General features: G+C 48.1%; 2 protein-coding genes and 1 pseudogene across 2 annotated transcripts; all 3 read right to left on the bottom strand.

The window, feature by feature from the left end:
• Positions 1–28,973: 28,973 nt before the first annotated feature.
• On the bottom strand, positions 28,974–30,148 carry LOC127488550 (paired-like homeodomain transcription factor LEUTX). Its single transcript, XM_051838291.2, has 2 exons — positions 30,053–30,148; positions 28,974–29,267 (listed from the first exon to the last, which is right to left on the bottom strand). Exons 1-2 carry the CDS (start codon positions 30,146–30,148, stop codon positions 28,974–28,976), a joined length of 390 nt encoding a protein of 129 aa, XP_051694251.1.
• A 12,647-nt stretch (positions 30,149–42,795) lies between these two features.
• LOC138846518 (paired-like homeodomain transcription factor LEUTX) lies at positions 42,796–46,982 on the bottom strand. Its single transcript, XM_070062532.1, has 3 exons — positions 46,913–46,982; positions 43,841–43,989; positions 42,796–43,089 (listed from the first exon to the last, which is right to left on the bottom strand). The coding sequence occupies exons 1-3, from the start codon at positions 46,980–46,982 to the stop codon at positions 42,796–42,798; spliced, it is 513 nt and encodes a 170-aa protein (XP_069918633.1).
• A 4,703-nt stretch (positions 46,983–51,685) lies between these two features.
• On the bottom strand, positions 51,686–57,613 carry LOC138846517 (small ribosomal subunit protein uS5 pseudogene; annotated as a pseudogene).
• Between the last annotated feature and the right edge of the window lie 13,346 nt (positions 57,614–70,959).

Genomic DNA, 70,959 nt, shown 5'->3' with positions numbered 1-70,959 from the left:
TATTTTTTATTCAGGAGGTAAGTAATACCGCATGGCTGAGCAGATTGATGGTATTTAGCTTCTGATCTCTGGCTTCTACCCAAAGAGTTTGTACCGGTTCAGTTTCTCCTGTGGACTCCCACTGGGTTGCCTAGGCTACTGAATTGTCGCCTTAGCTCTCCCCTTTGGTTATGTATATCCCGAGTGGGGCCTTTTCTTTGTCTCTTGCTCCCGGGCCCGGCACAGTGTTTGAGAAAGAGGCTTGAGCCCATCGTGCCCACAAGACAAGGGCCCTGAGCTTCTGAGGCCCATGGGTTCTCCCGGTGTCGCTGCCTCTGGTGTTGCTGGCACAGAAAACCTTCCAGTCTTTGGCTTGTGTTTTCCACTTACTTCCGAGTTGGGCAAGGGGCAAGACAAGTGCAGACGCTGGAGAAGCAGCAGCATTGGAAATACTGCCGGCCCACGTCCTGATGTCGAGTGAGCAAGTGGCCAAAGTGGGTGGGCGAGAGGTTGGCTGTGCAGGGCTTGCTTGGTGGTAGGCCAAGCCATGCCGGCACCAGGTTGGCCGTTGGCGGGATCGCTGGCTTATGGCAAAGGAGCAAACAGGAGCACAGTTTGCTGCAGGGCTCCCGCCAGCAGTGAGCAAGTGTCCATCTCTCCTATCCTTTGGATACAGTTAACATGGCAGCCAGTTGGGTCTCCCGGAAACTCTGATGTTGCTGGCACAGAAAACCTTCCAGTCTTTGGCTTGTGTTTTCCACTTGCTTCCGAGTTGCACTGTTCAGATATTTTAAATGTCCATGTGACGCAAGGGTACTAGAAAAGTTCATGGAAATGGATTTTAAAACATTGACTTGGGGAAAAAACTGTTTGGAATCCACCTATGCAGATAAGAGGTCTTCAGAAAGTTCCTGGGAAAATAGGTAGGAAGAAGAAGTTATGCATGGCGTTCCAAAACATTCTTTTTGCACCAGAATGAGCTCGGTTTTTGACTCCTATTTCCATGCATTTCTTAGTCTCTCTGCATTTCCTCCTATTTCCTTTGCATTGGAAAAACCTAGTGTAGAGTGCATTTCTTGTCTGGAGACACACACAATCTTTCTCTTTGAAAACCGTGTGTTGAAAGAGTGAGTTGATGGGGCCGGCGCTGTGGTTCAGCAGCTTAAAGCCCCGGGCTGCAGGGCAGGCATCACATATGGGTGCCGCTTTGAGTCCGGGCGCCACTTCGAGTCCCGTCTGCTCCTTTTCTGATCCAGCCCTCTGCTATGGCCTGGGAAAGCAGTAGAACACAGCCCAAGTCCTTGGTCTCCTGCACCTGCATGGCAGACCCAGAAGAAGCTCCTGGCTCCTGCCTTTGAATTGGCAGAGCTCGAGCCATTGTGGCCAGTTGGGGAGTAACTCTGACCTTTAAAGAAATGAATCGATCGTTTTTTAAAAAATGAAAAAAGAATGAAAGTCTATCCTCGAATGTGAGTTTTATAATAAAAATAAGCTCTCCCACATGGGTGCAGGGGTCCTATCACTTGCGCCATCCTCTGCTGCTTCCCTAGGCACATGAGCAGGGAGCTGCATAGGCAGTGGGGCAGCTGGGCCTTGCCCCAGTGTCCAAATGGGACGCCAGTGTTGCCAGTGGTGGGTTTTACCCACTCTGCCAAAATGCCAGGGGCCTTCTGAAAATGAAAAAACATTTCCTTTGCATGTGTATTTGCATGGGTAGCTGCAATGAGCAAGGGCTGGTGCAATCCAAAGCCAGGAGCCGGGAGCTCCATCTGGGTCTCCCATGTGGGTGTGGGGGCCCAAGTACTTGGGCCATCTTCTACTGCTTTCCCAGGTGCATTTGCAGGGAGCTGGGTGGGAAGTGGAGCAGCCGGGACACCAACTGGGACTCTGGGATAGGAACCCAGCATTGCAAGGCCTCCCAGGGGCCGGTCCCAGTGGCTGCATTCTAACCACACACATGTGCTTCTGGCCTCCTTCTCCTCTGCCTGCGGCTCTTTCTCCATCTCTTTCCAACCCCTCCATGGCTGAGGGCTTCCTCCAAAGCCCTATGCAGTTTTTCTCTCTCTCTGTCTCTCTCTCTGTCTTTCTCATGAGCTGGGAGAAAACTGGGAGCTTGGCACTTGCCTTCACAGGGTGTGGGTGTGGGTGTGGGTGTGGGTGTGAGTGTGTGGGTGTGTATGTATGCATGTATGTGCATTAGGTATGTATGCGTGTGTGTGTGGATGTTTGTGTGTTCTTGTGTATGTATGTATGTATGTGTGTGTTTCTGTGTATCTGTGTGTGTGTCTGCGTGATTGTGGGCGTGTGTGACAGCAGAACATCTTTGCCTCGTGAAGTTCAATCTCACGTCGAAAATGCATGACCATGAGATCAGGCTCTGCCTTCCAGGGTGCCTTTTCCAAAATTCCTTTGCGAGACCCTGGCAATGAGGAGAGACCCCGAGAAAGAGCGCTGGTGTCTCCTGACCTACCCACCAGGTCACGCCCCAAATGTCTGCATCAGGAACTCCAATGGATTCTTGCTTAAAGCAAACCAAAGGCCTGTGTTGCTGTTCCCTCTGCAGTGCCCAGGTCCTCTCGCCGCAGCCGCATGGCCTTTACCCCGGACCAGCTGGGGATGCTGCAAGCTGTTTTAGAAACCAGCCACTGCCCAGATTGGAGGCGAGTCAAAGAGTTAGCGTCCGAGCTTCATCTGGATGCCTATGTGATCAATGTATGTCCTGAGCCCCGTGCCCTCCGCGCCGTGCACTCACTTGCTGTCGTCACCGCTGCGCTGGCTGCTCAGGGCAATGGCCAATGCGCGCGCTGCGCTTTGTAGTCCCCGCGAGGCTGGCAGGCAGAGGCTGCCCCGGGACTTGTCCCGAACTTCCTGCGCGTGGGCACTTGACAAGAAAGACTCCCCCGGGCGTCCTGACAGGGCGCTGGCAGCTGCATTGCGGTTGCGGTTGTGGGCGCAAGAGTTGAAGTCTCAGCAGCCAGGCGGTGGCGGCCAGGACCGCGCCTGGTGGATGGCGCCGCCCAGCCCCAGCGCGGGGAGCCAGCCGAGAGCCGCCCGCGCAGGCTGAGCCAACACGTGTGTGCAGGGAGCGCGTTTCCAAATTGTATTTCTTTCAATGTATTGGATGAGACGCAATGAGACCGAATTTTTTTTAAGATGTATTTATCTCTTTGAACGAGTTCGAGGCAGAGAGAGGTGTCTTCCATCGGCCGGTTCACTGCCCCCAGGGCCCACAGTGGCTGCGCGCGACCCCATGACTGAATGACCCCACCAGGCCTCCCCTCCGAGGGTCTCCGCACCCCTCAGTACTGTGTCCTTAGAGACCGAGCTCCCAGAACGTGAGCCTTTGTGGTGCAAAGACTAGCGCCGAAAGTTCTAGGTTCTGCTGCGGAGCACCACTTGGGAGCAGGGCAGAGCTGAAAGAAGTGAGGTGCGTGGGGCAACTCGGCCTCCTCCCTTTTATATGAGGCCTGCGGTTCCGGGGCCTGGCACAGTATTTTAGAAAGAGGCTTGAGCCCAGCGTTTGCATGCCAATAGGTCCTCTATCTTCTGAGGCCCATGGTGGTTGACTCTGGAGTAACCTGTTCCCTCCCTTCAACCCCCAGAGGTGATTTAAGAATCAGCACGACAAGCAAAGAAAACTACAGTGAATGGGCCATCCCCACTAGCCAAGCAAGTCCACACCTCAGCCGCCGCCACTGTTGGGCACCAAAAAATATGTTGTGCCCAGATGGTTAGATCTCTGCAGAGACCCCCAGAGAGTCAATCACACCGAACTGCAAAAGCAAGGTTTATTTGGGAGTACAAGCTGAGACAGGGACCCCATCCAACCAACTTGCAGAGCAGAGGAAGGAGTGAGGACTGGGTCTTTGTTTGGGAGAGTTCTTAAAGGAAAAATGGGCTGCAACAGCAGGAAAAAAGAGTTACATACAGCACGGAAGCTTTGGGCACAGGGAGTTAATTTGTTTAGCAATCTCTACTGTGCTGTCCTTGGTCTACTGAGCTACTGTCCCTGGTAAGCTTTGATATCTCCAGAATGCCTGAACGCCTGCTTTAACAAGGACCTGGGTCTGCTATGGGAAACAGAGGCTGCTTTTTTTATTGTTTTCAAATGGAGTCACTTTGGTTCTTCACTGCCACCACCAGGCTGTGAGCTCAGCACGCCTGCACAGGAAAAGCACGGCCCTGGGGGCTCCCTGGCCCAGGTCCCTAAGGCTACAGAGGACCCGCTGCCTCCCGACCTCCAGGACATCCATCTGGACTCTTCTGTGCCCAGGGCTTCGCTGCCCCACGATGTCAGGGAGCTGATACGGATATATGGCTTGTTTGATGATGACAAACCCGACGGCTAGGAAGACTACCTGTACCCCCAGGCTTAAAGGAGACTCTGAAACTGAATTGGACTCCCCATGCTCAGCCAGTCTGAGCTTGGGTGTGTGTCTTCTCTCCTAAGAAAATAAAGCCCAGTAATGGAAAAAAAGAAACAAAACGAAAAAATAAACCAAAACCCCTAAAAAACAAAACCACCCTTCCAAAAAAGATAAAGAACAAACCCGTAGCCCTCATCACCTACCGCCTTTGTCTTTTGTCCTTAATTCCTTCCTTTGGGTGCAGTGCCGCCTCCGCTTTTGCCTCCTCAGGGAACCGGGTAGGGCAGGGGTCCTGGCTCCCTCAGTCACAGAAGCACTGAGTCAGCCTCTACACTCGCCCCAGCTCCCACTGGGAGACCCCTGTATTGGGGGCAACCGAGTCATCCCCAAGGAGGTAGCGGGGTAGGCTGAGGCAGTGTGGGTGCTGCTCCCTCTTCCTGTGCAGAAACCCCACTGCGGCCCCCGCCCCGCTCTACAGAGCACGCCCCGGCCCCAGTGCTCTGGCTTGGCACCTCGGCTTCCCGGCTCTGGGAGCCCAAGGGACCAAGCGCTCCTGCCAGTCCCTGCCCGCTGCCCCGAGCGGCCACTTCCTGGCACTGCCTGGCACTGGGCAAGGGCTTCAGAGTCCAGAGCAGCCACGAGAAGGAGCGAGCTAAAGCCCAAAGCCCAGGTCTCTCCCTGGAGGGGTTTTCCAGTCTGATCTCCCAACACTGCTGTGGGCCAGTTCTTTCCTCTCTGTTAGCAGATTGATTTCTTTGGAAGGTAGTTCCAGAAAGGGAGAGACAGAGGACACAGCTCTTCCATCTGGTGGGTCACTCCCCAAATGGTGAATCCCTGGGGCTCCGACATGGAGATCAGTGCTTCTGGAACTTTCTCCACTGTGTTTTTGGCTCCCACTGTTGGTAGGGGGGCTGAATCCTGAACCACCCAATTCTGGGAGAGGTGGCCCCGAACTCTGTGGATGTCCTGGGTTTCATCTGTTCATTGACTCCGAGTTCTCTGAAGCTCTGCTGTAGAAGCCAGTGGCCCAGGGTCTCTGTGCCAAGTCAACCTAACTTTTGATCTTCAGTGGTCCTGTGGGAAATTCTCCTTTGCTGCTGGGTTGCCCAGGGCCTGGGTCACAGAGGCACAGCCCAAACAACACCCCAGGGAACTGGAATCACACACAGAGCTGGGGCTCCTTTCACCAGGGGGAAAAGAATTTAAGTTCTTATTTGAATGAGTTACACACACAGAGAGAGAAAGAAATCAGGGCCAGAGGTTTTCCACCAGCTGGTTCACTCCCTGATGGCCACAATGGCCAGCACTGGGCCAGGGAGAAGCCAGGAGCCAGGTGCTTCTTTGAGGACTCCCACATGGGTATCCAAGGCCTATGTACTTGGGCCATCCTCCGCTGCATTCCCAGGCCATTGGCAGGGAGCTGGATCAGAACTGCAGTGGCCGGGACACAAAGTGGCACCCATGTGGGATGGCAGCTTTACCCGCTGCACCACAGTGCCAGCCCTGGAGGGCACCTCTTGGGTGAGAATCCTAGGACCTGCAGAGGAGAAGGCAACACTGGCCCCCTTGCCTTGTTCCTTGCTCCAATGCCCCGGAGCTGGGCTTTAGGGTAGCATTTCTGCATGCCGTCAACCCCTCCTAGCCAACTGCCAGAGCAGGGCAGCTGTTCTGTACGATGCTGTCACGTTTTATACCTGGCGTTCTGCCTCATCACAAGAGCATGGCACAAAGTCTGGACCTGAAGCTGACCCTGGACTTTGGAGGATAAGCCCACATTTCTATTCTTCTGATATCACACACACACGAGATCATGATAGAGGAAGCTGTTGACCCACAAGGGAGGGCTGCGTGAGAACTGTGCACCTGCTCGATTTCCTGAAAACCTAAAACTCCTCTCCAACGTAGTGTCTGTTATTAGTATTAATATTACTATTTGTAAAATCAAGTTTCGGGGGAGGCCTTTGGCTCAGTGCCTCAGGCACAGCTTAGGGGGCCTGCATTCCCCATCTGAGTGCCTGGGTTGGAGTCTGGCTGCTGCCTAAGGCACACCTTGGGAGGCAGTGCTGATGCTCAGTACTTGGGTCCCTGTCCTTGGACAGAGTTTGAGGCCCTGGTGCTTGTGGGCACTTGGGGGTGGGAAACCAATGCTGGCAACTCCAATCTGGGTCTCTTGTTCACCCCTCAACCAGAGCTTCATGCTCTCTACCATACGCACACACCTGTGTGGTCAGCCACATGCCTGTGATCACGCTTCCCTGTGGAGACCGCTCATATGCTGAATATAATGCTTAAGTTACAGTGCACCAAGCTGACCATCCTAAGAGCTGGCATGTATTAGGGGACATGAGTACAAAGTACATTTCTGTCTCATTTAGTATTTTCCCCTGTTTAGTGAATGTTGATTTTACTCAGAAATTTTCCTGACAGAAAGCCAACAAACAAAAAATATAATATACCAACTGTGTGTTTCCATAAGAAAGTAATTTATCCTATTAGATACTTCTATAAAGGCTAAGAAATGCCTATATAGGATAATGACAAAACTTCAGTTTTCTGTGGTCCTTAGCTTTGATACCTCAAGACACTGAGTAGCAGCTGTCTGACATCTTGCAACAAGATGCCCCGGGCCCTGCTGCCCTTTCTGTAGGTGTTGCTCTCACCAGAAGAATAAAGACTCCATCACACAAATCTCAAGTAATCCATGGCTTTTGTCCAGAAACACCAAAATGAGATTCTATCTGTCCTGAGCTGCAAGTCAAAGTCCCTGAGCAGGGTGAGAACAAAAAATGTCCAAGCCCCTGAGCTGCTGGCCTTCTGTTTGGCATTGAGGCCCAGGCCACCACTGGTCAGCACCATGGCCTGCGCCACACACACAGCATCAGCACTGTGGACAGCTCAGAGGTGGGCAGGAGCTGCAACACTCTGAGATAAAAATTGCATAAGCCCAGGCCAGACAAGGAATCCAAAGTTGCCGTGGAAGGATGGAATTTGTGATTTCCTTGAGGACCATAGACACAATCTAGGATGACATTTGGGACAATGAGCCACTGTTCTTTGTATGTGGGACCAACTGGGCCCAAGGTGTGAGGCACTTGAATAAGCCTGGTAGTACAGGGAGCTTCCCAGGGGAGTGAAATGTATTTGTGTAATGGGCATGAGCATTAGCTTCAGTGGAAGATACCTTCAGAAGGAGCACTTTCCATATCTTTGTTGAGAATAAGGCACAAAACTAGCCCAGCTTCAGAGAAAATGGAAGCATAAGGGTATGTATTCAGAGGCTGAGAGAAAGGACCAAGATTCCCAGGGAAAGAGGGAAACTGAAATGAGAGAGCCCTGTGTGCACTACAGCCTTGTGTGCACTGCCCAAGCCCCACTCCCATCATCCACCAGTGCCATGACAACTCGAAAATGCCCAAAAGTTGGCACACAAGTAGAAGCCCCTCAATCCCTTCCCCAAGCCTCACCCTACTTGAATGTTCACTTAAGCCACAGACACTGGCCCCTGTGCTTCCAGGACTAGGAAAGGACAGCCCCAAACCCTGCTAGCAGCAGCATTCTCTCCTAGAGGTTAACCCTGCTCCCGCCTGTGGACTTTCCCTCTGTCTTGAAGTAGTTTGCTTCTCTGCTCACCTTTATCCACATGTCTTCCTTGATTCTCCCTCACCTGGAGGCAGGAAGCTGGCCCAAGCCTAGCCAGGGCTCACACTCCCGTAACATGGGGGTCTTGGTAATGAATGGGGACTGCACTGGCGAGACATGGTAGCACTTGTGCCGATTTCTGTTTGGAATGGTGAAAATATCCTCAGCACTGGGAATGCACCTTTTCCAAGGATGGGAAGACACAGGCATGACTGCAATGCCAGTGATTCACACTGCTGGGAGCCCTGGCTCGCCTCCTCCCACCAACTGGACATCTGACAACTTAGCATCTGCCCTACAGGATGTCTACCAGATTGGTGGCATTGGTGCTGTCCCCGTGGCTGAGTGGAGACTGCTGTTCTCACACCGCATGCTGGTGACCTTTTCACCAGTCAACCTCATAACTGAAGTGAAGCCTGCTCAAATGCACATAAAGTCCTTGGGCCCCTGCACCCACGTGGGAGACCTGGAGGAAGCTCTCTCTCTCTCTGCCTCTGCCTCTGTAGCCCCGCCTTTCAAATGAATAAATAAATCTTAAAAAAAAAGTGATCTAGAGAGAAAGATTATGATGTCTAGCTGCTGCTGTCTGCATTGGGTGGGTGTGAGTGTGGAGCAGCTTCACCGCACATTCCCCAAGATCCCCTCAAGGCCTCTGGCTGAGCTCCAGGATGGATGGGAGCCACCCAACTACAGAGCCCCACCTTCACCTTCTGAACCGAATCTGGTTTGGGGCACTAAGAAGGATCCGACACCAGCTTATTCCTTAAAACTAGCAACCAACTACTTTTAATATCCCATTACTTGAGGAAACAACTTTTGCAGGTTTAACCTCAGAATAAATATATTTTTCCATTTATCTCTTGGTTAAGTTGCAAATTGCAGTTTTAACATTTATGGTAATAGGCAGTAGCAGACTTTGTGTGTGTATATATATTGTGTGTTTTCTTTTATTTTTAATTGACATATAATAATTATATATATATTTATAGGGTACAGTGTGATGTGTTGATACATATATACATAGAGTATTGATCAAGTCAGAGTAATTAGCATATCCCTCACCTCAAAACCATTTCTGTTTTGTGAAACATTCAAAATTTTCTTGTAGCTCATTTGAATTGTACAATATATAATCATTGACTATGGTCACAGTGCTGTAACTACAACTCCAGACTTATTGCTTCCATCTAACTGCAACTTTGCACTTCTTAAGCAGCCTCTTTCTATGAACCTCTTCCTTTCGCCCCCATCCCAGCCTCTGGTGACTCCCTCTCTGTTTAAGATTGTGTTCCAGATTCTATGCATGGGTGAGATTTTGTGTTACTTATCTTCCTGTGCCTGGTTTGCTTTGCTTAACATAATGTTCTCCAGATTCTCCATATTTTCATAAATGAGAGGATCTCACTTTTTTTTTTAAAGCCAACTAGTATTCTATTATGGGAACATACCATATTTTCTTTATTCATTCATTTGTTGATAGACAACTAGGTTGATTTGATATCTTGGGTTAGTTAGGAATCCTATGATAAGATAAATTATTGAAGTTAATTATTGGTTCAAGTAGATAAACCTTCAAAGGGCAAAGAGTTCTTCTGAGTTAGGCAGGTCAAGTAATCCTGATTCTTCAGTTACAGTTTCATTTTTCTGCAAATGTCTAAATCTAAAAAAAAGTTTTATCTCTTATGTTCTCTCTTTTTAAAAAGATTTTTCTATCTATTTGTGTGACAGGCAGAGAGAGAGATGAGGTAAAAACTGTGTTGTGCATTATGGGATACAGTTTTATTGGCAGATGTTTACTTATGAATGTTCTTTCATTCAACAAGTAACTATTGAGTACCTACTGAGTGCCAGTACTGGGTTTGCTACTCAGTGAAACTACATTTGTGGAGGCAGAGTGTGGACAGGCAGTTAAAAAAGTGAAGTGACTTTAGATAAGGACAATAAGAAGAAAATAAAACAAGATTGTATAGTGGGAATGGGAGTAGAATAGGTAGGTATGATGTAGAGTAGATGTTTCATTAGGGAGATCTGGTAACATCCACTGGACACAGCCCTTTAGGTAGTCAATGAAAAGTCTAGGAAGTTGTTAAAGGTTTTAATTCCCAGATCATATTCTTTGTAAAAAGTTTTCATGTATGACGATTGGAACTAAGCATTATCTGAATTTATTATAGAATTTGGAATAAGTTCTGTGAGATTTTTAGTTACCTAAAAATAGTAACTTTGGAAGTATGCCTTTTGTATTTTGAAATGCAGAGTGATATTTTTATCTTGCAAAATGAAGGAAAAAATTGTATTTTTGTCATGTATCAGGCACTTAGAAATGTTTGCATGGTATTGCTAATGTTAACAAGTATAGTTCTGAATAAAAAAAGGTAAAATGAGTTAGTTTATAACTGATTGCCCCCACCCACTCCTTTTTAAAGAAACTGATCACCCATGAGAAGTTTGAAAGTGCATGTGAAGAACTCAGTAATGCAATACTTCGGGAACAACAGGCACAAATGCTATTGAAGGAACAGGCACAACAATTACAGGAGTTGAATTATAGACTGGAACTGCACTCCAGTGAGGAAGCTGACAACAAGCAAACTCTTGGAGAAGCTGTTAAGGTAGGAGAACACCTCTTGTGTAATGGCTTGTTTCTTCTATTTTGTGTGACTCTTGGAGAAATTCATGCATGTCTACTAACTCAGGAGTAGACTCCAAGATGTGAAATTTAATTCTATGGGAGCTTATTTAGGTGGAATGAAACATGGCTCTGAAACTAACTTACAAGAATGAGTTCTCATGTATTGCGTATCTCAAAGTAGGCTTTCCTCATTGGTTGAGAACAAAGTGGAGATCTTTCCAGTCATAATTTGCTTTTGTTTTCTCTTTTTTGCTTCATCTCTTTAGTTCTTTTCCTTTTCTTGTTTTGTACTGTTTAGACTTCGGAAAACTCCATGAATCTTCTGGGTTCTGCAAGGTTTTGTGTCTGGTTCTGTCATTCTTATGTAAGTGCGTGTTTAGAGGGAAGGGAGATTTGGGTAGGAAGTGTTGTGTTCTACCTGTTACATATTCCTGACAGTAGTATTTGGAAGGGAAAAGAGAAGTTAGTCTAAGAGCAACACTGCCTCTTGAATTGCTCTCTGGTTTCCTGTCTTGGGATACAGTGCCTCATCCCACGCATTGCCAGTCACCATACCATGAAGTCCTTATAAGAGCTGCCCAATGTTGGTGCCATGCCCTTGAACTTTCTGAATTGTGAGACAAGAAACCTCTTTTCCCTATAAAGTTACCCAACATCAAATGTTTTGTTAGAGTAGTGAAAAATGAACTAATATAATACTAATGTAGCTAAATCTTTATATAAATACCTGAGATTTTTTCATTAGGATAAATTCCCACAAGAGGAATTATTAGGTTAAAAGCCGGCCAGTGATCTGGCTCACTAGGCTAATCCTCTGCCTAGCGGCGCCGGCACCTCAGGTTCTACTCCCGGTCAGGACACCGGATTCTGGCCCAGTCGCTCTTCTTCCTCTCCAGCTCTCTGCTGTGGCCCGGGAGTGCAGAGGAGGATGGCCCAAGTCCTTGGGCCCTGCACCCACATGGGAGACCAGGAGAAGCACCTGGCTCCTGGCTTCGGATCAGCACAGTACGCCAGCTGCAGCAGCCATTGGGGGGTGAACCAATGGAAAAGGAAGACCTTTCTCTGTCTCTGTCTCTCTCTGCCCACTCTGCCTGTCAAAAAAAAAAAAAAAAAAAAAACCTAGGTTAAAAGCCAAATATGGCCGGCGCTGTGGCAAATAGCCTAATCCTCCGACTTGCGGCGCCGGCACACCCAGTTCTAGTCCCAGTTGGGGTGCTGGATTCTGTCCCGGTTGCCCCTCTTCCAGGCCAGCTCTCTGCTGTGGCCCAGGAGTGCAGTGGAGGATGGCCCAAGTGCTTGAGCCCTGCTCACGCAAGGGAGACCAGGAGAAGCACCTGGCTCCTGCCTTCAGATCAGTGCAGTGCGCCAACTGTAGCAGCCATTGGAGGGTGAACCAACGACAAAGGAAGACCTTTCTCTCTGTCTCTCTCTCTGTGTCACTGTCCACTCTGCCTGAAAAAAAAGCCAAATATGTTTCTCATGTTGCATGTATCATTTGTTCTTGAGCAAATTTTTACCTATTACATTATCTCCTAACATATACGATAATTTCAATTTTTGTCAAATCTGGTTATTCCTATTTTAAATTTTTGCCAATTTGATAGGTATATCATTGTTACTGTAATTTGTTTCTCTGTTAAGCAAATTGAACATGTTTATAAACATATTGGTCAGTAAACAAAATTTTAAAGCTTTATGCTCTAATAAATAATATAATTAATGCTGTTTTTGTTTTTGTTTTTTTTTTTTTCACAGGCAGAGTGGACAGTGAGAGAGAGAGAGACAGAGAGAAAGGTCTTCCTTTGCCGTTGGTTCACCATCCAATGGCCGCCGTGGCCTGTGCACTGCGGCCGGCGCACCATGCTGATCCGAAGCCAGGAGCCAGGTGCTTCTTCTGGTCTCCCATGGGGTGCAGGGCCCAAGCACTTGGGCCATGCTCCACTGCACTCCCGGGCCACAGCAGAGAGCTGGCCTGGAAGAGGGGCAACCGGGACAGAATCTGGCACCCCGACCGGGACTAGAATCGGGTGTGCCGGCTCCGCAAGGTGGAGGATTAGGCTAGTGAGCTGTGGCGCCAGCCAGTTAATCCTGTTTTATAAAATCATCATAACTGTGTCACATTGGAGACTTTTTTTCTGTAATAGTATGTAATTTGTGTTGAGATACAGTATCTTCCGTTAGATAAACAGCTGTTCATATTCATTTCTTTAAAGTGCTGGTAGCTTAAATGTTATTGTCAAAAGTAGAGAATTGTTTAATACTATCTCTTGATTAGAACTGGCAGGTGGTAATGTGAAAATGCTCTCTTGTGGGAGTCAGCATAGTTATGTAGAAAAAGCACTGGCCTTGGAATAAGTATTCCTGAATGTAAATTCCAGTTCTTGGACAAATTACTCTACATTTCTGGGCCTCAATATCCTGCAAAAATAAGGATAATGAGGATTTCTATGAGAATGAATTCAGATACTATTTAAACAGCAGGTATATGCTTGATAAGTGTTCTTTGGTGTTTTCAGAAATACTTCTAAAAAGCTTTTGAACCATGTCCTGTTGATAATCTTTGTCGGGTTAAGGGAGTTATGTTCTTAGAGTATGCATAATTTTTTAAAAAGCATGAATAGATATTGGATATTATCAGACACATTTTATGTATTTATTGAGATAATGATATGGTTTTGAATTGTAAAGGTTGGACATCCCTAACAGGAAATCTAAAACCTGTAATTATTTAAAATCCAAAACTTCTTGACTGCCTAAACGACACTTTAAATTTTTCAAGTTTCAGAACATTAGAAATTGAGATTTTTAAAGAGAAATGCCAAGCTGATAAAATTTGTGAAATATTCAAAACTGTGAAAAACTCTTTAAAATCTGTAGCACTTTTTGTCCCAGGCCTTTTAGATAAGGAATACTCCACCTATATCTTGTTGGCAAACTGGTCTGCATTTTGGACTGTGAGTTACGAATGGTCTTGTATGTTTAAGGGATTATAAAGCCAAACAGGCAAACATAACTAAAGAAGACTGTGTCACACAGGCTGCATATGGCACACAAAACCGGAAGTATTTTCTATCTTAAGTTTGCTAGCTCCTGGATTATATTATTCACTCTGCTCATGTTAATCCAGCCTTGTGTTACTCAGATAAACCCATTGTGCTTATTTATATGTAATAAATGCTGTACTCTAATTCTTAATTTTAGATTTATGACATTTAGGTCTACAGTCTTAATTGAGACTCTGTTGGAACTTTATCTCTCATACTATCATTGAAATGTTTTGTATCAAGTTTGTGCTAACATACAAGCACTTCTTGTAGGTTTGCATTCCAAACATCTGAAGTGGTGTCTGCTATGTGCTGTGGTAACTGTGTTTTATAAACTGGATAATTCAAAAACAAGAGGTACTTGTTTCTCATGGTCCTAGAAGCTGGGAAGTCCAGTATCAGAGTATCAGCATGCAGTGAGGGCCTTCTTGATATATCATTCCATGGCAGAGGGTGGAAAGGCAAGAACCACAAATGCATCTACAAGCAGAAAGACAGCCAAACTCATCCATTTATTTATTTAATTATTTAATTTTTTTTTATTTATTTGAGAGGTGGTGTTACAGACAGTGAGAGGGAGAGACAGAGAGAAAGATCTTGTGTCCGTTGGTTCACTCCCCAAATAGCCACAATGACCAGAACTGCATAGATCTGAAGTCAGGAGCCACATCTAGGAGTTTCTTCCAGTCTCCCACATGGGCACAGGGCCCTAAGGACTTGGGCCATCTTCGACTGCTTTCCCTGGCCATAGCAGAGAGCTGGATTGGAAGAGGAGCAGCCAGGACTAATACCAGTGCACATATGGGATGCTGGTGCTGCAAGCCATTTTAATATTTACTTATTTATTGAATATCACAGAGAAAGAGAGAATGAAACATTCACACAGAGAGAGAATAAAAGAGTCAAGTGGAGAGAACTCTCCTGTCCACTGGTATATTGCACAAATGCCCACAAAGGCTAGGATTAGGACAGGCTGAAGCTGGAAACCAGGAACTCAATCCAGGTCTCACATGTGGTTGGCAGTGACTTAAGCACTTAAGCCAGGGTGTGCATTAGCAGGAAGGTGGAGTTGGGAGTGGAGCTAGGAGTGGAACCCAGGAACTCCAATATGGAATGAGGGCTTCCCGTGTGGTTTCTTAACCACTGTGCCAAATGTCTGCCCCAAAGTTAGCCATTTATAAGGAATCCACTCCCGTGGCAACTCACTGCTGTCATTAATCCATTCATGAGGGGTCAGATCCTTCTTGACCTAATGACCTCTTAAAGGTCCTACCTCTCAATAGCTAGATTAGTGATTAAATTTCCAACACTTGAACTTTGTGGGGACATATTTACCTTATAGCAAGTGGAAACTAGATAAAATGAAGTTAGAGGTATATAGCCTCACTTAGAGTGAGCAACATATTCAGGCACTCGAAATGAAGAGGATATCCAAAACCAAATGTGAGAAGGTGCTGAAGTCCAGACAGCTCACTGACGTATGCAAACCTGGCTGTAGGCTCGAGTTGCTAACATGACATTAGGGAAATCTAGGGCTCCAAGCCTCATGAACAAGAGGAGACCTAGCTGTGTCAAGTGGGGAGTGAAGAAGGGCTGCCCCACTGTGAAATGGGGTCTAGGAAACCCTGCTACTGGCTACATGAGAATTTGACATCTACTATGGAATGTGGGAAGGAAGAATGTTGCTAAATATATTGGAACCCTAGGCTATGTCACAAATGATGATGGGGTCTCAGTTTGCACTAGCTTTTGACTGATTAGCTGAGAAGTGGCCTCTAAAATGGTCCAGTTCTTAAAGAATCAAGGTGATCTTGTAAAAGGAATCTTGAAATATTCAGTAGAGTTGCTTCTGTAACTCAGAGAACACAAACAAGACTTTATTGGAAAATTCAGTATTAGCAATCATGTAAAGAACTGCACAAATGAGAAGATGTGTGCTTCCAGAGGTATAAATATTAGAAATGATGCAATCAGGGACTTGAAAACACACTTTGAAAGTGTTTATAAATGTGTTAAGAGATATGACTATGTACCATTTTGATGAATATTTCCTTTATAGACCCTTGTTTCCATTGAGACTCATTTTTTTTAATCTTTTATTTAATGAATATAAATTTCCAAAGTACGACTCATGTGTTACAATGGCTTCCCCCCCATACCGTCCCTCCCACCCACAGCCCTCCCCTTTCCCACTCCCTCTCCCCTTCCATTCACATCAAGATTCATTTTCGATTATCTTAATATACAGAAGATCAGCTTAGTATACCTTAAGTAAGTATTTCAACAGTTTGCTCCCACACAGAAACATAAAGTGAAAAATAATAGATGATTTTTTTTAAATGATGATGAAATCAGATCAGACCTATTGTCATGTTTAATCCCAGTGAGAGTCAAGTTGGGAATTGATAATTTCTTTTTTTTTTTTTTTTTACAGAAGATCAGTTTAGTGTACATTAAGTAAAGATTTCAGTCGTTTGCACCCCCATAGAAACACAAAGTGAAATATACTGTTTGAGTACTCGTTATAGCATTAAGCCTCAGTGTACAGCACGTTAAGGACAGAGATCCTACATGAGGAGTAAGTGCACAGTGACTCCTGTTGTTGACTTTACCAATTGACACTCCTGTTTATGGCATCAGTAATCTCCCTATGCACCAGTTATGAGTTTCCAAGGCTATGGAAGCCCCTTGAGTTCTCCGACTCTTATCTTGTTTAGACACGGTCATAGTCAAAGTGGAGGTTCTCTCCTCCCTTCAGAGAAAGGCACCTCCCTCTTTGAAGACCTGTTCTTTCCACTGGGATCTCACTCACAGAGATCTTTTTGCCAGAGTGTCTTGGCTTTCCATGCCTGAAATACTCTCATGGGCTTTTCAGCCAGATCCGAGTGCCTTTAGGGCTGATTCTGAGGCCAGAGTGCTATTTAGGACATCCGCCATTCTATGAGTCTGCTGAGTATCTCACTTCCCATGTTGGATCACTCTCCCCTTTATTTATTCTATCGGTTGGTGTTAGCAGATACTAGACTTGTTTATGTGCTCACTTTGACTCTTAGTCCTTTCATTATGATCAATTGTGAACTGAAATTGATCACTTGGAGTAGTGAGATGGCATTGGCACATGCCACCTTGATGGGATTGAATTGGAATCCCCTGGTATGTTTCCAACTCTACCAATTGTGGCAAGTCAGCCCGAGCATGCCCCAAATTATACATCTCTTCCCTCTCTTATTCCCACTCTTATGTTTAACAGGGATCACATTTCAGTTAATTTTCAACACTTAAGAATAACTGTGTGATAATTACAGAATTAAACCAGTCATATTAAGTAGAACAGACAAAAAAAAATACTAAGAGGGATAATGTATTAAGTTGTCCATTAGCAGTCAGGGCTATGCTGATCAAGTCACCATTTCTCATAGTGTCCATTTCACTTCAGGAGGTTTCCTTTTTGGTGTTCAGTCAGTTGTCACCGATCAGGGAGAACATATGGTATTTGTCCCTTTGGGACTGGCTTACTTCACTCAGCATGATGTGTTCCAGATTCCTCCATTTTGTTGCAAATGACTGGATTTCGTTGTTTCTTACTGCGGTATAGTACTCTAAAGAATACATATCCCATAATTTCTTTATCCAGTCTACCGTTGATGGGCATTTAGGTTGGTTCCAGGTCTTGGCTATTGTGAATTGTGCTGCAATAAACATTAGGGTGCAGACCGCTTTTTTGTTTATCAATTTGAACTCCTTTGGGTAAATTCCAAGGAGTGGGATGGCTGGGTCGAACGGTAGGGTTATCTTCAGGTTTCTGAGGAATCTCCAGACTGATTTCCATAGTGGCTTGACCAGTTTGCATTCCCACCAACAGTGGGTTAGTGTCCCTTTTTCCCCACATCCTCGCCAGCATCTGTTGTTGGTAGATTTCTGCATGTGAGCCATTCTAACCGGGGTGAGGTGAAACCTCATTGTGCTTTTGATTTGCATTTCCCTGATTGCTAGTGACCTTGAACATTTTTTCATGTGCCTGTTGGTCATTTGGATTTCCTCTTTTGAAAAATGTCTATTGAGGTCCTTGGCCCATCTCTTAAGTGGGTTGTTGGTTTTGTTTTTGTGGAGTTTCTTGATCTCTTTGTAGATTCTGGTTATTAACCCTTTATCTGTTGCATAGTTTGCAAATATTTTTTCCCATTCTGTCGGTTGTCTCTTCACTCTCCTGACTGTTTCTTTTGCAGTACAGAAACTTCTCAATTTGATGCAATCCCAATAGTTGATTTTGGCTTTGACTGTCTGTGCCTCCCGGGTCTTTTCCAGAAATTCTTTGCCTGTGCCAATATCTTGAAGGGTTTCTCCAATGTTCTCTAATAACTTAATGGTGTCAGGACGTAGATTTAGGTCTTTAATCCACGTTGAGTGGATTTTTGTGTAAGGTGTAAGGTAGGGGTCTTGCTTCATGCTTCTGCACGTGGAAATCCAGTTTTCCCAGCACCATTTATTGAATAGACTGTCCTTGCTCCAGGAATTAGTTTTAGATCCTTGATCAAATATAAGTTGGCTGTAGATGTTTGGGTTGATTTCTGGTGTTTCAATTCTGTTCCATTGGTCTATCCATCTGTTTCTGTACCAGTACCATGCTGTTTTGATTACAACTGCCCTGTAGTATGTCCTGAAGTCTGGTATTGTGATGCCTCCGGCTTTGTTTTTGTTGTACAAGATTGCTTTAGCTATTCGAGGTCTCTTGTGCCTCCATATGAATTTCAGCATCATTTTTTCTAGATCTGCGAAGAATGTCTTTGGTATCTTGATTGGGATTGCATTGAATCTATAAATTGCTTTTGGGAGAATGGACATTTTGATGATGTTGATTCTTCCAATCCATGAGCATGGAAGATTTTTCCATTTTTTGGTATCCTCTTCTATTTCTTTCTTTAAGGTTTTGTAGTTTTCATCGTAGAGATCTTTAACGTCCTTGGCTAAGTTTATTCCAAGGTATCTGATTGTTTTTGTAGCTATTGTGAATGGGATTGATCTTAGCAGCTCTTTCTCAGTCATGGCATTGCTTGTGTATACAAAGGCTGTTGATTTTTGTGCATTGATTTTATATCCTGCCACTTTGCCAAACTCCTCTATGAGTTCCAATAGTCTCTTAGTAGAGTTCTTTGGATCCTCTAAGTACAGAATCATATCGTTTGCAAAGAGGGATAGTTTGACTTCTTCCTTCTTGATTTGTATTCCTTTGATTTCTTTTTCTTGTCTGATGGCTCTGGCTAAAACTTCCAGAACTATGTTAAATAGCAGTGGTGAGAGTGGGCATCCCTGCCTGGTGCCAGATTTCAGTGGAAATGCTTCCAACTTTTCCCCATTCAATAGGATGCTGGCTGTGGGTTTTTTATAAATTGCTTTGATTATATTGAGGAATGTTCCTTCTATACCCAATTTGCTTAGAGTTTTCATCATGAAAGGGTGTTGAATTTTATCAAATGCTTTCTCTGCATCAATTGAGATAATCATATGGTTTTTCTTTTGCAGTCTGTTAATGTGGTGAATCACATTGATTGATTTGCGAATGTTGAACCATCCCTGCATACCAGGGATGAATCCCACTTGGTCTGGGTGGATGATTTTCCTGATGTGTTGTTGTATTCTATTGGCCAGAATTTTATTGAGGATTTTTGCGTCTATGTTCATCAGGGATATTGGTCTGTAATTTTCTTTCAGTGCTGCATCTTTCTCTGGCTTAGGGATTAAGGTGATGCTGGCTTCATAGAAAGAATTTGGGAGAATTCCCTCTTTTTTGACTGTTCTGAATAGTTTGAGAAGAAATGGGATTAGTTCTTCTTTAAACGTCTGGTAGAATTCAGCAGTGAATCCATCTGGTCCTGGGCTTTTCTTTGTTGGGAGGGCCTTTATTACTGTTTCAATTTCTATTTCAGTTATGGGTCTATTTAGGTTTTCGATGTCTTCATGGTTCAATTTTGGTAGATTGAATGTGTCCAGGAATCTATCCATTTCTGATAGGTTTTCCTGTTTGCTGGCATACAGGTCCTTGTAGTAATTTCTGATGATTCTTTTTATTTCTGTGGTGTCTGTTGTTACGTTTCCTTTTTCATCTCTGATTTTATTGATTTGGGTCTTTTCTCTTCTTTTTTTAGTTAGTTGGGCCAATGGGGTGTCAATTTTGTTTATTTTTTCAAAAAACCAGCTTCTCGCTTGGCTGATTTTTTGTAATGTTTTTTTTGGATTCAATCCTGTTAATTTCTTCTCTGGTTTTAATTATTTCTCTTCTCCTACTAGATTTGGGTTTGGTTTGCTGCAGTTTTTCTAGGTCCTTGAGGTGCGCTGAAAGCTCATTTATTTGGTACCTTTCCAATTTCTTGGTATAGGCACCTATTGCTATAAATTTGCCTCTCAATACTGCTTTTGCTGTATCCCATAAGTTTTGATATGTTGTGTTGTTGTCTTCATTTACTTCCAGAAAGTTTTTGATTTCTCTTTTGATTTCTTGAATGACCCAGTGTTCATTCAGGAGCATGTTGTTCAGTCTCCATGTGTTTGCATACTTTCTGGGGTTTCCTGAGTTGCTAATTTCCAACTTCATCCCGCTGTGGTCTGAGAAGCTGCATGGTATGATTCTAATTCTTTTAAATTTGCTGAGACTTGCTTTATGGCCTAGTATGTGGTCAATCCTAGAGAAGGTTCCATGCACTGCTGAGAAGAATGTGAAGTCTGTAGATGTAGGGTTGAAAGTTCTGTAGATATCTGTTAGATCCATTTGGGCAATAGTGTCAATTAAATCTGCTGTTTCCTTGTTGATCTTCTGTCTGGATGATCTGTCTATTTCTGAGAGTGGAGTATTGAAGTCCCCCAGTACTATTGTATTGGAATCTAAATCTCCCTTTAAGTCCCTTAACATATCTTTTAAATAGACCGGTGCCCTGTAATTAGGTGCATATACATTTATAATAGTTACATCTTCCTGTTGAATTGAACCCTTAATCATTATATAGTGTCCCTCTTTGTCTCTCTTAACAGTTTTTGTATTAAAGTTTATTTTGTCTGATATTAATATGGCTACAACTGCTTTTTTTTGGTTTCTGTTGGCATGGAATATCTTTTTCCAACCTTTCACTTTCAGTCTGCATGCCTCTTTGTTAGAGAGATGTGTTTCTTGTAGGCAACAAATAGTTGGGTTGTGTTCTGTGAGCCAGTCAGCTAAACGGTGTCTTTTAACTGAAGAATTCAGACCATTAATGTTCAATGTGACTATTGATACGTAGTGACTTTGCCCTGCCATTTTCCCGGAAATATTTTCTAGTATATGCTTTGAGCTTCCCATGCTCTTTTACTGGTAGGTGTTCTTCCTTTCCCTTCTTTCATATTGATGGCCATGTTTCTGTGTTTCTGAGTGTAGCACATCTTTAAGTATCTTTTGCAGGGCCGGACGAGTGGCCACAAAGTCTTTCAATTTCTGTTTGCTATGAAAGGTCTTTATTTCACCTTCATTCACAAATGAGAGCTTGGCAGGATATAATATTCTGGGCTGGCAATTTTTCTCTCTTAGCACCTGTGCTATGTCTCGCCATTCCCTCCTAGCTTGTAGGGTTTCTGATGAGAAGTCAGCTGTGAGTCTGATTGGAGATCCTCTGAGAGTAATCTGACGTTTCTCTCTTGCACATTTTAGGATCTTTTCTTTATGTTTCACTGTGGTAAGTTTAATTACCACGTGTCGTGGTGAGGATCTCTTTTGGTCATGTTTATTGGGGGTTCTATGAGCTTCCTGTACTAGGATATCTCTGTCCTTCTCCAAACCTGGAAAGTTCTCTGCTAGTATCTCACTAAAAAGGCCTTCCAATCCTTTCTCTCTCTCCATGCCTTCAGGAACTCCTAGAACTCGAATGTTGGTTTTTTTAATAGTATCCTGTAGATTCCCAACAATATTTTTTAGGTTTCTAATTTCCTCTTCTTTTCTTTGGTTTGACTGTATGTTTTCCTGTGCTCTATCTTCTAAGTCTGATATTCTCTCTTCTGCTTCACCCATTCTGTTTTTAAGGCTTTCTAATGTGTTTGTCATTTGATCTATTGAGCTCTACATTTCATTTTGATTTCTCTTCACTATAACACTTTCCTGTTCTACTAGTTTCTGAGTTTCATTTTGACTCTTCCTTAAAATTTCATTTTCACGAGAGAGATTTTCAATCTTGTCCATTAAGGATTTCTGTAGTTCAAGGATTTGCTTTTGAAAACTTCTAAATGTTCTTATCATAAATTTTTTGAAATCCGTATCTTGCATTTCTTCTATCTCATCATCTTCATACTCTTGGCTTGGGGTGTTTTGCTTATTTGGAGGCATCATAGTGTCATCGTTGATCTTGCTCCCTCTATTTCTGTGTTTGTTACTCGGCGTAGTTAATTCTTCTTGCGTCACTGTGCGTTTTTTTTTTTATACTGTGTCCGTGTTAAGTGGACTGCCTGCTGTTGGAGGAGCCTTGGAGGCTTGAGATGGGTGCGGCCTGAGAGCTCTGCCTGGTTCTTCCAGGTTAAGGGTGTGCAAAGGTGACACCCTCAGGTTATGCGTGGTAAATCTCTCTCTTTTTATTTATTTATTTATTTTATTTATTCAGGGGGTAAGTAACACCGCAGGGCACGGCTGTGCAGAATTGATGGTATTTAGCTTCCAGTCTTTGGCTCCTCTGGACTCCCACTGGGTTGCCTAGGCTACTGAATTGTAGTGACTCAGTTCCTTAGCTCTCCCCCATTGATATGTAAATCCAGAGAGCAGGCCTGCTCTTTGTCTCTTGGGAATTCTTCTAGCCTCACAGCCTTGTAACCTTTGCAAGGTTAGGGGGAAGAGAAACCCCGAAGCTTTTTTTTCCTTCTTTCCAGTAGTGAGTTTGCTGCACTTTCTGGCCCCCCTCTAGATTCTGACCCCCGTTTCCCCACCAATGTCTCGGGTTATTGAGCTCACCTCCCCTTCCAGCGCCGATGTGTGGACTCGGAGCCCTGAGCGTCCCAAGTCTCCCCGCTGTTGTCTGTGTGGCATGCACTCCCCTTGGAGCACTGGGGCTTCTGCGGCTCGGTCCTGCGACTTGGCTTCCGGGCGGTGGGCGACCTTGTTCTCCCAGTAGGTCCTCCGATTCACGATTCCCGTGCAATTTTTTCCTGGTTCTTTTTTCTGCGGCTACCGTAACTCCCCTTTTATTAAACTAAATTTTCCCGGACTATCAGTGCGCGCCCTCATTATTCCGCCATCTTGGCTCCGCCCTGTTCTTGGGGCTTATGCAATTTTTATCTCAGAGTGTTGCAGCTCCTGCCAACCTCTGAGCTGTCCACAGTGCTGATGCTGTGTGTGTGGTGCTGGCCATGGTGCTGACCAGTGGTGGCCTGGGCCTCAATGCCAAACAGAAGGCCAGCAGCTCAGGGGCTTGGACATTTTTTGTTCTTCACCCTGCTCGGGGACTTTGATTTGCAGCTCAGGACAGATGGAATCTCATTTTGGTGTTTCTGGACAAAAGCCATGGATTACTTGAGATTTGTGTGATGGAGTCTTTATTCTTCTGGTGAGAGCAACACCTACAGAAAGGGCAGCAGGGCCCGGGGCATCTTGTTGGAAGATGTCAGACAGCTGCTACTCAGTGTTTTGAGGTATCAAAGCTAAGGACCACAGAAAACTGAAGTTTCTTCATTATCCTATATAGGCATTTCTTAGCCTTTATAGAAGTATCTAACAGGATAAATTACTTTCTTATGGAAACACACAGTTGGTATATTATATTTTTTTTTGTTGTCTTTCTGTCAGGAAAATTTCTGAGTAAAATCAACACATTCACTAAACAGGGGAAAATACTAAATGAGACAGAAATGTACTTTGTACTCATGTTCCCTAATACATGCCAGCTCTTAGGATGGTCAGCTTGGTGCACTGTAACTTATGCATTATATTCAGCATATGAGCGGTCTCTACAGGGAAGCGTGATCACAGGCATGTGGCTGACCACACAGGTGTGTGCGTATGGTAGAGAGCATGAAGCTCTGGTTGAGGGGTGAACAAGAGACCCAGATTGGAGGTGCCAGCATTGGTTTCCCACCCCCAAGTGCCCACAACCACCAGGGCCTCAAACTCTGTCCAAGGACAGGGACCCAAGTACTGAGCATCAGCACTGCCTCCCAAGGTGTGCCTTAGGCAGCAGCCAGACTCCAACCCAGGCACTCAAATGGGGAATGCAGGCCCCCTAAGCCGTGCCTGAGGCACTGAGCCAAAGGCCTCCCCCGAAACTTGATTTTACAAATAGTAATATTAATACTAATAACAGACACTACATTGGAGAGGAGTTTTAGGTTTTCAGGAAATCGAGCAGGTGCACAGTTCTCACGCAGCCCTCCCTTGTGGGTCAACAGCTTCCTCTGTGTGTGTGATATCAGAAGAATAGAAACGTGGGCTTATCCTCCAAAGTGCAGGATCAGCTTCAGGTCCAGGCTTTGTGCCATGCGCTTGTGATGAGGCAGAATACCAGGTATAAAACGTGACAGCATCGTACAGAACAGCTGCCCTGCTCTGGCAGTTGGCTAGGAGGGGTTGACGGCATGCAGAAATGCTACCCTAAAGCCCAGCTCCGGGGCATTGGAGCAAGGAACAAGGCAAGGGGGCCAGTGTTGCCTTCTCCTCTGCAGGTCCTAGGATTCTCACCCAAGAGGTGCCCTCCAGGTGCAGCGGGTAAAGCTGCCATCCCACATGGGTGCCACATTGTGTCCCGGCCGCTGCAGTTCTGATCCAGTTCCCTGCCAATGGCCTGGGAATGCAGCAGAGGATGGCCCAAGTACATAGGCCTTGGATACCCATGTGGAAGTCCTCAAAGAAGGTACTGGCTCCTGGCTTCTCCCTGGCCCAGTGCTGGCCATTGTGGCCATCAGGGAGTGAACAAGCTGGTGGAAAACCTCTGGCCCTGATTTCTTTCTCTCTCTGTGTGTGTAACTCATTCAAATAAGAACTTAAATTCTTTTCTCCCTGGTGAAAGGAGCCCCAGCTCTGTGTGTGATTCCAGTTCCCTGGGGTGTTGTTTGGGCTGTGCCTCTGTGACCCAGGCCCTGGGCAACCCAGCAGCAAGGGAGAATTTCCCACAGGACCACTGAAGATCAAAAGTTAGGTTGACTTGGCACAGAGACCCTGGGCCACTGGCTTCTACAGCAGAGCTTCAGAGAACTCGGAGTCAATGAACAGATGAAACCCAGGACATCCACAGAGTTCTGGGCCACCTCTCCCAGAATTGGGTGGTTCAGGATTCAGCCCCCCCACCAACAGTTGGAGCCAAAAACACAGTGGAGAAGGTTCCAGAAGCACTGATCTCCATGTCGGAGCCCCAGGGATTCACCATTTGGGGAGTGATCCACCAGATGGAAGAGCTGTGTCCTCTGTCTCTCCCTTTCTGGAACTACCTTCCAAAGAAATCAATCTGCTAACAGAGAGGTAAGAACTGGCCCATGGCAGTGTTGGGAGATCAGACTGGAAAACCCCTCCAGGGAGAGACCTGGGCTTTGGGCTTTAGCTCGCTCCTTCTTGTGGCTGCTCTGGACTCTGAAGCCCTTGCCCAGTGCTGGGCAGCGCCAGGAAGTGGCCGCTCGGGGCAGCGGGCAGGGACTGGCAGGAGCGCTTGGTCCCTTGGGCTCCCAGAGCCGGGAAGCCGAGGTGCCAAGCCAGAGCACTGGGGCCGGGGCGTGCTCTGTAGATCGGGGCAGGGGCCACGGTGGGGTTCCTGCACAGGAAGAGGGAGCAGCACCCACACTGCCTCAGCCTACCCCACTACCTCCTTGGGGATGACTCGGTTGCCCCCAGCACAGGGGTCTCCCAGTGGGAGCTGGGGCGAGTGTAGAGGCTGACTCAGTGCTTCTGTGACTGAGGGAGCCAGGACCCCTGCCCTACCCGGTTCCCTGAGGAGGCAAAAGCGGAGGCGGCACTGCACCCAAAGTAAGGAATTAAGGACAAAAAACAAAGGCGGTAGGTGATGAGGGCTACGGGTTTGTTCTTTATCTTTTGGTGAAGGGTGGTTTTGCTTTTTAGGGGTTTTTGGTTTATTTTTTCATTTTGTTTCTTTTTTTCCATTACTGGGCTTTATTTTCTTAGGAGATAAGACACACGCCCAAGCTCAGACTGGCTGAGCATGGGGAGTCCGATTCAGTTTCAGAGTCTCCTTTAAGCCTGGGGGTACAGGTAGTCTTCCTAGCCGTCGGGCTTGTCATCATCAAACAAGCCATATATCCGTATGAGCTCCCTGACATTATGGGGCAGAGAAGCCCTGGGCACAGAAGAGTCCAGATGGATGTCCTGGAGGTCGGGAGGCAGCGGGTCCTCTGTAGCCTTAGGGACCTGGGCCAGGGAGCCCCCAGGGCCATGCTTTTCCTGTGCAGGCGTGCTGAGCTCACAGCCTGGTGGTGGCAGTGAAGAACCAAAGTGACTCCATTTGAAAACAATAAAAAAAGCAGCCTCTGTTTCCCATAGCAGACCCAGGTCCTTGTTAAAGCAGGCGTTCAGGCATTCTGGAGATATCAAAGCTTACCAGGGACAGTAGCTCAGTAGACCAAGGACAGCACAGTAGAGATTGCTAAACAAATTAACTCCCTGTGCCCAAAGCTTCCGTGCTGTATGTAACTCTTTTTTCCTGCTGTTGCAGCCCATTTTTCCTTTAAGAACTCTCCCAAACAAAGACCCAGTCCTCACTCCTTCCTCTGTTCTGCAAGTTGGTTGGATGGGGTCCCTGTCTCAGCTTATACTCCCGAATAAACCTTGCTTTTGCAGTTTGGTGTGATTGACTCTCTGGGGGTCTCTGCAGAGTTCTAACCATCTGGGCACAACATATTTTTTGGTGCCCAACAGTGGTGGCGGCTGAGGTGTGGACTCGCTTGGCTAGTGGGGATGGCCCATTCACTGTAGTTTTCTTTGCTTGCCGTGCTGATTCTTAAATCACCTCTGGGGGTTGAAGGGAGGGAACAGGTTACTCCAGAGTCAACCACCATGGGCCTCAGAAGATAGAGGACCTATTGGCATGCAAACGCTGGGCTCAAGCCTCTTTCTAAAATACTGTGCCAGGCCCCGGAACCACAGGCCTCATATAAAAGGGAGGAGGCCGAGTTGCCCCACGCACCTCACTTCTTTCAGCTCTGCCCTGCTCCCAAGTGGTGCTCCGCAGCAGAACCTAGAACTTTCGGCGCTAGTCTTTGCACCACAAAGGCTCACGTTCTGGGAGCTCGGTCTCTAAGGACACAGTACTGAGGGGTGCGGAGACCCTCGGAGGGGAGGCCTGGTGGGGTCATTCAGTCATGGGGTCGCGCGCAGCCACCGTGGGCCCTGGGGGCAGTGAACCGGCCGATGGAAGACACCTCTCTCTGCCTCGAACTCGTTCAAAGAGATAAATACATCTTAAAAAAAATTCGGTCTCATTGCGTCTCATCCAATACATTGAAAGAAATACAATTTGGAAACGCGCTCCCTGCACACACGTGTTGGCTCAGCCTGCGCGGGCGGCTCTCGGCTGGCTCCCCGCGCTGGGGCTGGGCGGCGCCATCCACCAGGCGCGGTCCTGGCCGCCACCGCCTGGCTGCTGAGACTTCAACTCTTGCGCCCACAACCGCAACCGCAATGCAGCTGCCAGCGCCCTGTCAGGACGCCCGGGGGAGTCTTTCTTGTCAAGTGCCCACGCGCAGGAAGTTCGGGACAAGTCCCGGGGCAGCCTCTGCCTGCCAGCCTCGCAGAGACTGCAAAGCGCAGCGCGTGCATTAGCCCTGAGCAGCCAGCGCAGCAGTGACCACAGCAAGTGAGTGCGCGGCGCGGAGGGCGCGGGGCTCAGGACATACCTTGATCACATACACATCCAGATGAAGCTCGGACGCTAACTCTTGGACTCGGCTCCAATCTGGGCAGCGGCTGGTTTCTAAAACAGCTTGCAGCATCCCCAGCTGGTCGGGGTAAAGGCCGTGCAGCTACGGCGAGCAGACCTGGGCACTGCAGAGGGAACAGCAACACAGGCCTTTGGTTTGCTTTAAGCAAGAATCCATTGGAGTTCCTGATGCAGACATTTGGGGCATGACCCGGTCGGTAGGTCGGGAGACACCAGCGCTCTTTCTCGGGGTCTCTCCTCTTTGCCAGGTTCTCGCAAAGGAATTTTGGAAAATGCACCCTGGAAGGCAGAGCCTGAGCTCATGGCCATGCATTTTCAACATGAGCTTGAACTTCACGAGGCAAAGATGTTCTGCTGTCACACACGCCCACGCACACACAGACACACACACACACACAGAAACACACATACATACATACACAAGAACACACAAACATCCACACACACACACATAGACACCTAATGCACATACATGCATACATACTCACCCACACACTCACACCCACACCCTGTGAAGGCAAGTGCCAAGCTCGCAGTTTTCTCCCAGCTCATGGGACAGACAGACAGAGAGACAGAGAGAGAAAAACTGCATAGGGCTTTGGAGGAAGCCATCAGCCATGGAGGGGTTGGAAAGAGATGGAGAAAGAGCCAAAGGCAGAGGAGAAGGAGGCCAGAAGCACATGTGCGTGGTTAGAATGCAGCCACTGGGGCCGGCCCCTGGGAGGCCTTGCAATGCTGGGTTCCTATCCCAGAGTCCCAGTTGGAGTCCCGACTGCTCCACTTCCCACCCAGCTCCCTACAAGTGCACCTGGGAAAGCTCTGTGCTACAGAGCCGGCCCCAATCAATCCAATCTTTAAAACTGAAAAGACAATCATCTTTCTTCAAAAAGATCGTAAGAAATCGAGGAGGTGGTATGTTAATTAGCGTGACTGTGGTGGTAACAAGAAAATCAATCTTTAAAAAACACTCTTTGGTACAGATGTGTTGATTGATTTGAAAGGCAGAGTTCCAGCCACGGCCCGGCTTGCGCGTTGTCTATGATGGCGCCCCCTGGCGCTCCACGGTGGTGGCGACCCCGGACTCTGGTGGTGGCTGTTGTCCAAGGCTGCTAGGAGGTCACGAGGCCCGCCTGACTGTCCTCAGGAACCCCATAAATCCTCTTATGTAAAGCTTCTCAAGTATCTAAGTTCACCGTTATGAAAGGTCCACACACTACAGAAAACCAACCTCCAGGCTGTGATGCCTCCGACCAGCCCAGATATCCCCCCAAACTACCAGCACGTTTGCTTTTGTAAAGAACAAGGCAGAGGAGTGGTCCCTCCAGGGCTGTCTCCAGATCGCCGGCAGGGGCTCCTACAGACTGCTTCGTCCTTTTTCTTTTTTCTAGGACTGGAAAAAATTCAGCCCTTGAAGTCTGGGGGGTTCAAATATCTGCTAGTCGTCTGGTTCGTCGTCATCGAACAAGCGGTACATGCGCATGAGCTCCCCGATGTCATGAGGAAGCGAAGCCCAGGGCGCTGAGGAGTCCAGATGGATGTTGTGCAGATCGGCGGGCAGCGGGTCTTCGGCAGCCTCGGGGCCATGCGCCTGGGAGCTCTCAGGGCCGTGATCTTCCTGCGAAGGTGCGCTGAGCTCTGATCCTGGTTGTGGTGGCGACTCCCTTGGGTGGCACTGGTGACCCCTTGGCTGTTGTTTCCTTTTCATGGCACGCTGGTTTTTAAACCAAGTCTGAGGAGGAAAGGAGGGAACAGGTTACTCTAGGGGCAACGACCCTAGGGAGACCCCATGGGCCTCAGAAGCTCAGGGCCCTTGTGCCGTGGGCCTGCTCGGCTCAAGCCTCTTTCTCAAACGCTGTACCAGGCCCGGGAGGGAGCCGCTGGCATCAGGTAAAGGGGAGGGGGCCGGGCAGCCTCTGCCCTGCTCCCAAGAGATCCTCCGCAGCAGAACTTAGAACTTTGCGCGCTAGGCTTTGCACCACAAAGGCTCACGTTCTGGGAGCTCGGTCTCTGTGGACACAGTACTGAGGGGTGCAGAGACCCTCGGAGGGGATGCCTGGTGGGGTCATTCGCCCATGGTGTCGATGCCGCCTCAAACTCTTTCAAATAAATAATAAATAAATCTTAAAAAAGAAATTCTGTCTCATTGCCTCTCACACAATACATTTAAAGAAATACACTTTGGAAACGCGCTGCCCGCACACATGTGTTTGCTCCGCCTGCGCGGGCGGCTCTCAGCTGGCTCCGGCGGGCTGGGCGGAACCATCCTCCAGGCGAGGTCCTCCCTGCCAGCTCAGACTTCAACTCTTCTGCCCCAAGGCAGCCGCGAGCGCCAGGGGCAGTCTATCTTGTCAAGCACCCACCCGCAGGGACTTCAGGACCAGCCCCGGGGCAGCTTCTGCCTGCCAACCTCGCAGGGGCTGCGAAGCACGCGCATTGGCGACTGCCCTGAGCAGCCAGCACAGCGGTGACCGCAAGTGAGTGCGTGGCACGGAGGGCGCAGGGCTCGGGACATACCTTGATCACGCACTCATCCAAACATAGCTTTGCCGCTAACTCTTGTATCTTCTCCCAGTCAGGACAGGGGGTCTTTTCGAAAACAGCTTTCAACATCCCCAACTGGTCGGGGGTAAAGGCCGTGCGGCTGCGGCGAGCACACCTGGGCGCTGCAGAGGGAACAGCAACAAAGGGCTTTGGTTTGCTTTCAGAAACAATCCATTGGCCATCCTGATGCCGGCTTTGACTGCAGCAGACACTGCATGCATTTCGGGATTGACCAGGTAGAGAGCAGAGCTCTGGGGTCTCTCCTCTTTGTCTGGGGCTCCCAAAGGAATTTTGGAAAATGCACCCTGGAAGGCAGAGCCTGATCTCATGGTCATGCATTTTCGACGTGAGCTTGAGCTTCACGAGGGGAAGATGTCCTGCTGCCACACACACACACACACATACATAAATACAAACCCACACACACAGAAAGACACAGACACAGAAACTCACATACACAGAAACACACACACACATACAAACTCATACATACACACCCACACACCCATGACATACATGCATACACAACATACATAAGAACCCAACACGAACACAAAGACAGACACATACAGACACACACAGAAAGATACACACATATACATACACACATATGCATACGTATATACAAACCCACACACACACATGCATATATACATAAATGCACATACATGCATAAATACACACCCACACACTCACAATCACACCCACAACCACACACTGTGAAGGCAAGTGCCAAGCTGGCAGTTTTCTCCCAGCTCATGAGAAAAGAGAGAGAGAGAAACAGAGAGTAAAACTGCATAGGGCTTTGGAGGAAACCCTCAGCCATGGAGGGGATGGAAAGAGATGGAGAAAGAGCCGCAGGCAGAGGAGAAGGAGGCCAGAAGCACATGTGCGTGGTTAGAATGCAGCCACTGGGGCCGGCCCCTGGGAGGCCTTGCAATGCTGGGTTCCTATCCCAGAGTCCCAGTTGGAGTCCTGGCTGCTCCACTTCCCACCCAGCTCCCTACAAATGCACCTGGGAAAGCAGTAGAAGATGGCCCAAGTACTCGGGCCCCCACACCCACATGGGAGACCCAGATGGAGCTCCCGGCTCCTGGCTTTGGATTGCACCAGCCCTTGGCCACTGCAGCTACAAATGCAAAGTAATTTTTTTTCATTTCAAGAAGGCACGTGGCATTGTGGCAGAGTGGGTAAAACCCACCACTGGCAACACTGACTTCCCATATGGACACTAGGGCAAGGCCCAGCTGCCCCACTGCCTATGCAGCTCCCTACTCATGTGCCTAGCAAAGCAGCAGACAACAGCCAAAAGATAGGACCCCTGCACCCATGTGGGAGAGCTTATTTTTATTATAAAACTTGCATTCAAGGCTATACTTTCTCTTTTTTTATGAAAAAAAAAGGTCTATTCATTTATTTGATGGTCAGAGTTACACAGAGAAAGAAGGAGAGGCACAGAGAGAAAGAGAGAGTGTTCCATCCACTGGTTCACTCCCCAACTGGCCACAATGACTTGAGCTGTGCCAATCCAAAGGCAGGAGCCAGGAGCTTCTTCCTGGTCTCCCATGCGGGTGCAGGGGCCCATCTTTTCCTGCTTTCCCAGGCCATTCCAGAGAGCGGGATCAGAAGAGGAGCAGCCTGGACTTGAACCAGAGCCCATATGGGATGCCTGCACTTCCAGCCAGGGCTTTAACCCACTGCACCACAGCGCCGGCCCCATCAACGAACTCTTTAAACAAAACTTTTTAAAAGAGAAAGATTGTATCTGTGTCTCCAGACAAGAAATGCACTCTACACTAGGTTTTTCCAATGCAAAGGAAAACATGAGAAAATACAGAGAGACTAAGAAATGCATGGAAAAAATGAGTCAAAAAATGGGTTCATTCTGGTGCAAAAAACAATTTTTTGAAAGCCATGCATAACTTTTTCTTTTCTTTTTATATTTAGACGGGCAGAGTTGGACAGTGAGAGAGAAACAGAGAGAAAGGTCTTCCTTCCGTTGGTTCACCCAGCCCCCCAAATGGCCACTAAGCCGGCCGGCACGTTGTGCCGATCTGAAGCCAGGAGCCACATGCTACCTCCTGGTCTCCCATAGGTGCAGGGCCCAAGCACCTGGGCCATCCTCCACTGCCTTCCCGGGCCACAGCAGAGAGCTGGACTGGAAGAGGAGCAACTGGGACTAGGACCCGGCACCTATATGGGATGCTGGTGCCACAGGCAGAGGATTAACTGAGTGAGCCACGGCCACTGTCCCCATAACTTTGCTTCATCCCTATTTTCCCACACACTTTGTGAAGACCTCTTATCTGCTTAGGTTTCCAAACAGTTGTTCCCCAATCAAATGTTTTAAAATCAATTTCCACCCTGTGTCACATAAACATTTAAAAGATCTGAACAGTGAAACTGCTAAGCAAATTGAAAACACAAGTTTCAAGACTGGAAGGTTTTCTGTGCAACCAACATCAGAGTTTCTGGGAGACAACAAAGATACTCTACAAAACAACCAAAAACAAAACGCACAGTTCTTTAAAATGAGAAAGGTCAGAAACAGGCAATGAGCATTCAAGAGGAAGCAGAATGGTGTCTAAAACAGTGATGCAGCCCTGTCCCCTTGATGGCTTGGGAAGTGCGTCACAGACCAGAGATTTTGGGAGACCCAACTGGCTGCTGTGTTAACTGTATGACAGTCACGGGCATCCAAAAGGATGGGAGAGACGGACACTCGCTCACTGCTGGCGGGAGCCCAGTAGCAAACTGTGCTCCTGTTTGCTCCATTGCTATAAGCCAGCGATGCCCCAAACGGCCAACCTGGTGCCGGCATGGCTTGACCTACCACCAAGCAAGCCCTGCACAGCCAACCTCTCGCCCACCCGCCTCAGCCACTTGCTCACTCGACATCAGGACGCGGACCAGCAGTATTTCCGAAGCTGCTTCTTCTCCAGCGTCTGTGTTTGTCTGCCCCCTGCCACCCGGACAGCTCCTTTCTAGAACGGAGCCAACTCCTGATGGTATGAAGTCTTTGATGGACCCTCCCTATGTCACACCCTAGACCTGATTGACAGATGTAGCACTTGAAGAGCTTATCAGATACATGGGATTAACAGATGCCAATTTACCTTGGAATCAGCCCTTAAGACGTTCGGATCCGGCTGAAGAGCCCATGAGAGTATTTTAGGCATGGAAAGCCAAGACACTCTGGAAAAAAAAAAAAAAACCTAAATGAAAGATATCTGCGAGTGAGATCCCAGTGCAAAGAACGTGCCATCGAAGGAGGAGGTACCCTTCTCTGAAGGGAAGAGAGAATTTCCACTTTGACTATGACCTTGTCTAAATAAGATGGGAGTTGACGAACTCAAAAGGCTTCCCTAACCTAGGCAACTCAATAGCCTAGGGTGATTACTGACCCCAGAAACAAGAGTGTCAATTTCTTTTTTTTTTATGAATTAAAACAACCATTTTATTGCATTTGATGATTTTATCAGGCAGCAAGTTGGATGAGGTTCACCAGGGCAGTTCTTTGTTACACACGACATTGACAAAGGGAACTAACTCTTTGGTGTTCAGGTGGTGACTGAATTGGTCTGGGAAATCCAGTCATTGATTTTGGCTTGGAGGAGGTGACTGGAAGGCTCTTTGCAGATGGGATTATGAACTATGATTTTGCCATGTGCCCTTTACAGTGGGGTAGTCTTTTTTTTTTAACTTTTATTTAATGAATATAAATTTCCAAAGTACGATTTATGGATTACAATGGCTTCCCCCCCATACCGTCCCTCCCACCCACAACCCTCCCCTTTCCCACTCCCTCTCCCCTTCCATTCACATCAAGATTCATTTTTGATTATCTTAATATACAGAAGATCAGCTTAGTATACATTAAGTAAGGATTTCAACAGTTTGCTCCCACACAGAAACATAAAGTGAAAAATAATACATGATTTTTTTTAAATGATGATGAAATCAGATCAGACCTATTGTCATGTTTAATCCCAGTGAGAGTCAAGTTGGGAATTGATAATTTCTTTTTTTTTTTTTTTTACAGAGGATCAGTTTAGTATGCATTAAGTAAAGATTTCAACAGTTTGCACCCCATAGAAACACAAAGTGAAAGATATTGTTTGAGTACTCGTTATAGCATTAAATCTCAATGCACAGCACATTAAGGACAGAGATCCTACATGAGGAGTAAGTGCACAGTGACTCCTGTTGTTGACTTTACCAATTGACACTCCTGTCTATGGCATCAGTAATCTCCCTATGCTCCAGTCATGAGTTTCCAAGGCTATGGAAGCCGTCTGAGTTCTCTGACTCTTATCTTGTTTAGACAAGGTCATAGTCAAAGTGGAGGTTCTCTCCTCCCTTCAGAGAAAGGTACCTCCTTCTTTGGAGACCTGTTCTTTCCACTGGGATCTCACTCACAGAGATCTTTTGCCAGAGTGTCTTGGCTTTCCATGCCTGAAATACTCTCATGGGCTTTTCAGCCAGATCCGAATGCCTTTTGGGCTGATTCTGAGGCCAGAGTGCTATTTAGGACATCTGCCATTCTATGAGTCTGCTGAGTATCTCACTTCCCATGTTGGATCACTCTCCCCTTTATTTATTCTATCGGTTAGTGTTAGCAGGTACTAGACATGTTTATGTGCTCCCTTTGACTCTTAGTCCTTTCATTATGATCAATTGTGAACTGAAATTGATCACTTGGAATAGTGAGATGGCATTAGTACATGCCACCTTGATGGGATTGAATTGGAATCCCCTGGTATGTTTCTAACTCTACCATTTGGGGCAAGTCAGCTTGAGCATGTCCCAAATTATACATCTCTTCCCTCTCTTATTCCCAAAGAGTGTCAATTTCTTAGTCAACAACAGGAGTCACTGTGCACTTCCTCCTCATGTAGGATCTCTGCCCTTCACGTGTTGTAAAATGTGAATTCTTCCTATAACTAGTACTGAAACAGTACTTGACGCTTTGTGTTTCTGTGTGGGTGCAAACAGTTGAAATCTTTACTTACTATATACTATATTGATCTTCTGTATATAAAGATAATTGAAAATGAATCTTGATGTGAATGGAATGGGAGAGGGAGCGGGAGATGGGAGGATTGGATTGCGGGAAGGAGGCAAGTTATGGGGGGGAAAAGCCACGGTAATCTAGAAGCTGTACTTTGGAAATTTAGATTTGTTAAATAAAAGTTAAAAAAAGAAAGAAAGAAAGATCAGTGCCCATATGGGCTGTTGGCGATGCAGGCTGGGGCTTTAACCCGCTGTGCGAAAGAGCCGTCCCCAATAAATAAAATCTTTAAAAACGAAAATACAATCAACTTTCTAAAAAAAAGAAATCCGAAGAAAGCGAGGAGGTGGTATGTTAATTAGCGTGACTGTGGTGGTAACAAGAAAATCAATCTTTTTAAAAAGCACTTTTTGTTACAGATGTGTTTATTGATTTGAAAGGCAGAGTTCCAGAGAGGGAGAGAGAGGTCTTGCACTCGCTGTTTCACTCCCCAAATGGCCACAACAGCCAGAGCTGAGCTGTTCCGAAGCCTGGATCCGGAGCTTCTTCTGGGTCTGGGTCTCCCACACACACAGGCCCAGGGGCCCGAGGACTTGGGCAAATCCTCTACTGCTTCCCAGCCATAGCAGAAAGCTGGATCGGAAGACCGGGGCCACTACGGGATGCAGGCACTGCAGGCCTCTCTCTCTCTCTCTCTCTCTCACTATGTATCTCTCTCTACCTCTCTATCCCTATCTGTATCTCTCTGTATCTCTCTCTACCTCTATCTCATCACTAACTCCACCGCTCTGTAACTCTGCCTTCAAACAAATAAAAAAGAAAAAAATATCCCTGCCTTGCTGGAGCCCGAAGGAATCCCTCCCTCGCTCCTGATTGGACAGTAAGAGCAAGGGGGCGGGCCTGAGGCGCCTAGCGACCTGCGGGAAGCAGAGGCGAGAACTCTGGGAGAACTTGACCACTGGAAAGCGGGTCCGGGCGCCCGAGTTTCAGGCCCGTCCCCTCGTGCGTGGCCCGGGGAGGCCCGCCGCCCACCCACCGCCTGAGAGCACGCGGAGGACGGCAGCCCACGAACGTGGCCACCACGCCCTTGCGGCCCTGGATTTCACGTTGTCTACAATAGCGTCCCCTGGCGCTCCACAGTGGCGGCGACCCCGGACTCTGGTGGCAGGTGGGGGCCAAGGCCGCGGCGAGGTCACCAGGCCCGCCTGACTGCCCTCAGGAACCCCATAAATTGTCTTCTTGTGGCACTTCACAAGTATCTAAGTTCACCATTACAAAACGTCCACACACTACAGAAAACCAGCCTCCAGGCTGTGATGCCTCGGACCAGCCCAGAGAGCCCCCCAAACTCCCAGCACATTTGCTTTTGTAAAGAACAAGGCAGAGGAGTGGTCCCTCCAGGGCTGTCTCCAGATCGCCGGCAGGGGCTCCTACAGACTGCTTCGTCCTTTTTCTTTTTTCTATGACTGGAAAAAATTCAGCCCTTGAAGTCTGGGGGTTCAGATATCTGCTAGGTCGTCGGGCTCGTCGTCCTCGAACAAGCCATACCTGCGCACGAGCTCCCCGAAGTAGTGGGGCAGGGAAGCCCAGGGCACAGAGGAGTCCAGATGGATGTTGTACAGATAGGCGGGCAGCGGGTCTTTGGCAGCCTCGGGGCCCTGCACCTGGGAACCCCCGGAGCCCTGCTCTTTCTCCGCAGGCGCGCTGAGCTCCGAGCATGTTGGCGGCGGTGGCGGAGGCGGTGGCGGCAGCAGTGGCACTTGTAGTGGTGGTGGCAGCGGAGGCAGAGGAGGAGGCTGAGGTGTGGACTCGCTGGGCTGGCGGGGCTGGCCCTTTGGCTGCAGTTTTCTTTGCTTGGCGCGCTGATTTTTAAACCAGCTATGAGGAGGAAGGGAAGGAACAGGTTACTCAGAGGCAAGGACCCCAGGGAGACCCCATGGGCCTCAGAAGCTCGGGGCCCTTGTGGGGTGGGCACGCTGGGCTCAAGCCTCTTTCTCAAACGCTGTGCCGGGCCCGGGAGGGAGCCACAGGCATCAGGTAAAGGGGAGGGGGCCGGGCAGCCTCTGCCCTGCTCCCAAGCGATCCTCCGCAGCAGAACTTAGAACTTTGCGCGCTAGGCTTTGCACCACAAAGGCTCACGTTCTGGGAGCTCGGTCTCTAAGGACACAGTACTGAGAGGTGCGGAGACCCTCAGAGGGGCAGCCTGGTGGGGTCATTCGGCCATGGGGTGGCACGAAGCCGCCGTGGGCCTTGGGGGCAGTGAACCGGCCGATGGAAGACACCTCTCTCTGCCTCGAACTCGTTCAAAGAGATAAATACATATTTAAAAAAAATTCGGTCTCATTGCGTCTCATCCAATACATTTAAAGAAATACAATTTGGAAACGCGCTCCCTGCACACACGTGTTGGCTCAGCCTGCGCGGGTGGCTCTCTGCTGGCACCACACGCTGGGGCTGGGCGGCGCCATCCACCAGGGGCGGTCCTGGCCACCACCGCCTGGCTGCTCAGACTTGAACTCTTGTGCCCACAACCGCAACCGCAATGCAGCTGCGAGCGCCCCGCCCGCCCGGGGGAGTCTTTCTTGTCCAGTGCCCACGCACAGGAAGTTCGGGACAAGTCCTGGGGCAGCCTCTGCCTGCCAGCCTCGCGGGGACTGTGAAGCACAACGCGTGCATTGGACATTGCTCTGAGCAGCCAGCGCAGCGGTGACCACAGCAAGTGAGTGCGCGGCGCAGAGGGCGCAGGGCTCAGGACATACCTGGATCACATACACATCCAGATGAAGCTCGGACGCTAACTCTTTGACTTGGCTCCAATCTGGGCAGTGGCTGGTTTTAAAACAGCTTGCAGCATCCCCAGCTGGTTGGGGGTAAAGGCCGTGCGGCTGCGGCAAGAGGACCTGGGCACTGCAGAGGGAACAGCAACACAGGCCTTTGGTTTGCTTGAAGCAAGAATCCATTGGAGTTCCTGATGCAGACATTTGGGGCGTGACCCGGTCGGTTGGTCGGGAGACACCAGCACTCTCTCTCGGGGTCTCTTCCTCTTTGCCAGGATCTCCCAAAGGAATTTTGGAAAATGCGCCCTGGAAGGCAGAGCCTGATCTCATGGTCATGCATTTTCGACGTCAGCTTGAACTTCACGAGGGGAAAATGTCCTGCTGCCACACACGTACACACACACACACAGACACACAGAAACACACACATACACACACAACCACCCACACACACACGCATACATACCTAAATGCACACACATGCATACATACACACCCACACCCACACCCACACCCAAACCTGCACCCACACCCTGTGAAGGCAAGGGCCAAGCTCGCAGTTTTCTCCCAGCTCATGGGAAAGACAGAGAGACAGAGAATGAGAAACACTGCATAGGGCTTTGGAGGAAGCCCTCAGCCATGGAGGGGTTGGAAAGAGATGGAGAAAGAGCCGCAGGCAGAGGAGAAGGAGGCCAGAAGCACATGTGCGTGGTTAGAATGCAGCCACTGGGGCCGGCCCCTGGGAGGCCTTGCAATGCTGGGTTCCTATCCCAGAGTCCCAGTTGGAGTCCCGGCTGCTCCACTTCCCACCCAGCTCCCTACAAATGCACCTGGGAAAGCAGTAGAAGATGGCCCAAGTACTCGGGCCCCCACACCCACATGGGAGACCCAGATGGAGCTCCCGGCTCCTGGCTTTGGATTGCACCAGCCCTTGGCCACTGCAGCTACCCATGCAAATACACATGCAAAGGAAATGTTTTTTCATTTTCAGAAGGCGCCTGGCATTGTGGCAGAGTGGGTAAAACCCACCACTGGCAACACTGGCGTCCCATATGCACACTGGGGCAAGGCCCAGCTGCTCCACTGCCTATGCAGCTCCCTGCTCATGTGCCTAGGGAAGCAGCAGAGGACGGCGCAAGTGATTGGACCCCTGCAGCCATGTGGGAGAGCTTATTTCTATTTTAAAACTCACATTCGGATATAGACTTTCTTTCTTTCTTTGTTCTTTTTGAAAAAAAAAAAAAGATCAAATCATTGCTTTGAAGGTCAGAGTTACTCCCCAACTGGCCACAATGGCTCGAACTGTGCCAATGCAAAGGCAGGACCAGGAGCTTCTTCCAGGTCTGCCATGCAGGTGCAGGGGCCCAAGGACTTGGGCTGTGCTCTACTGCTTTCCCAGGCCATAGCAGAGGGCTGGATCAGAAAAGGAGCAGCCGGGACTCGAAGCGGCACCCGGACTCGAAGCGGCGCCCCTATGGGATGCCTGCCCTTCAGGCCGGGGCTTTAAGCTGCTGCACCACAGCACCGGCCCCATCAACTCACTCTTTCAACACACGGTTTTCAAAGAGAAAGATTGTGTCTGTGTCTCCAGACAAGAAATGCACTCTACACTAGGGTTTTCCAAGGCAAAGGAAAATAGGAGAAAATACAGAGAGACTAAGAAATGCATGGAAATAGGAGTCAAAAACCGAGCTCATTCTGGTGCAAAAAGAATGTTTTGGAACGCCATGCATAACTTTTTCTTCCTACCTATTTTCCCAGGAACTTTCTGAAGACCCCTTATCTGCATAGGTGGATTCCAAACAGTTTTTGCCCAAGTCAATGTTTTAAAATCCATTTCCATGAACTTTTCTAGTAGCCTTGCGTCACACGGACATTTAAAATATCTGAACAGTGCAACTCGGAAGCAAGTGGAAAACACAAGCCAAAGACTGGAAGGTTTTCTGTGCCAGCAACACCAGAGTTTCCGGGAGACCCCACTGGCTGCCGTGCGAACTCTATGACAGTCACGGGCATCCAAAAGGATGGGAGAGATGACGGACACTCGCTCACTGCTGGCGGGAGCCCTGCAGCAAACTGTGCTCCTGTTTGCTCCATTGCTATAAGCCAGCGATCCCGCCAACGGCCAACCTGGTGCCGGCATGGCTTGGCCTACCACCAAGCAAGCCCTGCACAGCCGACCTCTCGCCCACCCGCCTCGGCCACTTGCTCACTCGACATCAGGACGCGGACCGGCAGTATTTCCGAAGCTGCTGCTTCTCCAGCATCTGCACTTGTCTGCCCCTTGCCGACCGCCCGCCCGCCTGGCTAAAGGATGGCTCCTTTAGAGAAGGAAGCCAACTTGGCATGGTATGAAGTCTTTGATGGACCCTCCCTAAGTCACACCCTAGACCTGATTGACAGATGTGCCACTTGAAGAGGTGAACCCCAGCCCCTGGCTCCCGGCTCCCCATTGGCACAGCTCTGACCCTTGTGGCCATTTGCGGCGTGAAGCAATGGAAGGCAGACCTTTCTCCCTGTCTCTTCTTCTCACTGTCTGCAGCTCTACCTCTCCAAGAATTCAATAACAACATCCTCAAACAACGATTTATGTTATTTTATTTTACTTTATTTTATTGGAAAGACCAGTGCCCATATGGGCTGTTGGCGCTGCAGGCTGGAGGTTGAACCCGCTGTGCTACAGTGCCGGCCCCAATCAATCAAATCTTTAAAAATGAAAATACAATCATAATTCTGCAAAAACATGCTAAGAAAGTGAGGAGGTGGTATGTTAATTAGCATGACTGTGGTGGTCACAAGAAAATCAATCTTTTGAAAAAACACTCTTTGGTACAGATGTGTTGATGAATTTGAAAGGCAGAGTTCCAGCCCTGGCCCTGGCTTGCGCGTTGTCTACGATGGCGCCCCCTGGCGCTCCACGGTGGCGGCGACCCCGGACTCTCTGGTGGCGGCTGGGGGCCAAGGCTGCGGCGAGGTCACCAGGCCCACCTGACTCCCCTCAGGAACCCCATAAATCCTCTTCTTTAAGCACTTCAAAAACATCTAAGTTCACCGTTACAAAACATCCACACACTACAGAAAATCAACCTCCAGGCTGTGATGCCTCCGACCAGCCCAGAGATCTCCCCAAAATCCCAACACGTTTAGTTTTGCAAAGAACGAGGCAGAGGAGTGGTCCCTCCAGGGCTGTCTCCAGGTCGCCGGCAGGGGCTCCTACATGCTTCATTCTTTTTTTCTTCTTTCTTTTTTCTATGACTGGAAAAATTCGGCCCTTGAAGTCTGGGGGTTCAGATATCTGCTAGTCATCAGGCTCATCGTCATCGAACAAGCCGTACATGCGCACCAGCTCCCCGATGTCATGGGGCAACGAAGCCCAGGGTGCTGAGGAGTCCAGATGGATATTTTGCAGATCGGCGGGCAGCGGGTCCTCGACAGCCTCGTGGCCATGCGCCTGGGAGCTCTCAGGGCCGTGATCTTCCTGCGAAGGTGCACTGAGCTCTGAACCTGGTGGTGGTGGCGACTCACCGGCTGGCGGTGCTGGCCCTTTTGCTGCAGTTTTCTTTGCTTGGCACGCTGATTTTTAAACCAGGTCTGGGGAGGAAGGGAGGGAACAGGTTACTCCAGAGGCAAGGACCCCAGGGAGACCCCATGGGCCTCAGAAGCTCGGGGCCCTTGTGGCGTGGGCACGCTGGGCTCAAGCCTCTTTCTCAAATGCTGTGCCGGGCCCGGGAGGGAGCCGCAGGCATCAGGTAAAGGAGAGGGGGCCGGGCAGCCTCTGCCCTGCTCCCAAGAGATCCTCCACAGCAGAACCTAGAACTTTCTTTGCTAGGCTTTGCACCACAAAGGCTCACGTTCTGGGAGCTCGGTCTCTAAGGACACAGTACTGAGAGGTGCGGAGACCCTCGGAGGGGAGGCCTGGTGGGGTCATTCGGTCATGGGGTCTAAGCCGCCTCAAACTCTTTCAAATAAATAATAAATAAATCTTAAAAAAGAAATTCGGTCTCATTGCCTCTCACACAATACATTTACAGAAATACACTTTGGAAACGCGCTGCCCGCACCCACGTGTTCACTCCGCCTGCGCGGGCGGCCCTTGGCTGGCTCCCGTGGGCTGGGCGGAACCATCCACCATGCATAGTCCTCGCCACCTGCTCAGACTTGAACTCTTCTGCCCCAAGGCAGCCGCGAGCGCCAGGGGCAGTCTATCTTGTCAAGGGCCCAAGCACAGGGACTTCGGGACCAGCCCCGGGGCAGCCTCTGCCTGCCAGCCTCGCAGGGACTGCGAAGCACGCGCATTGGCGACTTCCCTGAGTGGCCAGCACAGCAGGGCCCGCAAGCGAGTGAGTGCTGGCACGGAGGGCACAGGGCTCAGGACATATCTTGATCATGCACTCATCCAAACATAGCTTGCTGATAACTCTTGTATCTTCTCCCAGTCAGGACAGGGGGTCCACTTTTTGGTACAGATGTGTTGATTGATTTGAAAGGCAGAGTTCCAGCCACGGCCCCAGCTTGTGCGTTGTCTACGATGGCGCCCCCTGGCGCCCCACTGTGGTGGCGACCCCGGACTCTCTGGTGGTGGCTGTTGTCCAAGGCTGCTAGGAGGTCACGAGGCCCGCCTGACTGCCCTCAGGAACCCCATAAATCCTCTTCTGTAAAGCTTCTCAAGTATCTAAGTTCACCGTTATGAAAGGTCCACACACTACAGAAAACCAACCTCTAGGCTGTGATGCCTCGGACCAGTGCAGAGATCTCCCCAAACTCCCAGCACCTTTGCTTTTGTAAAGAACAAGGCAGAGGAGTGGTCCCTCCACGGCTGTCTCCAGGTCGCCGGCAGGGGCTCCTACACTGCTTCATTCTTTTTTCTTCTTTCTTCTTTCTATGACTGGAAAAACTAGGCCCTTGAAGTCTGGGGGTTCAGATATCTGCTAGTCGTCTGGCTCGTCGTCATCGAACAAGCAGTACATGCGCATGAGCTCCCCGATGTCATGAGGCAGCGAAGCCCAGGGTGCTGAGGAGTCCAGATGGATGTTGTGCAGATCGGCGGGCAGCGGGTCTTCGGCAGCCTCGGGGCCCTGAGCCTGGGAGCTTCCAGGGCCGTGATCTTCTTGCGAAGGTGCGCTGAGCTCTGAGCCTGGTCGTGGTGGTGACTCCCTGGGGTGGCACTGCTGACCCCTTGGCTGTTGTTTCCTTTTCTTGGCGCGCTGGTTTTTAAACCAAGTCTGAGGAGGAAGGGAGGGAACAGGTTACTCTAGGGGCAACGACCCCAGGGAGACCCCATAGGCCTCAGAAGCTCAAGGCCCCTGTGCCGTGGGCCTGCTCGGCTCAAGCCTCTTTCTCAAACGCTGTACCGGGTCCGGAAGGGAGCCGCTGGCATCAGGTAATGGGGAGGGGGCCGCAGCAGAACTTAGAACTTTCCGCGCTAGGCTTTGCACCACAAAGGCTCACGTTCTGGGAGCTCGGTCTCTCAGGACACAGTACTGAGAGGTGCAGAGACCCTCGGAGGGGAGGCCTGGTGGGGTCATTCGCCCATGGGGTCGATGCCGCCTCGAGCTCTTTCAAATAAATAATAAATAAATCTTAAAAAAGAAATTCTGTCTCATTGCCTCTCCCACAATACATTTACAGAAATACACTTTGGAAACGCGCTGCCCGCACACATGTGTTTGCTCCGCCTGCGCGGGCGGCTCTCAGTTGGCTCCGGCGGGCTGGGCGGAACCATCCTCCAGGCGAGGTCCTCCCTGCCAGCTCAGACTTCAACTCTTCTGCCCCAAGGCAGCCGCGAGCGCCAGGGGCAGTCTATCTTGTCAAGCACCCACCCGCAGGGACTTCAGGACCAGCCCCGGGGCAGCTTCTGCCTGCCAACCTCGCAGGGGCTGCAAAGCGCGCGCATTGGCGACTGCCCTGAGCGGCCAGCACAGCGGTGACCGTAAGTGAGTGCGTGGCATGGAGGGCGCAGGGCTCGGGACATACCTTGATCACGCACTCATCCAAACATAGCTTTGCCGCTAACTCTTGTATCTTCTCCCAGTCAGGACAGGGGGTCTTTTCGAAAACAGCTTTCAACATCCCCAACTGGTCGGGGGTAAAGGCCGTGCGGCTGCGGCGAGCACACCTGGGCGCTGCAGAGGGAACAGCAACAAAGGGCTTTGGTTTGCTTTCAGAGACAATCCATTGGCCATCCTGATGCCGGCTTTGACTGCAGCAGACACTGCATGCATTTCGGGATTGACCAGGTAGACAGCAGCGCTCTCGGGGTCTCTCCTCTTTGTCTGGGTCTCCCAAAGGAATTTTGGAAAATGCACCATGGAAGGCAGAGCCTGATCTCATGGTCATGCATTTTCGCCGTGAGCTTGAGCTTCACGAGGGGAAGATGTCCTGCTGCCACACACACACACACACATACATAAATACAAACCCACACACACAGAAAGACACAGACACAGAAACTCACATACACAGAAACACACACACACATACAAACTCATACATACACACCCACACACCCACGACATACATACATACATACCTACACACACATACATACATAAGAACCCACACACTAACACAAAGACAGACACATACAGACACACACAGAAAGATACACACATATACATACACACATATGCATACATATATAGAAACCCACACACACAGACACATACATACATAAATGCACATACATGTATAAATACACACCCACACACTCACAATCACACCCACAACCACACACTGTGAAGGCAAGTGCCAAGCTGGCAGTTTTCTCCCAGCTCATGAGAAAGAGAGAGAGAGAGAAACAGAGAGAAAAACTGCATAGGACTTTGGAGGAAGCCCTCAGCCATGGAGGGGATGGAAAGAGATGGAGAAAGAGCCGCAGGCAGAGGAGAAGGAGGCCAGAAGCACATGTGCATGGTTAGAATGCAGCCACTGGGGCCGGCCCCTGGGAGGCCTTGCAATGCTGGGTTCCTATCCCAGAGTCCCAGTTGGAGTCCCAGCTGCTCCACTTCCCACCCAGCTCCCTACAAATGCACCTGGGAAAGCAGTAGAAGATGGCCCAAGTATTCGGGCCCCCACACCCACATGGGAAACCCAGATGGAGCTCCCGGCTCCTGGCTTTGGATTGCACCAGCCCTTGGCCACTGCAGCTACAAATGCAAAGTAATTTTTTTTCATTTCAAGAAGGCACGTGGCATTGTGGCAGAGTGGGTAAAACCCACCACTGGCAACACTGACTTCCCATATGGACACTAGGGCAAGGCCCAGCTGCCCCACTGCCTATGCAGCTCCCTGCTCATGTGCCTAGGGAAGCAGCAGACAACAGCCAAAAGATAGGACCCCTGCACCCATGTGGGAGAGCTTATTTTTATTATAAAACTTGCGTTCAAGGATATACTTTCTTTTTTTTATAAAAAAAAAGGTCTATTCATTTATTTGATGGTCAGAGTTACACAGAGAAAGAAGGAGAGGCACAGAGAGAGAGAGAGAGTGTTCCATCCACTGGTTCACTCCCCAACTGGCCACAATGACTTGAGCTGTGCCAATCCAAAGGCAGGAGCCAGGAGCTTCTTCCTGGTCTCCCCTGTGGGTGCAGGGGCCCATCTTTTCCTGCTCTCCCAGGCCATTCCAGAGAGCGGGATCAGAAGAGGAGCAGCCTGGACTTGAACCGGAGCCCATATGAGATGCCTGCACTTCCAGCCAGGGCTTTAACCCACTGCACCACAGCGCCGGCCCCATCAACGAACTCTTTAAACAAAACTTTTTAAAAGAGAAAGATTGTATCTGTGTCTCCAGACAAGAGATGCATCTACACTAGGTTGTTCCAATGCAAAGGAAAACATGAGAAAATACAGAGAGACTAAGAAATGCATGGAAAAAATGAGTCAAAAATGTGTTCATTCTGGTGCAAAAAACAATTTTTTGAAAGCCATGCATAACTCTTTCTTTTCTTTTTATATTTAAACAGGCAGAGTTCGACAGAAACAGAGAGAAAGGTCTTCCTACCGTTGATTCACCCGTGTCCCTCAAATGGTCGCTATGGCCGGCGCGTTGTGCTGATCTGAAGCCAGGAGCCAGGTGCTTCCTCCTGGTCTCCCATGGGGTGCAGGGCCCAAGCACCTGGGCCATCCTCCACTGCCTTCCCGGGCCACAGCAGAGAGCTGGACTGGAAGAGGAGCAACCGGGACTAGGTGCTGGTAAGACTTGGACTATTACCAAGCCCTGCATGGCCGCCTTGGTTTCCGCACAGCCAACCTCTCGCCCACCCGCCTCGGCCATTTGCTCACTTGACATCAGGATGGGGACCGGCAGTATTTCCGAAGCTGCTTCTTCTCCAGCATCTGCGGTTGCTCTGCCTGTTGCTGCCGGTTGCTTCCTTTATGAGCCAACTTGGGATGGTATTAAGTCTTTGATGGACCCTCCCTAAGTCACACCCTAGACCTATTTACATATATGGCACTTGAAGAGGTTAGCAGGTAGATGGAATGAAAAGATGCCAATTTAAAATGGTAACTTAGCACTATATCAGCCCCCTCTAGTTCAAGACACTTTTAGGAGCAATGAAACCTCCAGTTGGCCCATCTCTAAAGAACCGGGCACCCTGGGAACTTCACCCTGGCGATGCAGGCTTTCTGACATTCTTCTCTGAGCACAGATATGTGCCCTTCTCTTAGATGCAGAAACAAAGAGAAGTCAGCAGGAGCCAGATCAGGACAGCTGCTGACTTCCTATCAGAACTTTCCAAGTTGGTCTGTGTGGGGAGAGGAAGGGTCAGGGGTGCTGCGCGGAGGACAGGGCTGCTGGCGGGACTTCCCAGGCTTGCTCTGTTCACTTCCACTGCTTTCTCAGAATAAGCAGATGTTATTCACTGGCTTGCCAACAAGTCAACAGTCAAACTGCCTTGGGCATCCCAAAGAAAACCCGACGCACTCTGGGAGTGCCTGGACCACCTCCACCCCTTGGTAGCTGCCCATTGCTCTGTCCGTGGAATCCTATCAACATAACCATGTTTAATCTCCTACTAATTCTTCAGACTCCAAGTGGGGGTACCGCCCTGGCCAGGCAGCGGTGCCCTGGGGCCACGTTTGGACACCAGACCACTGCCCCACTGCAGAGCCATGACGCCCCTGGAAGCCTGCCGATGGCCACAGCCCAGCATCTCCCTCCCCGGGCAGGGGAATTTCAGGGTGTGGAACCTAAAAGTAGATCCATAACAGCACATGGGAGGCCTCCTTTAGCAGGTGGACAAGGGCATTGACAATGGGGATCAGAATATGGTTGCTATAAGAAAACAAAAACAAGCCGGCGCCACGGCTCACTAGGCTAATCCTCTGCCTAGCGGTGCTGGCACACCAGGTTCTAGTCCCGGTCGGGGTGCCGGATTCTGTCCCGGTTGCCCCTATTCCAGGCCAGCCCTCTGCTGTGGCCAGGGAGTGCAGTGGAGGATGGCCCAGGTGCTTGGGCCCAGCAACCCATGGGAGACCAGGAAAAGCACCTGGCTCCTGGCTCCTGCCATCGAATCAGTGCAGTGCACCGGCCGCAGCGCGCCGGCCGCGGCAGCCATTGGAGGGTGAACCAATGGCAAAGGAAGACCTTTCTCTCTGTCTCTCTCTCGCATTCTCCACTTTGCCTGTCCAAAAAAAAAAAAAACAACCAAAAAACAAAAAACAAAAACACTGAGGGACCTGCGCTGTGGTGCAGTAGGTCAATCCTACACCTGTGGTGGCAGCATCCCATATGGGCACTGGTTCTAGTCCTGGCTGCTCCTCTTCCCATCCAGCTTACTGCTATGGCCTGGGAAAGCAGTGGAAGATGGCCCAAGAGATGGGCCCTGCACCACAAGAGGCTCCTGGTTCCTGACTTCAGATCAGCCCAGTTCTGACCAGTGTGGCCACCGTGGAAAAGAAGCAGAGGATCGAAGACCTTTCTGTCTCTCCTTCTCACTGTGTGTAACTCTACCTCTCAAATCAATAAATAAAATCTTAAAAAAAAAAAAAAACACTGATCTGGGGCCTGTGTTGTGACACAATGGGTAAATCAGCCACCTGTGATTAAAGCATCCCATATGGGCGCCGGTTCAAGTCTCCACTGCTCCACTTCGGATCCAGCTCCCTGCTAATGGCCCAAGTGCTTGGACCCCTGCACTCAAGCTTCTGGCTCCTGGCTTGGGCCTGGCCTAGCCCTGGCTGTGCTGTCCACTGCAGGCTTCGTCTTTCACATCGTCTTGTCCCCTCTGAAAACAAAGTGTGCATGTGTGCTCTGCTGATATTGCTTTCTGTTTACAACATATTTTATTATAGGCCACCATCTGTGTCACCAGCATCCTGTATGAACACAGGTTCGAGTCTCAGTTGCTCCACTACTGATCCAGGTGCCCACTAATGCACCTGGGAAAGCAGCAGAAGATGGCCCAAGAGTTGGGCCCCTGCACCCATGGAGGATACCCTGATGGAGCTCCAGGCTCCTGGCTTCAGTCTGGCCCAGCTTTGCTGTGGTGGCCATTTGGGGAGTAAACCAGCAGATGGAAGATTCTCCATCTCTGTCCCTCGCACCCTTCTCTCTAACATTACCTTTCAAATAAATATTTTCTAAAATTGTATGAATGTTGTTAATTTTAAATTTACAACATAAACATTGTGAGGAGTTTCCATATACCCCAGCTGGCTGCCCCATTAATATCTCCTATTGGTGTGTCTGTCACACATGAGCCACACCCAGCTGCCCCAGTTTTTTAATCCAAACTCCTTTCACCCCTCCAGCCCTCCCACTCTAGTCATCCGCGTCTGTGTTCAGATTCTTAGTTTCGCTCCCACACACAGAGGAGGACAGGTGGGACCGGTCTTTCTACACTGCTGGTCTCTGAGGAATGGTCTCCACAACCTTTCCCCACAGCATCAATGTTCTTCTCTTCTGCCACCCATGCTTCACCAGAAAATTCTTCCCAGCATTCACATGGTTCTCACAGGGGCTCTCTTCAAGCCGGAGTTGAATCCTTCTTGGGGCCCCAATCCAGATCCTGTTCAGAAAGCGAAGGTGGGGCTCTGTGCGTGCATGGCTCCTATCCATCCTGGAGCTCAGCCAGAGTTCTCGGGGAGCAGTCTGGGGAATGCTGGGTGATGCTGCTCCCCACCCACACCTCCCAGTGCAACAGCAACTGATGCACATCAAACTCTCTCTCTCTCTCTCTTTTTAAGATTTATTTATTTATTTGAAAGGTATAGCTACAGATTAGCAGAGGCAGAGAGAGAGAGAGAGAGAGAGAGAGAGAGAGAGAGAGAGAGAGAGTCTTCCATCCACTGGTTCACTCCCCTGTAGGTAGCAACGGCCAGAGCTGTGCCGATCCGAAGCCAGGAGCCAGGAGCTTCCTCCAGGTCTCCCACGCGGTTGCAGGAGCCCAAGGACTTCATGTGCATTCCAGCACACTTCACTTCAGTTGTGACACTGACTGGCATGAAGGTCACCAGCATGCGGTGTGAGAACAGCAGTCTCCACTTGGCCCCGGGGACAGCACTAATGCTACCAATCTGGTAGACATCCTGTAGGGGAGATGCTAAGTAGTCAGATGTCTAGTTGGTGGGAGGAGGCAATCTAGGGCTCCCAGCAGTGAGAATCACTGGCATTGCAATCATGCACCCACGTGGGAGACCTGGAAGAAGCTTCTGGCTCCTGGCTTCAAATTGGCACAGCTCTAGCTGTTGCAGCCATATGGAGAGTGAACCAGCAGATGGAAGACGTCTCTCTCTCTCTCTCGCTCTCGCTCTCTCTCTCTGCTCTGCCTCTCTGTAACTCTGCCTTTGAAATAAATAAATGAACCTTTAAAAAAATACAAATTCCAAGAGGTCCATTTCATTTATCTCCATTAAGTTTCTTTGTGCTCTGTACATTAGCTACCACAAATCAGTGAAAGAATATGGTTGGGGGAGGGAATCTGACTTATTTCATTACGCACAAGCACTTGGAAATACACGGATGGAGTCACCACATTCAATGCCCCAGGCAGCTGCTGAATCCTGGCACCAGATACATCTGTCTTATGTGTCTGAAGGAACAGTTCACATCCTGGACTACTGCTGCTCTCTGTACTATTCAGAACCTCTAGCATTTTTGGCCCAAGACTCAATTCCAGAAACTCCAAAACCAATGAAGGAAACCCATCTTTAACGTTCTGCTCTGGGGCTGGCCTCATGGCAGAGAGCTAAGCCACCGCTTCAGATGCCAGCATCACATATTGGAGCACCAGCTAGAGTCCCAGCTGCTCTGCTTCTGGTCCAGCTCCCTGCTCGTACACCTGGGAAAGCAGCAGCAATGGCCCAGGTACTTGGGCCCCTGCCACCCCGCCTTGCCCAGCCCCAGCCTTTGAGATCATTTGGGGAAGGAACCAGCAGATGGAAGATTTCTCTCTCTCTCTTCCAAATAAATAGTCGTTTTAAAAAAGTAAACTAAAATTCTGTTGCTTGGGTGTATGCTTGGCACAGTGATTAAGACGCCGCTTGAGGGCCCAACGATTTGGCATAGTGGATAAAGCTGCCACCTGCAGTGCTGGCATCCCATATGGGCGCTGGTTCCAGTCCCAGTTGCTCCACTTCTGATCCAACTCTGTTGCGGCCAACTGGAGAGTGACCCAGTGGATAAAAGACTTCTCTCTCTCTCTCTTTCTCTCTCTCTCTCTCTCTCTCTCTCTCTCTGTAGCTCATTCAAATAGGTGCATACATCCTTTTCTCCCTGGTGAAAGGAGCCCCAGCTCTGTGTGTGATTCCAGCGCCTGGGGGGTTGTGCAGATTGTGCCTCTGTGACCCAGGCCCTGGCAACCCAGCAGCAGTGGAGAATTTCCCACAGGACCACTGAAGATCAAAATTTAGGTTGACTTGGCACAGAGACCCTGGCCATGGCTTCTACAGCAGAGCTGCAGAGAACTCGGAATCAATGAACAGATGCAACCCAGGACAGCCACAGAGGCCTGGGCCACCCCCTCTTGGAGCTCCAGTGGGAGCCAAAAAACTGGTGGAGTAGGTTCCAAAAGTGCTGGGCTCCATGTAGAGCCCCAGGGACTCGCCATTCGGGGAGTGACCCACCAGATGGAAGAGCTGTGTCCTCTGTCTCTCCCTTTCTGGAACCACCTTCCAAAGAAATCAATCTGCTAACAGAGAGGAAAGAACTGGCCCACGGCAGTGTTGGGAGAACAGACTGGAAAACCCCTCCAGGGAGAGACCTGGGCTTTGGGCTTTAGCTCGCTCCTTCTTGGGTATCTGGACTATGAAGCCCTTACACAGTGGGCGGCAGTGCCAGGAAGCGGCTGCTCAGGGCAGCGTGCAGGGACTGGCAGGAGCGCTTGGTCCCTTGAGCTCCCAGAGCCGGGAAGCCGAGGTGCCAAGCCAGAGCACTGGGGCCGGGCGCGCTCTCTGGAGTGGGGCGGGGCCATGGTGAGGTCCCTGCCCGGTTGAGGGCATAGCGCCCACGCTGCTTCGGCGCCTACCCCGCCACCTCCTTGGGGATGATTCGGTTGCCCACAGCATAGGGGTCTCCCAGTGGGAGCTGGGGCAAATGTAGAGGCTGACTCAGTGCTTCTGTGGCTGAGGGAGCCAGGATCCCCGCCCCACCTCAGGACCCCAGGGTTGTCAGTCCGCTGAGGACTGACTGCGTGGAGGTAAAGCCGGAGGCAGGGCTGCACGCAAATGAAGGAGTAAGGATGGACGACGCAGGCGGGAGGATGAGGGGTTCGGCTTTATTTCTTTATCTGATGGGGGAGACAGAGTGGTATATTTAGGGTATTTTTTGTTTCTTTTTTCTTTTTTCTTTTTTCTTTTTTCTTTTTTTTGGCAGGCTCCATCCACTTTATTTTTCTTGTGTAAAAACCTCTGTTGTGGCCACAGCTGGAGCCTGGGTCCTCTGCATGGCACCCTGGTGTGAGTCTTCATGAGATGGTTGGTGAACTCCTGAGAGGGAGACTTGGCGAGCACGGTCTCTTTCCAGAGGTCAGGGGTCAGGTAGTTGTAGGTCTTGGAGATGGCATTGAAGGTGGCCTTGGCAAAGTTGCCGTGGATGGCAGTGCACCCGGGCTGAGGTGTAGCAGTTGTCAGTGCCAGCCATCAGCATCAGCTTCTTGGGGACAGGAGCGGGGACGATCCCGGTGCCCCTGGTAGGGGCATACAGTGCCCCAGTACAAAGCCACAGCAGCCGATCACCTTGCACGGCACGTTGTGTGGCTTGCCAATCTTGTTCCCCCAGTAACCTCTACTCACGGGCACGATGGACAGCTTGGCTAGGATGATGGCCCCTCATATGGCAGGGGCACCTCCTTAGAGCACTTCATGCCCAGGCTGATGTGGCCGTTGTAGCCCCAATGGCAATAGAACCGGGTCCACTGGCCAGCCCGCGTCTGCTTCTGCACCAGTCATGGCTCACTTTGTTAATCCTCCACCTGGGCACCAGCATCCCATATGGGCTCTGGGTTCTAGTCCCGGTTGCTCCTCTAACAGCTCAGCTCTCTGCTGTGGCCAGGGAAGCCAGTGATTGATGGCCCAAGTGCTTGGGCCCCTGCACCACATGAGAGACTGGGAGTAAACACCTGGCTCCTGGCTTCGGATCGGTGCAACTTGGGGGGTGAACCAGAGGAAGGAAGACCTTTCTCTCTGTCTCTTTTCTCACTGTCTATAAATTTACCTGTCAAATAAATTTAAAAAAATATAAAACCCAGAAGAGGGCATTGACTCAGTCATTCAGTGTCTCAGCCCATTTCTTTTGAGTTCGTACTTTCTGCATCACCTGAGGCTCAGAATGAAACACCTGCCAATTTCAACCCCTCTTTGGTTCCTGTGCCTTCTTGGAGCTGTCCTGGGTAGGGTGCATCCTGGGTTGGGGCAGATGTCTCTGATTATCTGGCCTTGTCCTTAATTCATGTTGATTCCAAGAAGATATGGCAATACCGGCATTCATTCCCTAAGGTACAAACACAGAATTTATCATCAACAGACCCTTATTAAAAGGAAAACCCAGGGTTGGGGCGCTGCTGTGGCCCAGTGGGTCAAGCTGCCACCTGTGACTCTGGCATCCCATAAGAGCATCCATTTTCAAGTCCTGGCTGCTCCACTTCCAACCCAACTTCCTGCTAATGCACCTGGATAGGTAGTAGAAGATAGCTCAACTGTTTGGACAGCTGCTTGGGCTCTTGACTTCAGCCTGGCCAGCCCCGCCTGTGGCAGCCATCTGGGGACATCAGCCAGCAGATGGAAGATCTCTCTCTGTCTCTCTCTTCCCACATCTACCCCCATAACTCTGCATTTCAAATAAATAAGTCTTTGGGGACAAAAAATGAAAGCTTAGGGGGCTGGCGTTGTGCAGTGGGTTGAGCTGTTGCCTGCCATGCTGGCATCCCACATCAGAGCACCAGTTCATGTCTTGGCTGTTCTGCTTCTAATACAACATCCTGCTCATTCACCTGGGTAAACAGCGGAGGATGGCCCAAGTACCTAGATCCCTGCATCCCTCATGGGAGACACAGTTGGAGTTCTAGGCTCCTGGCTTTGGCCCGGTGCAGCCCTGACTCTTGTGGGAATCTGGGGAGTGAACCAGTGGATGGAAGATCTCTTCTCTCTCTGTTTCTCCCTCTCTGTCACTCTGCCTTTCAAATAAATGAATAAATCATTTAAAAACATAAGCTTATTAAATGCTTCACATGTGAGAAAAATGATGCCAGATGAAAATCAAATTTATAAAAATGAACACTGAACACTGAAAATGGGTAGCATGTTGATAAATATAAAAGACTGCTTACCTTTAATTGCCTTAAATGATCATTTTTAAAGCAAAAATTATTACTATATGTTGTATTGTTTATAATGTGGGTAGAAGTAAAATTATGAAATTGCAGAAGCATAAGAGGGTGAATGGAAACCTGTTGTTGTGGGGTTACTATATTATAGGTGAAGAAGTCCAGTATCACTGGATGGCAGTGTGTGGTAAAGAGAAGATGTCTATTGTAAACTCTAGACCAACAACAAAAACAGGAGATAGAGCTTATGTGTAGGTACAACAGGACTTGTCTCCCAAAACTCAGGGAGTTGTTTAAGCTCAAATGTCTTAATGTTGATGTTTGGTGGATTAATGGTGGAGATTTGGTATATTGAGGGCATGTGAGAGATGGGGCCAGTGGTACGTTTTTGCGTCTTTGAGGGTGTTCCCTCAGGGGGTAGTTCACATGAGAGGTTTGGTTATTTGAGTAGTAGTTGGGTCTAGGTTTTCTCTCTTCCTCCTGGCTCAAGATCTGATTACTCCCCTGCACCTGCCATGAGCAGCTTCCACAGACACCAGACTGTGGGGCTGCCTGACCCTGAAGTGTAGCCTCCAAGCTGGAGGCTAAAATAAGCCTTGGATTTCCCAAAGCTCTTTCAGATATGTTAGTTAAAGTCATGAAAATCTGTGAGATCCTGAAATTTTTTTTTTTGACAGGCAGAGTGGACAGTGAGAGAGAGAGACAGAGAGAAAGGTCTTCCTTTTTGCCGTTGGTTCACCCTCCAATGGCCGCCGCGGCCGGCGTGCTGCGGCCGGCGCACCGCGCTGATCCGATGGCAGGAGCCAGGAGCCAGGTGCTTTTCCTGGTCTCCCATGGGGTGCAGGGCCCAAGCACCTGGGCCATCCTCCACTGCACTCCCTGGCCACAGCAGAGAGCTGGCCTGGAAGAGGGGCAACCGGGACAGAATCCGGCGCCCCGACCAGGACTAGAACCCGGTGTGCCGGCGCCGCTAGGCGGAGGATTAGCCTAGTGAGCCGCGGCGCCGGCCGAGATCCTGAAAAATTTTTAATCCAGAAGAAGGAAAAATGATGATGGAGGAAGAAAAATAGCAAACTTGTGGACTTACACTCTATGATACTTATATCACGTTTTTCATTATCAGCTTTTCATGGCCCACTATGGCCCTTAGCATACAGTCCAAGCTCTACTGAGTGATCCTTTAGGTGCATTTTCATCTGGATACAATCTGTGTCAATGTTGCTCACACTTCTCCCAGAGCCCCATGTTCTCTACCATACACACACACCTGTGTGGTCAGCCACACACCTGTGGTCACACTTCCCTGTAGAGACCTCTCATATGCTGTACTCAGTCCATAAGTTACCTCGCACCAAACTGACCATCCTCAGAGCTATCGGATATTAGGGGACATGAGTACAAAGTACATTTCTGTCTCATTTAGTATTTTCCCCTGTTTAGTGAATGTGTTGATTTTACTCAGAAATTTTGCTGACAGAAAGCCAGCATACAAAAAATATATAATATATCAACCCTGTGTTTCCAAAAGAAAGTAATTAATTCCATTAGATACTTCAATAAAGACTAAGCAGATGACTATATAGGATAATGATGAAACTTCAGTTTTCTGTGGTCTTTAGCCTTGATACCAAGAGACTCTGATTGGCAGCTGTCCGACATCTTCAAACAAGATGCCCAAGGCCCTGCTGCCCTTTCTGTAGGTGTTGCTCAGACCAGAAGAATAAAGACTCCACACACAAATCTCAAGTAATCCATGGCTTTTGTCCAGCAATACCAAAATGAGATTCCATCTGTCCTGAACTACAATGCAAAGTCCCTGAGCAGGGTGAAGAACAAAAAATGTCCAAGCCCCTGAGCTGCTGGCCTTCTGTTTGGCATTGAGGCCCAGGCCGCCACTGGTCAGCACCATGGCCAGCGAAGTGGAAGTTCTCTCCTCCCCACTGGGATCTCACTCGCAGAGATCTTTCGTTTAGGTCTTTTTTTCTTTTGCCAGATTGTCTTGGCTTTCCATGCCTAAAATACTCCCATGGGCTCTTCAGCCAGATCTGAATGCCTTAAGGGCTGATTCTGAGGCCAGAGTGCTGTTTAGGACATCTGCCATTCTATGAGTCTGCTGTGTATCTCGCTTCCCATGTTGGATCATTCTCTCCTTTTTAATTCTATTAGTATTAGCAGACACTAGTCTTGTTTATGTGATCCCTTTGACTCTTAGTCCTATCATGATGAATTGTGAACTTAAATGGATCACTTGGACTAGTGAGATGGCATTGGTACATGCCACCTTGATGGGATTGAATTGGAATCCCCTGGTATGTTTCTAACTCTACCATTTGGGGCAAGTCAGCTTGAGCATGTCCCCACTTGTACATCTCCTACCTCTCTTATTACCACTCTTATATTTAACAGAGATCACTTTCCAGTTAAATTTAAACACCTAAGAATAATTGTGTGTTAATTAAAGAGTTCAACCAACAATATTAAGTAGAACAAAAAATATGAAAAGAGTTAAAGTATTGAGTTGTTCATCAACATTCAGGACAAGGGCTGATCAAGTCACTGTTTCTCATAGTGTCCATTTCACTTCAACAGGTTTCCTTTTTGGTGCTTGGTTAGTTGTCACCAATCAGGGAGAACATATGACATTTGTCCCTCTGGGACTGGCTTATTTCACTCAGCATGATGTTTTCCAGATTCCTCTATTTTGTTGCAAATGACAGGATTTTATAGTATAGTTTTCTATAGAGTACATGTCCCATAATTTCTTATCCAGTCTACCGTTGATGGGCATTTAAGTTGATTCCAGGTCTTGGCTATTGTGAATTGAGCTGCAATAAACATTAAGGTGCAGACAGCTTTTTGTTTGCCAATTTAATATCCTTTGGGTAAATTCCAAGGAGTGGAATGGCTGGGTTGTATGGTAGGATTAAATTCAGGTTTCTCAGGAATCTCCAAATTGACTTCCATAGTGGCTTGACCAGTTTGCATTCCCACCAACAGTGGGTTAGTGTCCCTTTTTCCTCACATCCTCCCCAGCCTCTGTTGTTGGTAGATTTCTGTATGTGAGCCATTCTAACTGGCGTGAGGTAAAACCTCAGTGTGGTTTTGATTTGCATTTCCCTGATGGGTAGTGATCCTGAACATTTTTTCTGTTGGCCATTTGGATTTCTTCTTTTGAAAAATGTCTATTGAGGTACTTGGCCCATCTCTTAAGTGGGTTGTTTGTTTTGCTGTTGTGGAGTTTCTTGATCTCTTTGTAGATTCTGGTTATTAATCCTTTATCTGTTGCATAGTTTGCATATATCTTTTCCCATTCTCTCGGTAGCCTCTTCACTTTCCTGACTGTTTCTTTTGCAGTACAGAAACTTCTCAATTTGATGCAATCCCAATTGTTAATTTGGCTTTGACTGCCTATGCCTCATGGGTCTTTTCCAAGAAGCCTTTGCCTGTGCCTATATCTTTCAGGGTTTCTCCATTGTTCTCTAATAACTTGATGGTGTTGGGTCGTAGATATAGATCTTTAATCCATGTTTGTTGTGGTGGATTCGTTTCTGAGAGGAAGAGCATGGTGGGGGCAAGAGGCACAGAGTCACCACACAGACCCTGAGAGTTGGGTGAAAGCAGACTTGTTTATTTCAGTTGCTACAGCTGCTCATATAGCCAAGGCAGCCAATCCGGTCAAGGGGCGGTCTATGCCCTAACCAATCACAGCCTGTTGCCAGGTAGTTTCCAAAGCCATCCAATCACAGCCTGTTGCCAGTCAGGCTCTTTTGCAAAGCAGTCTCTGAAACCATCCAATCACAGCCTGTTGTCAGTCAGGCTCTATTGTCATGTGGTTTCTGAAGCCATCCAATCACGACCTGTTGTCAGTCAGGCTCTGTTGTTGTGTGGTTTCCAAAACCATCCAATCACAGCCTGTTGCCAGGCAGTTTCTGTTGCCAGTGGCCATCTTGGCATGACATTCTCACCTTCTCATTCCACCACATTTCCCCTTTTTCGTTTTTGAGCAATGGGAGGCATGATTCTTGGTCATAACCTTGTTGACCCCATTTCCATGTGGTCTCCATATATGACTGTTCCTGTCTTAGGTTGTCCCCCAGGGGATCTTACTTGTCATTGACAAACCAGCACTCAAAACAGGAGACCACAGGAGCGCTTGCTCAGATGGGGGTAGTAATGAGGAACAGGGTAATCAGGAATGGCATGACCACACGCAGGCTATGGGCCATTAGAGGGCCTGAACAGAGCTAGTGGGGTATAAAGCAGTAATGGATGTGGCTATGGGCAGTTTCTCACGGTAGGATGATAAGGCAGGTGCATCTGCTAACAAGGCAGACTCTCAGTCTTGTTCAGCTGGTTCTGGTTGGCTGTCAGTTGCAGGCTTGATGCTTCTGGCTGGTACCCAAGTGGGCTGTTCTGCATTCTCTGGAAAGACACAAGCATATCCTCAACCCTTGGTTAGCAGAGGGTGTGGTCCCTTCCATTCTCCTGTCAGGTGGTCTTTCCTCCAAACCATAGGGGCTGGGGTCTCGGATGGAAAGGATCCCCAGTGTTTATAAGCTGGGATGATCCCTTGGGAATCAAAACTAAGAAACTTGATAGTGAAAATGACCTCTGTCAAGGCAAGCTGTGGGTCTGGGGGCATATGATTGTTTTTCTGTCTTTGTAAGAAATCTTTAATCATCCTATGAGTTCTTCCTGTCCCTGTGGGTTGTATGGGATACCTGTGGCAGACTGTATGTTCCAGGATGTCAGGAAGAAATTAAATTCCTGTGATGTATACGCTGGCCTGTTATCAGTCTTTATGGTCCAGGGGACACCAAGGATGAGCATGGCTGATTTAACCGCCTTTATCACATTACTAGCCTTTTCTCCAGATTGGGCTGTTGCAAATACAGCCTTTGAATAAGTATCTACCACCACATGGACAAACTGAAGTTTACCAAAGGAGTTCATGTGGGTGACGTCCACTTGCCAGAGCTTATTAGGAGCAAGGCCTCACGGGGTCACTACTGCTTGTTGCAGTGGGCCTAATGGGGCGAGGGGTGCACGATTCTTGCAAGAGTGCACTAGGTGTTTGCATTGGCTCATTGTTATCTCTGGGAAAAGCAATTTTATGTTACTTGCTGAAATATGAAATTTTTGGTGTAGAATACATGCTGGTTCTAGGTGTCCAATGGAAGCCGTGTTGCAGAAGATAAGATGATCAACCTTTTTGTTGCCTTGGAAAATAAAGCCAGGTAACCCAGTATGTGATCTTATGTGTGAGATATACCATGGGTGTTTTCTGTTCTCAGCTCTTCAAGTGTTGTGAACATCTGGTCAACTGGCTTATTGGTCAGGTTAAAGACTGCAAAGGGGATCGTCTTTACTACCTGTACTGAGTATTTGCTGTCCGAAAACATATTTACCGGCCCATCCTGGCTAAGGAGTAGAACCTTGATTATTGCCCTTTTTTCTCCCAATTGTACTGATCCCCCATGGGGTTCTACATGGATCCTATCTTTTTCTCTTGAGGATTTGATCACTATTCCAAGCAGTAACTTGTTGGCATCCATAAATGCACATGGTGCCATGGGTTTAGGTTGATTAGCAGGGAAAGCATGTATTGGATAGCCTATTTCTAAAGTTTGTAACATCTGGAGTAGCCTGTCTGCTGGCAGGTCAACCTGTCCTGGGAAAGTGCATGGTAATCTGCATCACTGTCGACAGTTCTAATTGTGATAGGGGTAGGACCACTATGTCTGGCTCTGTGTTAAATATCTTATTGGCATAATATCTTAATTTAAGCCCCATCATAAGGATGGCATCTACTTTGTTAACTATTTTACGACACTCGCTCCAGGCTATGTGCACCCAAAAAAGTGGTCTATTTTGTTGCCAAATAACTCCTAAGGGGGCCTTGAGGGTATATATGGTTATGGCAAATAGAGGCACCTGAGGTTTTTAAACTTGATAACTGGGTGTTGATCTTTTCTATAGTGGATTTGGCTGCTCCTGTCAATGTGATTTTTGAAGAAGGTCTGTTCCCCTTAGTCAGTAAATCGTATAGTGGTCTAAGCTCTGCAGGTGTTAGGGGAAGGAAGGGCTTCAGCCAATTGATTTGGCCACATAGTTGCTGATATTCATTAAGTGAGTATTTATACTTGACTTTTAGGTTTGGGCCCTTTGGAGATACATGGGAGGAGATTTGATAACCCAAGAATTGAAAGGGAGGAAAATATTGTACCTTTCCTGTGGCAATAGACAAACCCAGGAATTGTAAATTTCTTACTGTATCACTTACACAGGCATTCAGAGTTGCTGCATTGTCGTGAGCAAGTAAGATATCATCCACATAATGTATGACCAAGCACTGATCTTTAAGTGTGCTGGTCACATGAGAAACGTATTTTTGGCAAATGGCAGGGCTATTTTTCATACCTTGTAGGAGTACTGTCCACTGAAATCTTTTTGCAGGGAGCTGGAAATTGGGCTCTCATACTGTAAAGGTGAAGTAGGCCTTATCCTGCTCTGTGATGGGAATGGAAAAGAAACAATCTTTGATATCAATGGTAACTATGTGGTATCCATTAGGAATGGCCCCTGGATGGGGAATGCCAGCCTGGAATGTTCCCATCTTTTTTATGATTTTGTTGATGGCTCTCAAATCCTGTGGTAGCCTATATTTTCCTTTTCTTTGGTATCACAAAAATGGGTGTGTTATGAGGGCTAGTGGAGGGCTCTATGTGTCTCTTTTCCTATTGTTCCTGTACCAGTTCTCTAAGGATGCCAAGTTTGGGTTGTAATATTGGCCACTGCTCTACCCAGATGCTTCCTGTTTTTTCCCATTCAGTGGGGATTGGGCCTGGCTTTTGTATGAGGTGAGCAGTGGCCACTAGAATTGGGGTGAATCTTACTTGTAGGCTCTCCATTAAAGCTGTTGGCTTGTGGAGATCTGTGATCCATAGTAAGGACCGCTGGCATTTGTGAGAGCACATCTCTCCCCTATAATGTCGTGGAAACCTTAGCAATTAGGAGAAGGACATTTTGATGATATTGATTCTTCCAATCCATGAGCATGGAAAATTTTTCCATTTTTGGCATCCTCTTCTATTTTTCTTTAAGATTTTGTAATTCTCATCCAGAGTTCTTTAACATCCTTGGTTAAGTTTATTGCAAGGCATTTGATTGTTTTTGTGGTTATTGTGAATGGGATTGATCTTAGAAGTTCTTTCTCAGCCATGGCATTTCCTGTGTATACAAAGGCATGGGTTTTTTGTGCATTGATTTTATATCCTGCTACTTTGCTGAACACTTCTATGAGTTCCGATAGTCTCTTAGTAGAGTTCTTTGGATCCCCTAAATAAGGAATCATATCATCTGCAAAGAGGGATATTTTGACTTCTTTCTTCCCAATTTGTATCCCTTTAATTTATTTTTCTTGCCTAATGGCTCTGGCTAAAACATCCAGAACTATATTTTATCAGCAGTGGTGAGAGTGAGCATCCCTGTCTGGTACCAGATCTCAGTGGAAATGCTTTCAACCTTTCCCCATTCAATAGGATGCTGGCCGTGGGTTTTTGATAAATTGCTTTGATTGTATTGAGGAATGTTCCTTCTATACCCAATTTGCTAAGAGTTATCATCATGAAAGGGTGTTGTATTTTATTGAATGCTTTCTCTGCATCTATTGAGATAATCATATGGTTTTTCTTCTGCATTTTGTTAATGGGGTGTATCACATTGACGGATTTGTACACATTGAACCATCCCTGTATACCAGGGATAATTCCCACTTGGTCTGGGTGGATGATCTTTCTGATGTGTTGTTGCATTCTATTGGCCAGAATTTTATTGAGGACTTTTGCATCTATGTTCATCAGGGATATTGGTCTGTAACCTTCTTTCAATGCTTCATCTTTTTCAGGCTTAGGGATTAAGGTGATGCTGGCTTCATAGAAAGAATTTGGGAGGATTCCCTCTTTTTTGACTGTTCTGAATAGTTTGCGAAGAATTGGAGTTAGTTCTTTAAACGTCTGGTAGAATTCAGCAGTGAATCCATCTGGTCCTGGACTTTTCTTTGTCCCCCCACAAGGCCTCTGGCTGAGCTCCAGGATGGACGGGAGCCACCCACCCCTGGAGCCCCACCTTCACCTACTGAACCAAATCTGGTTTGGGGCCCTAACAAGGATTCAACTCCAGCTTGAAGAGAGCCCCTGTGAGAGCCACATGAATGCTGGGAAGAATTTTCTGGTGAAGCATGGGTGGCAGAAGAGAAGAACATTGATGCTGTGGGGAAAGGTTGTGGAGACCATTCGTCAGAGACCAGCAGTGTAGAAAGACAGGACCCACCTGTCCTCCTCTGTGTGTGGGAACGAATCTAAGAATCTGAACACAGATGTGGATGACTAGAGTGGGAGAGCTGGAGGGGTGAAAGGAGTTTGGATTAAAAATCTGGGGCAGCTGGGTGTGGCTCATGTGTGACAGACACACTAATAGGAGATATTAATGGGGCAGCCAGCTGGGGTATATGAAAACTCCTCACAATTTTTATGTTGTAAATTTAAAATTAACAACACTCATAATATTTTAGAAAATATTTATTTGAAAGGCTAAGTTAGATGAATGGGGGCAAGGAAAGAGAGGGAGAGATCTTCCATCTGCTGGTTTACTCTCCAAATGGCCACCACAGCAGAGCTGGGCCAGACTGAAGCCAGGAGCCTGGAGCTCCATCCGGGACTCCTCCATGGGTGCAGGGGCCCAAACCCTTGGCCCATCATCTGCTGCTTTCCCAGGTGCATTAGTGGGCACTTGGATCAGAAGTGGAGCAGCTGAGACTAGAACCTGTGTTCATACGAGATGCTGGTGACACACAAGATGGTGGCGACACAACACTAGCCCTATAATAAAATATGTTTTAAAAAGAAAGCAATATCGAGCCGGCGCCGTGGCTCAATAGGCTAATCCTCCACCTTGCGGCGCCGGCACACCGGGTTCTAGTCCCGGTTGGGGCGCCGGATTCTGTCCCGGTTGCCCCTCTTCCAGGCCAGCTCTCTGCTATGGCCAGGGAGTGCAGTGGAGGATGGCCCAGGTGCTTGGGCCCTGCACCCCATGGGAGACCAGGAAAAGCACCTGGCTCCTGGCTCCTGCCAGGATCAGCGCGGTGCGCCGGCTGCAGCGGCGGCCATTGGAGGGTGAACCAGCGGCAAAGGAAGACCTTTCTCTCTCTGTCTCTCTCTCTCACTGTCCACTCTGCCTGTCAAAAATAAAAAAAAAAAAAAAAAAAAAAAAAAAAAGAAAGCAATATCAGCAGAGCACACATGCACACTTTGCTTTCAGAGGGGACAAGACGATGTGAAAGACGAAGCCTGCAGTGGACGGCCAGCCCCACCAGTGTGCAAGGGGAAAAGGCGGTCTTGTGAGCACCTAGGGCAGAAACAGCGGCCAACGCATCAGACTTCTCAAGGGACTCAGCTTACACAATTCCAGCTGAAATGTTCAAGGGCAACAAACTTTGTTTTTTAAGATTTATTTATTTGAAAGGCAGAGTGACAGCGAGAGAGAGACAGGGAGACAGAGAGACAGAGAGAGAGAGTTACATACAGTGAGAAAAAGAGACAGAAAGGTCTTTGATCCACTGGTTCATTTCCCAGGTGGCCACAATGGTCAGAACTGGGCTCTTTCTCCATCTCTTTCTGTCCCATCCATGGCTGAGGGCTTCCTCCAAAGCCCTATGCATTTTTATTCCCTCTTTCTCTCTCTCTCTCTCTCTCTCAAGAGCTGGGAGAAAACTGCATGCTTGGCACTTGCCTTGACAGTGTGTGGGTGTGGGTGTGTGTTTGTGTCTGTGTGTGTGGGTACGTATGCATGCATGTATGTGTATGTACATGTGTGTATGTATGTATGTGTGTGGGTGTGTATGTATGCATGTATATGAATATATGTATGTGTGTGTGGGAGTGGGTGTGCATGTATGCATTTATGTGTAAGTATGTATGTACCTGGGAGTGGGCGTGTCTGTGTGTATGTATGCATGTATGTGTTTGTATGAAGGTGGGGGAGGGGTGTGTCTGGGTGTTAATGTATGCATGTGTGTGTATGTATGTATGAATGTGTGTAAATGCCTCTGGAGGTGGGTGTGTGGGTGCATTTGTGTGTGTGTGTGTGTGTGTGGCTGTGTATGAATGTATGTATGTCTATGTCTTTATGTCTGTGTCTTTCTGTTAGTGTGTATCTATGGGTACATATATATATATATATGTCTGTGTGTCTTTCTGTGTGTGTGTGTGTCTGTGTATCCATGTGTGTGTGTGTCTCTGTGTGTGTGTGTCTGTCTGTCTGTCTTGTGTGTGTTTGTGTGTGGGTTTGTATGTATGTGTGTGTGTCTGTGTGCATGTGCGGCAGCAGGACATCTTCCCCTCATGAAGTTCAAGCTCCCGTAGAAAATGCATGACCATGAGATCAGGCTCTGTCTTCCACGGTGCATTTTCCAAAATCCCTTTGCGAGACCCTGGCAAAGAGGAGAGACCCCGAGAGAGAGCACTGGTGTCTACCCACCGGGTCACTCCCCATCAGGAACTGTTCCTGATCAGGAATCAGTTCCTGCATCAGGAACTCCAATGGATTCTTGCTTAAAGCAAACCAAAGGCCTGTGTTGCTGTTCCCTCTGCAGTGCCCAGGTCCTCTCGCCGCAGCCCCACGGCCTTTACCCCCGACCAGCTGGGGATGTTCAGCTGTATCTTGATGAGTATGTGATCAAGGTATGTCCTGAGCCCCGCGCACTGCGCACTGCGCACTCACTTGCAGTCACTCAGGGCAGTCGCCAATGCGCGCGCTTCCCAGTCCCCACAAGGCTGGCAGGCAGAGGCTGCCCCGGGGCTTGTCCCGAACTCCCTGCATGTGGGCACTTCACAAGAAAGATTCCCCCGGGCGGGGCACTCATGGCTGCATTGCAGGCGGAAGAGTTCAGTCTGAGCCAGAAGCGGGGTCCGCACCTGGTAGATGGCGCTGAATCTTTCTTTGTTATAGAAATATATAGAGTGAGAGACAGAGAGAAATGTCTTCCACCCTCTGGTTCACTCCCCAGATGACTGCAATCACTGGAGCTGTGCCAATCCAAAGCTAGGAGGCAGGAGTTTCTGTCCAGGTCTCCCCACATGTGCAGGGGCCCAAACACTTGGGCCATCTTCCACTGCTTTCTCAGGCCATAGCAGTGAGCTGGATTGGAAGTGCAACAGCCAGGACTAGAACCAATGTTCATATGGGATGCTGGCCTTGTAGGCAGTAGCTTAACTCACTCTACCACAAAGCCAGCACCTTGAAAACATATTTTCCATTTATTTGGTAGTTACAAGCTCTTTTTTTATAAATTATTTTCACTTTTTGAAAGAAACAGAAAGAGAAACTGGTTCTTCTGGTTCACTCCCCCAAAAGCCCACAGCAAGCCAAGACTGGACCTAGTGGAGGCCACGGTCCCTGAACTCCACCTGTGTCTGACTCATAGCCAGTAGTGCCCCAGGTTCTTGAGCCCTGGCTAGGCTTGGACCATGTTCCTGCCTCCAGGTGAGGGAGAATCAAGGAAGACATGTGGATAAAGGTGAGCAGAGAAGCAAACTACTTCAAGACAGAGGGAAAGTCCACAGGAGGGAGCAGGTTAACCTCCAGGGAGAGAACGCTGCTGCTAGCAGGGTTTGGGGCTGTCCTTTCCTAGTCCTGGAAGCACAGGGGCCACTGTCTGTGGCTTAAGTGAACATTCAAGTAGGGTGAGGCTTGGGGCAGGGTTTGAGGGGCTTCTACTTGTGTGCCAACTTTTGGGCATTTTTGAGTTGTCATGGCACTGGTGGATGATGGGAGTGGGGCTTGGACAGCACACACAGGGCTGTAGTGCACACAGGGCTCTCTCATTTCAGTTTCCCTCTTTCCCTGGGAATCTTGGTCCTTTCTCTCAGCCTCTGAATACATACCCTTATGCTTCCATTTTCTCTGAAGCTGGGCTAGTTTTGTGCCTTATTCTCAACAAAGATATGGGAAGTGCCCCTTCTGAAGGTATCTTCCACTGAATCTAATGCTCATGCCCATTACACAAATACATTTCACTCCCCTGGGAAGCTCCCTGTACTACCAGGCTTATTCAAGTGCCTCACACCTTGGGCCCGTTGGTCCCCCATACAAAGAGCAGCAGCTCATTGTCCCAAATGTCATCCTAGATCGTGTCTATGGTCCTCAAGGAAATCACAAATTCCGTCCTTCCATGGCAGCTTTGGATTCCTTGTCTGGCCTGGGCTTATGCAACTTTTATCTCAGTGTTGCAGCTCCTGCCAACCTCTGAGCTGTCCACAGTGCTGATGCTGTGTGTGTGGCGCAGGCCATGGTGCTGACCAGTGGTGGCCTGGGCCTCAATGCCAAACAGAAGGCCAGCAGCTCAGGGGCTTGGACATTTTTTGTTCTTCACCCTGCTCGGGGACTTTGACTTGCAGTTCAGGACAGATGGAATCTCATTTTGGTGTTTCTGGACAAAAGCCATGGATTACATGAGATTTGTGTGATGGAGTCTTTATTCTTCTGGTGAGAGCAACACCTACAGAAAGGGCAGCAGGGCCCGGGACATCTTGTTGGAAGATGTCAGACATCTGCCCCTCATAGTCTTGTGGTATCAAAGCTAAAGACCACAGAAAACTGAAGCTTCATCATTAACCTATATAAGCATTTGTTTAGTCTTTATTGAAGTATCTACTAGAATTAATTACTTTCTTTTGGAAACACAGGGTTGATATATTATATATTTTTTGTTATGCTTGCTTTCTGTCAGGAAAATTTCTGAGTAAAACCAACACATTCACTCATCGAGGGAAAATACTAAATGAGACAGAAATGTACTTTGTAGTTGTGTCCCCTAATACATGACAGCTCTGAGGATGGTCAGTTTGGTGCAAGGACTGAGTACAGCATATGAGAGGTCTCTACAGGGAAGTGTGACCACAGGCGTGTGGCTGACCACACAGGTGTGTGTGTATGGTAGAGAGCATGGGGCTCTGGGAGAAGTGTGAGCAACATTGACACAGATTAGATCCAGATGAAAATGCACCTAAAGGATCACTCGGTAGAGCTTGGACTGTATGCTAAGGGCCATAGTGGGCCATGAAAAGCTGGTAATGAAAAATGCAATGTAAGTATCATTGAGTGCAAATCCACCATTTTGATATTTTTCTTCCTCCGTCATCATTTTTCCTTCTTCTGGATTAAACATTTTTCAGGATCTCACAGATTTTCTAAATCTGAAAGAACTCTGGGAAATTCAAGGCTTATTTTAGCCTCCAGCTTGGAGGCTACACTTCAGGGTAGGCATCCCCATATTCTGGTGTCTGTGAAAGCTGCTCATGGTAGGTGCAGGGGAGCAATCACATCTTGAGCCAGGAGGAAGAGAGAAAACCTAGACCCAACTACTACTCAAATAATCAAACCTCTCGTGAGAACTACCCTCTGAGGGCTCACCCCCAAAACCCAAAGATGTCCCATTGGCCCTCCTCTCACATGTCCTCAATATACCAAATCTCCACCATTAATCCACCAAACATCAACATTAAGACATTTGAGCTTAAACAACTCCCTGAGTTTTGGGAGACAAGTCCTGTTGTACCTACACATAAGCTCTATCTCCTGTTTTTGTTGTTGGTCTTGAGTTTACATTAGATATCTTCTCTTTATCACACACTGCCATCCAGTGATACTGGACTTCTTCACCTATAATATAGTAACCCCACAACAACAGGTTTCCATTCACCCTCTTATGCTTCTGCAATTTCATAATTTTACCTCCACCAAATTATAAACAATACAACATATAGTAATAATTTTTTGTTTTAAAGATTATCATTTAAAGCAATTGAAGCTAAGCAGTCTTTTATATTCAGCAACATGATACTCATTTTCAGGGCTCATTTGTATCAATTAGGATTTCATCTGGCATCATTATTCTCACGCGTGAAACATTTAATAAACTTATGTGTTTAAATGATTTATTCATTTATTTGAAAGGCAGAGTGACAGAGAGGGAGAGACAGAGAGAAAGAGATCTTCCATCCACTGGTGCACTCCCCAAATTCCCACAAAAGTCATGGCTGGACCAGCCCAAAGCCAAGAGCCTAGAACTCCATCCATGTCTCCCATGAGGGAGGGAGGGTTCCAGGTACTTGGACCATCCTCCGCTGTTTACCAAGGTGAATGAACAGGATGCTGGATTCGAAGCAGAACAGCCAGGACATAAACTGGTGCTCTGATATGGGATGCCAGCATGGCAGGCAGCAGCTCAACCCACTGTACAATGCCAGCCCACAAGCTTTCTTTTTGTCCTCAAAGACTTATTTATTTGAAATGCTGAGTTACAGGGGTAGATGAGGGGAAATAGCGACACAAAGAGATCTTTCATCTGCTGGTTGATGTCCCCAGATGGCTGCCACAGGCGGGGGGGGGGGGAGGCTGGCCAGGCTGAAGTCAAGAGCCCAAGCAGTTGCCCAAGCACCTGAACCATCTTCTATTACCTATCCAGGTGCATTAGCAGGAAGTTGGATTGACAGTGCAGCACCCAGGACTCAAAAATGGATGCTCTTATGGGATGCCAGTGTCACAGGTGGCAGCTTAACACATTGTGCCACAGCACCGCCCCAACCCTGGGTTTTCCTTGTAGTAAGGGTCTGTTGATGATAAATTCTGCTTTTGTTCCTTAGGGAATGAATGCCGGTATTGCCATATCTTCTTGAAATCAACATGAATTAAGTACAAGGCCAGATAATCAGAGACATCTGCCCCACCCCAGGATGCACCCTACCCAGGACAGCTCCAGGAAGGCACAGGAACCAAAGAGGGGTTGAAATTGGCAGGTGTTTCATTCTGAGCCTCAGGTGATGCAGAAAGTACAAACTCAAAAGAAATGGGCCGAGATGCTGAATGAGTGAGTCCATGACACTCACTAGGCTTTTAATCCAGCGATTAACACAGGACCTGGAGGCATCCATCCAGCTCTCAGTGCCTGCTTCTTTTACCTACAAACACAACACTAATTTCCGAATTTAAGTGTTCAGATTACCAAGAAGTGCATGAGTCTTCACTGCCCCCTAAGCACCCAGGGCAGCCTCAGCTGCAAAAGAAACCATTTCCCCAAGTATCTGCTGGTGTCTTGTGTCTTCTCCTGATACTCATAGCTTGCTGCAGAAATACTAGCTCCTGCAGCCAATGTATGCGACAATTCTTTGTTTAGGCAGTCTACAATCTGTTGGTTTTAATCTATCCCCAAGCCAGAGGAGGTCAAGGGAGCCCTTGCTGGTCAGGCACAGCATGGCAGACCTTACACAGGTGTAGTGCAGTCCTACGTGCAGACTGAGGCTGTGCCCTCTATAAACGGCCCCTTCAGGAGGGCTGCCTGGCTCAGCCCCGACTGTAATGGCTTTTTGGGGCGTGAGCCAGCAGAAAGATGTCTTTGTCTGTTATGCCCTCTCTGTTTAATTCATTTTAAAATATCAAATTTTTTTTATTTTAAAAGTTATAATTGTATTTCCATTAGGGTAAAACCAAATATTAATCCCACTTCTGAAAATGTTACATATTCATCCCAACACAGAGTCAAGTGCCCAATCAGGGCAGTGACTGCATCATGTGGTTCTTGGTAGCATTTCTTTATGGTGTTACTTCAATACCTGTTACTTAACCAGTAAGTTGGCTGAGTACTTCATTTGGGATTGGTCTAGCAATTCAGTCTCTAAGCAGATCTTTCCCTGTTATGCCTCCACTAGAATCAGTAGAAAAGCAACACAAATTGCTGAAGAACAATTAAATCAGTGAGGTTGTTAACCTCAATGACTAGAGGCACTGACACCTACCACACCTTTTGTCCCCCTACACACCCCACAGATCGACAGTCAGCCCAGTTGGAAAGGGCAAGGACTGCACACTCCCAAAGCTGTCTTCATGTGTAATCATACTCCACCCTACTAAATCAACATAAAACAAGCTAGGAAAGGAAGTTGGGGGAGAAAAATATAACACAGCATCAGGGATGAGATGCCTTCGTAATTACAGTATTTTTCAGATTTTAAGTACATTCCAAAGGACCCAGGCACTTAGTTAAAGCTAAAAATGAAAGTGACAAAAATTTGAGAAGACAGGAAATAGTCTTTCCTAAAGTTGAAACAAAGGAATGAGGAACAATATCCAAGAGAATCAAACACAAAGCCTAACAGATGGAAGTGGGACCCTGAAATCCCCAATGGCCCAGAACTGGAGATCAGAGCCAGAGTCCCCCAGGGCCCAGTTTATGAATTCACAAAAAGGAACATGATCACACCTCAGAATACTAGTCATTTACAAAAGATACAACTGCGGCAGTGGACTTTGCTAGAAAAAGCTACACATTTCTGAGATTCAGCCTAAAAGGGAGCCTTCAGTTGTCAAAATCAAGGCAACTTACAAATTGTAAGCATTCAGAAAATACTTCTCACATGTACTTTTTAGAACTATCAAGATAAACAACAGGAAGCATAGGGATCACAACAGTATTTCCAACTCAGAAATGGTGTAATCCGCTTGAAGTGTCATTCCAGGACCAACCAAGGAAACAGTCACGAAACAGCTTTCTTGTCTCAACATTAGGTGAAGGACTACAGGCTGGGAAGAAGTTCACTAAGCTGTTTCAACATGCCAATTTACTTTGGGAGTTGGAATAAGGTAAGACAGGCAGAATGACGTTTGGAAACAAGTGTTCATAGCTGTCATTGTTGACTACTGTCCTGAGGTGGGACTATATGAGCATTACATTGTCAAAAAAAAAATTGGTGAACTCCAGAGACTATTTGGAGGGGCAGGGCATTTCAACATGGGATTTCAGGATACTATCAACCTCATCTACATTGCAAAGGTTAAATAAGTGAATAAAAGAGTAACAGTTCTACTTTATTAAAATACTGAGTTTATTTCACAAATCTTTTTTTTAAAAATGTCGGTAAAAGGGCACAATTTGGAGTACTGGTAAATTCACTTTTATTTTATTTGAAACACTAGTGCCCATATGGATGTTGGCGTTGCAGGCTGGGGCTTAGAACGCTGTCCCAATGAATAAAATCTTTACAAATTAAAATGAAATAATTATAATAATATAATTTCTGAAAATTTATCGTAAGAAAGCGAGCAGATGGTATGTTAATTAGCGTGACTGTGGTGGTAACAAGAAAATCAATCTTTTTAAAAAACACTTTTTGTTACAGATGTGTTGATTGATTTGAAAGGCAGAGTTCCAGAGAGGGAGAGAGAGGTCTCGCACTCACTGTTTCACTCCCCAAATGGCCACAACAGCCAGAGCTGA

The sequence above is a fragment of the Oryctolagus cuniculus genome, chromosome 18 (assembly GCF_964237555.1).
Source record: "Oryctolagus cuniculus chromosome 18, mOryCun1.1, whole genome shotgun sequence".
Classification (NCBI taxonomy): Eukaryota; Metazoa; Chordata; class Mammalia; order Lagomorpha; family Leporidae; genus Oryctolagus; species Oryctolagus cuniculus.
Note: the sequence above shows the minus strand (reverse complement) of the source record. Positions and strands in the feature narration are given on the sequence as shown.

Excerpts from the sequence above, each read along its gene's own strand:
- LOC127488550 (XM_051838291.2), bottom strand. The coding sequence starts at position 30,148 with ATGTTGAAAGCTGTTTTCGAAAAGACCCCCTGTCCTGACTGGGAGAAG. Across the intron at positions 29,268-30,052 it reads TGGATGAGTGCGTGATCAAG|ACTTGGTTTAAAAACCAGCG; the intron begins GTATGTCCCGAG and ends TTTCCTCCTCAG.
- LOC138846518 (XM_070062532.1), bottom strand. The coding sequence starts at position 46,982 with ATGGCTCTGCAGTGGGGCAGTGGTCTGGTGTCCAAACGTGGCCCCAGG. Across the intron at positions 43,990-46,912 it reads ACCGCTGCCTGGCCAGGGCG|CGCCCAGGTGTGCTCGCCGC; the intron begins GTACCCCCACTT and ends TTCCCTCTGCAG. Across the intron at positions 43,090-43,840 it reads TGGATGAGTGCGTGATCAAG|ACTTGGTTTAAAAACCAGCG; the intron begins GTATGTCCCGAG and ends CTTCCTCCTCAG.